Consider the following 71417-nt stretch of genomic DNA (forward strand, 5'->3'; position numbering starts at 1 on the left):
GACATTCTCCCAATCCTCTGCTGTATCATCCATGTGCTCTCTGGCAAACTTCAGACGGGCCTGGACATGCACTGGCTTCAGCAGCGGAACACGTCTGGCACTGCGGGATTTGATTCCCTGCCGTTGTAGTGTGTTACTGATGGTGACCTTTGTTACTTTGGTCCCAGCTCTCTGCAGGTCATTCACCAGGTCCCCCCGTGTGGTTCTGGGATCTTTGCTCACCGTTCTCATGATCATTTTGACCCCACGGGATGAGATCTTGTGTGGAGCCCCAGATCGAGGGAGATTATCAGTGGTCTTGTATGTCTTCCATTTTCTGATGATTGCTCCCACAGTTGATTTTTTCACACCAAGCTGCTTGCCTATTGTAGATTCACTCTTCCCAGTCTGGTGCAGGTCTACAATACTTTTCCTGGTGTCCTTCGAAAGCTCTTTGGTCTTGGCCATGGCGGAGTTTGGAGTCTGACTGTTTGAGGCTGTGGACAGGTGTCTTTTATACAGATGATGAGTTCAAACAGGTGCCATTCATACAGGTAACGAGTGGGGGACAGAAAAGCTTCTTACAGAAGACGTTACAGGTCTGTGAGAGCCAGAGATTTTCCTTGTTTGAGGTGACCAAATACTTATTTTCCACCCTGATTTACGAATAAATTCTTTACAAATCCTACCATGTGGATTCATGGATTTTTTTTCACATTCTGTCTCTCACAGTTGAAGTGTACCTCTGGTGCAAATTACTGACCTCTGTCATCATTTTAAGTGGGGGAACTTGCACAATCGGTGGCTGACTAAATACTTTTTTGCCCCACTGTAACTAAGGAAGGATTCAGATTCACCTGATTCAGCCCCAACTATGTGCTTTTTTTAAAAAGGAAAGTTTTAAGCTTAATTTTAAAAGTGGAGAGGGCTCCAAAACTGAGCTGGTTTCACAGAAAAGAAGCCTGAACCCTATGAAACAGGATATTGAAAGAAAGCTGTCCTATATATTTGTTTAATGTGCACATTTAAGGATCTATCCTAGTCAAAAATGACTTACAGATTCCTCACAGTGTTACTGGAAGACAAGGTAATGCCACCCAGAGTAAGCATACGTGTATAATGTAAACAGAAGTGGTTCTAGCATGGAACCATGTGGAACTCCATAATTAACCTTAGTGTGAGAAGAAGACTCCACTTACATGACCAAATGGGAGCATATTAGACAGATGATTCAAACCACCGCAGTATAGTACCTTTAATATCTACATCATGCACTAAATGTTGTAATAAAAAATAAAATATATTATGGTCAACAGTATTAAACGATCCACTGAGGTCTTGCAGGACAAGCAGAAATCATTTAATATGTAACAGGAGACTTTAGCTGTCATCTTTACTGTACAGCAAGTAATTATCAAAAAAAAGCCAGACTTACCAAACAGTCAGTTATTAAAAATAGTAAAATGCGTTATAAGATTGGAGTTATGCCCAGTAATACATTTATTGCACTGTTTTACCTGTACAAGCTAAAAACCTTGAACGTGTGAGTATAAATATTATGACTCGAGTCAGGCATTCAGCAGTCACCCTTGGTTTTTGTAACTGGGATGTGATAAGCACGAGGTGGATGTGACTGAGAACCTGAAGGAACTCGTGCATTTTCTCAGAGTGGGCAGAACCAGATTTCTTGGAACCAGTGGAAAAGGCTCCTGCTAACAATTTAAGAAGAGCATCTTTAAGGCACTTTCATGGCTTGGCTTCATTTTGAAAACTTATAACATCATATACAGTCTATAGCAAGGTGCAGATATGCTAAATGTCAATAATAGTTAAACCTTGTGTGGACTCCAGTCAAAACTATAGATAAACAAAGTAAATTAAGAGAGAGTCATCCTTTGGAAATGGCTTAGACATCTTAGTGGCTTTCTTGACCTTTTCCTGCCTGCTTGAGGAGACCTTTGAATCTTTTTTTTTTCTTTTTGTACAGGATTGTGAGTCAGTCTTCAACTTTTTTTTGCTTTATGCAATTAATATTATATTAGGACCAATTAGATGGACCTGTAGGGTCCACAGCTCATTTACTGGTCTGAGCCCCTAGAGCCCTATATAGTGTACAGAGGTTGAAGAAGCTTCTGACCATATCACACCTCATTCCTGTAAAAAAAAAATACATTTCTTCCATCTTAATTACTTGTGACATAGTTACTTATATATACACACAGTAAACATAATGACTTGTGTTTTACTTGTAGAGTTTACTGTAAATGCACCTCTCGGATACCAAAATCAACCAAAAAGCTGTCACAATGTGGAAACTTATACATGCACATTTAGTGCAGAAAATTATTTATATTTAATCATAAAGACTGAAAATGTACAAAGACCTGGAAACAATTTTGAATATATACAAATCAGTTCATTGTTACAAAATAACCCTTAAAAACACACTATCATTCAAAGAGCTAAAAGATTAAAAACGTATCACTTTCTGTTGATTTAGCAATCTGATAATCTTCGCCCTCCTCCATCAAGCCTAAAGACAGAACAATCAAGGTGAACAGAGAAGCTCTGAAGACACAGGCTGCATTTTCAGGGCTATGAACTTAACAATCAGCTTTATAACAGCATCTCCACTGTATCCCTGTGTGAAAGATAAGCTGAGAGGAATAGAGGGAGACATATAGGTGCTTCTAACCAACCTGGAAGTATTATTATTAACACACAGGCAGTCAAAAAAAAATGTCAACCAAAAACACCAGAGAGAACCCAAGGAGCAGCAGGACAAAGAATTAAGGAAAGATAGCCCTGAAGATAAACACCACTTTGGAAAGTAGAAAATAGAAATTAAGGCCTCAAGAGAAAAAGCATTAACCTTGCATATAACCATTATCTCCCCATTTTAACAGTACAACAGCCCATCTGCTGTTCTATCTCTATGCAGTCACTCTGGCAGAGAAATGTGCATGCATGCGCACATGCACGCACGCTCTCTCTCACACACACACACACACACACACACACACACACACACACGTGTGCGCACAAACGTACACACGCTCTCACACAGCCCCTGAGAGAGGTTAGTGTCATCCTGCTGCTGAACTGCTCTGCTAACTCGAGAACAGCATATTGCTGCTTTCACATTACGTTTGAAAGCGCAGACTCCTAAACTGAGAATTTCAGCTCGACACCTGACTTTAGAAAAAACTTGGGACAATGCTAAGTAACTTTCATTGGATGTAGTATGGGGAGGCCTGGATGTGAATGTAGCAACATGCTGTCCTACAGTCAATATCATACAAATGATTTAACACCTAGAGCATTCAGTGCTGTATAGCGTACACTCCATCAATTTACACATTGCCTTTCTCTTGATAGTTGAGAAAAAAAATCCACCCATAGAAAATGACATCACAACCCAGACTGGACTGTTCTTGCCAGTATTCACCAGAAAGTCCACATCAAACTTAGCACTGCTAAAGGGTTGCAAGTATCCTGAGGAAGGAGATGAGGAGAACACAAAACGACTGCCCGACACCAAACACCAGCGCCTCCAAAGATATCATCGTCTTCCCTGCTGCCTTGTACACACCTGCTATGGCTGCACCTAAAAAAAGAAAAGAAAGAAAGAAAATTATTAAGCGTGTGTGTTTTCCAATTTGGCTTCTGACTTACTGATAAGCAGAGCTCTGCCGACAAACCACCTTTTGGCCTGCTGACCTCCTGATATAAGCAACAATTAATCAGAACCTCACACTTGGGGTCTGAATGTAAGGCTTGACTACTGCAAAAATCATAATAACCATTAGTTTGGTCAATGTATTCACTACATATCATTATTATTCATTATCTAAAATTTCAAGAAGTTATTGTACTTACAATCATGTTTTCTTTTGGGGTTTTCTGAGCTTTAAATAGAAAGAGTTGTGGGTTGTTGGGTATTCAGGGTTGCCTGGTACAGCTCATGCCCTAATTAGGGGATGTTTGTAACCATAAACATTGTCCCGTAAGGGCAGCCTGTGTGTGTCTCAGTGTAAGATTCTTGGATGTCATAAAATAGTCCTAGTTTCTTCCATTTCTGCTGTCAGGTGAGCAGACCAGAGAGGGGAAGGTACGGACGACAACACGTTATGTTACTGTCAGATGTGAGAGAAAGTGGGGCATGGATGATTTAGCCTACCATCATCAGGGGAAACAGGTGGATTAATATCAAATTTGCAACTGAATGTAGACTGTGTCACTTCTTAAAGAAAATCTAATTAGATTTTTACTGAATTAATAATAATAATAATAAAAAGAATATCCCTAGTTCTCTTAATCTTTTCACTGTAATAATAATAATAATGCACTTTTTTTAAGAATATGCATTTACTTTGTTTAAATTTGTTATCACGACTTGTCCAATCAGGATTTTGTGCGTTTGCTTATTGAGACTCGTGAATCACCTGCCTTCAAAATTAAATGAATAAACATTGCAGTAATATCCATTTTGAACTTCAGAATAACATATGGCTATCAGACACCTCCGAAGTCATTAAAATAAGACACTACAAGTAGCACTGAAAATATTGAAGACTTAACAACTAAACATGAACAAAAACTACAGTGAAACAAGCAAATGCACTCTGGAAACTAACTCAAGCTTAAGTGACTGACTTGGGAAACATTAAATAAAAGTTCAGGAGAAAATACAGAACTTATCATCTATTATGAATCTTAAAAACTGCAAAATTTCCTGATGCTTTGATCCATCTTAAGATTCAGTATTTCATTAAGAACCATTGTGGTGTGCTCACAACCCAATTCAGCTACAGCGATACTAATTTACACATTGAGTCCTATTTGTAAACACTTGAGATTGAGACTAGTAGACCCACACACTGTGGAAGCTTAAATGAACTGGCTGCATACTGAACAGGTTTCCAGCAGCACTGCTCAGTGATGGTCCAATTCATTCGGTTCTTTTACATTGGGGAAAACACAAAGGCATCTGCCTAGCATGCAATACATCCCTCGTATGAGATCAGGCTCAGACGGACACAAGTTCATGTCCTCCTGTGTGGACTAATCTGCTGTGGTGATACTTAGGAAACAAGGAAGCATCTGAAAATACCTTCTATTTTATAATATGCGGGTATACAAATCTTTTTAATAAATGCTGAAATAAATGTAATCACAAATAGTTATATCATTCATTTTAAAAAATTCAAAAATACATACATTAAAACAACAACAGCACATGCAGGTAAAAGGCTTACTAGTTAGGACTCCCCCAAACACTGGTCCCACAATGCCCATGAGGAGGATCGCAATGGGCATGAACCGGGCAAATTTGTGCTGGCGCAGTGAGGCTAGGGACAGTAAAGCTGCAGGCAGGTGGAACACAAGAGAGGAGACCGCTGCCCACAGAAACACGCCATACCACATCTCTGGGAAAACACAATTATACAGTTATGCATCTCTTCATGCCAATCAGTGAACATACTACATAACCACGAATGTATTTATTTGATTTATTTCCATAGGGGTGACAGTGGTTCACTGAAAAAACATGACAATGATGTTGAATCCTTAATGAGGACCAGTTTGTGACTTGACTAAACATTGAGGAGAACTCTAGATCTTCATTGTTTAACAACTAGTAACACACCAACGCAAAATGATTGCTGTGTTCAGTGTCACAGAAAAATAACTCTGGCAGAACACCAGCGCACATTTCATTTGTCAAATCTACATAGAGACTGAAGACACTACTCAATGGTCATACCCTAAGAGCCATGACCAGTGGAATTTAACAGTATCATTTACACAGGTCTTCAACACTAGAGACTCTCAAATTACAAAACAATATGCAGACTTCTGACTACCCAACAATCGCTTAGACAAAGTAGAAGTTAGCTAGCTTCACCAACTACTCCAACAACATTGCGTATAAACTAGCCTCTAGCTAATGACCCATAGTGACAGGTTCTGTTCGCAGTACATTTTAAATGGCTTCTTTTTCAGTCAAATACTTTAGCATAGGTAGACAGCAAAGACATAAAGACTAGCTGAAAAGCTACCAAACATTAGCCCACCTGAGAAGTCGCTGAGAGATGTGTCATTGCCTCGGTTTGTACTATTTTTTCTCGGCACCAAATTCAAACCGAGTATTTGCTGGACAAAGCCTATTTCGTTGTACCTATCCTGCATGTCTCATAACAAAATAGACACTGCATACAGCAAAGATGGCCTACAGACGCGAAAAACCATTAAAGTTGGTTGGTGAACCTGACGCACCACTAACTAGCGTCAGGTTAGCTAGCAAGAGCTAACCAAGCTGCTGTTTTGACGTAGATGGGAGGATTTTACCCAGAGTGCAGTCTGTCAGGCAACGCACTCCTACCAGTGCAAAGATCGAGCTATTATACAACTAACAATTAAACTAATAATAACCATTTAATGTTCAATCGATATTCGTCTTTATTGATTGGGGGGGTGTCGTTATAGCAGCTTTTATTCGGACATAGATTCTGTGATGATAGGAAGGCACATTAAGACCACAATTTTTTATATTCTTTGGCAGCATAGTACATTTTTGAGTAGTTTGTAATAGATGACTTGTAAATCTTATGCTATTTCAATGTTAACATTTCATCTGTTGATTATAAGTTCTTGTGTGTAAGCAGGTTTAGTGTGGTTTCTTCCACGTGTATGTCGCTTGGGGGCAGTGTTCAAATAATGCAGCAGAGAAACAACCATGGAGGCTCCTCTCATCCTCATCGTTTGTGTATATTACGCACACACCACAACTTCCGGAGCGAAATAACCGTTAGGAGGATGGTTTGAAGCCGCGTAGGAAAACTCAAGTTTTCGGTTTTAAAACCGGCACAATGACAAAGGCGTGTTTATCATTTACACTGGAAGCACAAGTGTGTCATGTGGTCTGACATGAGCAATTAAACACTGCAACCCCTGATGCGCCAACTCCAAAAATTCTAATGGAGAAACATCTTAAAACCTCTGTTAACTTTAAACACAATGATTTCTCACATTTACCGTAACGCTGCTAATTAGGTCTCGGTGATACTAGAGGTTTTGTGCAAAATGTGGTGCTGGTCTTCAAAGCAAAGCCCAAGAGGACAGGAAAATGGGTGCGATTACCACCATTTAATATACATCAGTATATTAAACCGACTCGAGTTTCCACTGACAGCTTTAATCTAACAGAAAATGGGTTGTGCCTTTGACAGTCTAGAAATATGCACAACTGAACAGAGCAGTGAATGTGAACCATTACCTGTAAACCTCTCATTTCATCTCCAATCCTGGTACAGAAAACCAAGTCACAAAACCATTTTCCTTAGGAACCACGTTTCAACTAATTTGGTGAGAGCAAAGTAAGGGGTTAAAGCAAAGAAGAGAAGGCAAGTTGAAGTCTGTTTTTTTACCATCATATTATCTGCAGCTTCTTATTCTAAGTCAGGTGGTTACACAGCAGTTTAGGTTGTCCAGGTGTCCAAGAGAAAGAACAGAGCTGGAAACTAGCATGGCAAGTCCACTTTAAAATCCTACAAGTATTGGTGATTGGTGCATTTAGTGCTCAATACAAGAGTCAAACCTGTGTGGACACATTCTGCAGTAATAGTGCCAATCAAGATAAGCCAGTGTTTGGTTTTGCCCAGGGCACCAACGGTTGGTCAAATTAAAAAAAAAACAAAAACCAAACCAAAAAAAAAGAAAGTTAGACACTTATAATGTTAAGAACCCCCCAAACACAACATACACCTCAGGATCCAGCTGCCACCTCTAAAACTGGAGACCAAAATAAATCAAACCATTTTCCAAATAATGCTTTATGAATGTGGTTTTAAAGTGAAGAACGATTCCCAACAAAACATTGATGAACAAGAATGAAGTCAATGAAAATAGAAATAAAACTGTTTCAAACTTGGGTGCTTTACTCAAGCTGGACCTCCTGCTCTGCAGGAATAACTTACACATGAACACATACCAGACGCTAAAACACTACAGAGCGTCTGATGTGATAACTGTAAAAGTAATCCTTATCATTTTATCTTAAAAACTTGCAGGTAAAAAGTAAAATGTCACCATTCATATTACAAAGTAATCTAGCAGGAATGTTTGCTTTCATTGATTAGACTGGCTGACAGAGTACATCATTTGAAGTCACCATTAAACTTTTTTGCCCAAACTTTCTACAGCAGTACCTCCACCTCACCCACTGTACGGTCTAAACAGTGTCACCTGCTGGCACACAGTCATTGGCTGAAACAATTTCACCTGATTGTCACATGTAAGCCCATGAGGGTGGACACAAGGCAATCTTGCAAAAGGTAACGCAGAAAACACACAGCTTCCACATGATGTATGAGGCATGAAAAGTGCTGTCCCTAGCACACATTAGAAATTATGTATTGCATTCAATGGGAAATCACAAACTCAAACCTTTTTATAGAGTATGTGCGCTTGAGCTGAACAGTACAGATATTGACTTAAAAAAAAAAAAAATCATATTTTGAAAACCAACACTTTCTTACCTATAGAGGAAACCTCCAGAGCCAAGCCTTGCCAGTCAATATCTTTCTAATGCCGAGATGGTGGGACTACACACAGTAGCTCCATCTGCTCGCCCTCCACAGCTGACAGAGTTACAGACTGTAGATTGTGTAGCTGTTTGGGCCTACCCCATGTGGCAGCTGTGTGTTTTGGCAAAATGTATTTATTTATTATTAAATAAATTTATCCTCTACTTCTGTGTATAGTTTGGCAATTAAATGCCTTTCAATTTTACTATAGTAGCAGGCTGAATTGACAGTTCTGCACATTGGAGATGAATATTCAACTTGGAACGACATTTTTAAAAAATATAATGCAATCTAAAGGGAGACCCAGCAAACTGAAAACCAGTTATCTGAAGAGCACTTGCGATAAAAACAAAAAACGAACATATTCTTAATGCATTTATAGCTCCTAGTTTAGGTTGTGGTGACAAACATCTCCTCTTTAGCCTTCCAGCTGCGAGGTAAGAACCTAGTTAGCATGAAAGCAGCCAGTAAGAAAGAGACAGTGTTGGTATATCTCTATGGTCATTTTTTTCCCCTTTTTGTTACTACAATCTCAACTCCATAATAAATTAGAAAGAAACATACCAAAACAGCTCAAATGTTATTCAATGCAGAAGATCACAAGAGAAAAATCATTTGCAATTAGCTGCAACAAAAATAAAACTGTTTCAATTGGTCAGAGCAGCTCTGCTCAGAGACAGATCAACGGTGGGGGAGAAATTTTAAATATAGCTCTAACTTGAAGTGTCAGCCTGTTATGCAGCCAATAACAACAACATGGTGATTGGTTGATCATGAATCAGCTATTCCTCTCTGTGGTAATTCAACTTATGCTTCTGTATACATTTTCCTTTTATAAAATATTTTATTCATACAATCATTTCCTTAACCATCGCAACATTACTATTTAATTTTGGGAGTCAGGATATCAGTCACACATCACCTCCTAAGTACAATAGTATATAAACAAATGCAGAAAAAAAATTATTCCGTATCCATTTGAGTGTCTCTCATTTTACTTCTTAGTCCATCTTGTGTCTGTACACCTGTCTGCCCATTTGTCTTTCAGTGATGAGACGATGGGAGTATTGCTGGTCCTGATGGGGCATGTGGTTGGAACAGCTGTGAGCAGCAGCCTCTGCTGGCTGACCAGGAGAAAGGCCCTGCATGGCAGAACAGGCTGGCCATTGGCAGGCATTAAGTGACTCTCATGCTGGCCCGTTTACAGCTGGCTCAGAGGACACAGAACTTCTGCCGAGCCTAGAAAAGAGGAATGAGATATAGATACGGAACCTTTTGAAGACAGAAGGAAATATCACTCCATAAATGAAGACTATGAAGAGACTGATTATATTCTAATGAAATTCAAACTTGAATCACAAAGGCAGTCAGACTTACTTGGCCTCCTCTGTGGGGGACATTTCTTCCAGAGGACCATTGGGTAGCTCCACAATGGGCCGACATTTCTCACTACTTGCCAGGACACGAATAAGGAGAGAAACACAATATATTCAGTTTACAATACCAGAACATGTGAAACTGTTTAGAAAAGGCTGTAATGGAAATCAGCTCAAGATAATTTGTATCTTGCAGCAAAACAGTTTTGTCTTGTCATTTATCAATTCCTACACCTATAATTTCTTAAAAATAAATAAATTCCAGTCAATAGAGCAACTGACCAAGCTCTGATTGGCCAGGAGTTATACTGAACTTATTTTCTGGGTGCGATGCTCAACTCGACTTAAGAGGTTTAGTTACACGAGGAGATCACTCAGTCAGGATTTCTCCCCCAAACCCCAACTATCTCTAACTGTTGGCATAGAGCCCAAAGGAGCTGTCTGCCATGCAGTTTTAATACCTCATTCACTGAGCTGATGTAAAGCAGACTTTGAAGGTAATCTGGAACTATTCATAGACTTTAAATGACCTGCTTTCTGGAAAAGGTCTAATCCAATTGAAAAGGGAAGGAAAGAAGTTGTTTACTTTGTTGTTAGGCTAACTATTTTTTAATCAAAAGCAATTTACTACTTTTTAAATCACATCTTTTATTTTCCAGGCTCATATTTAACCAAAATGGAAAGGCCTGCAATTATTCACAGCTCAGAGAAACGTGGGGCACTGACATAGCTGCTAGATGCATCTGGATGGCGATATAACAGAAATGATGAATGTGATGATTCATTACTATTAATGCACTTGAAGTTATGAAGAAACATAATCTGACTATCAGATTCTGCAAGCACATCTGATAGTAGCAATGAATACTGCAAAGTCCTGCACATTTCAGGGACAAATGTGTAACGGACGACCGCTGAACACTGCAGAGCACGTGCCGACTCTGGCTTTTTATAAGACAAAAACAAACTTAAGTAGTGACTGTGAGACTGTGTGTGCTATATCTGACCCAGTTTTAGGACAGCAGGCTGTGGCTGAGCTGTTGATGCCTGCTCTCTCTGACTCCACATACTCCACTACTGAGTACTTCTCTGAAGAAGCAATCTTCTCTTCCTCACTGGAACACACAAGTACACAGCATATGCATTAATACATTGGTATGAATCCCTTCTAATTAGTCACTTTTTCCACAGAACCACACCAACCATTACAACAGTGAGATGTCAACAGTGAAGCATGCTGAACTGACTGACAGAAAGAACAGTAAAACAAAGGATGGTCATGTCGAAATGGAACACCTCTGATGTCTATGTAGGAAAAGCATCAAAATGTACAGCAAATGGAGAAAGTCAACAGATTGGATTGTTTAGCTATGATAGTCTTTACTTTGTTGCTAGCAAGCAAACAGTAAACAGGCCTAGAGACTGATTAGACCAAAATTGTTTGTACCAGCCGTCAGTCTTGCTTTGTCTCAGAGAACCACCAATCATCTTGATGAGGCCTCAATCAAACTAAAAACACTCACAAACATCCAAATCTATTCAAACATTTAAAAAGGTGCTATATAACGGGTACCCAGAATGTGTAAAATTAGAAAACAAATGTTTATGGTCTCCTGTTAAAAATCTGCAGTCAGTTACATGTTTTAAAAACAGAATTTTACAATTTCACAAAAACATTCAAACTCATATAGTCATGCTTGTGTAAATGTAATTTTAGTCAAGTACCAAAAAAGAGAAAACGTTACTTTCTGGAATTTATAGTACAGAAAAACAAATACATGTTGTTTTGAAATCTGATTCAATTAGCAACACATTAAAGCACAAATCTTTCTATTTGAATCTACCTCAGTTATTGTTATATTTAGAATGGTTGTATTTAGGGCTGTGCAATATGACCAAAATCTCATATACCAATATAATACATTTATCGTCCTGACAATGGTATAAATCACAAAAATGTAACATTTTATGTAAATTCTGGAATCTCGAGCAACTCAACTTGCGTGAAGTGTTTCCAGCTGGGCGTCCTTTACCTGGAGTCCAGTGTTTTAACCGATGCATGAAACTATACATTTTTAGACATAAGTTGTAACGGCCATCGTTTTCTTTCAAAGTTTGAGTCGAAGGTTTATTTTTTAGCACCTGACGGCTCTTTTTTGCTTCTCATCCGTAAACTTTCTGCATACCCTTTCACGTGATTCAGTTTATTTTGAAAAGTCTCAACAGGATCAAACAAGTGGACAGCGGAGCCACTCGATGGTTTTACCGTCGTTGTTGTTGCTAACAACAACAACAACAACAACAACAACAACAACAACAACACATAAAGACAGGCGCTTGTCCGTCTGTAGTGTGGTTATATTAAATATAAGAGAAAGAGAGAACTTTAAGAAATTAAGATAGCCACTACAGTGATCATCAAAATGATGAAAAAATATTGCTGTAAACAGTTTATTTTACGACACCACGAAACAAACGATAGCGTAAAATGAAACGATAGACGTTTTTATATTGTCATCCGATATACATCGTTATATCGAACAGCCCTAGTTGTATTACAGCCAATATCAAATTTTGTTTTATTATGTGAAGAGTGAGCTGTGACGTGTACATGTTTTTATTCTGTATTAAAGTAGTTTTTCAGTCAGAATACAATCACCACATTTTGCTTTTGTATTTTGCAAAAGTAGTATTGTTTTTCTCTCTAATAAGTCACAATCGCAGGATGGACACACTGTCTATTTGCTAAAGCCAAAAAAATAAGGCAGCTATGGGAAAAGCACACCAATGAAACAAGCATATGGAGAAATATATTTAGAAAGCTGTATGTAACCAATAAAAATCCAACTGAGGCCACTTCAGAGAACTGGTTTCTACTTTGGGCCAATTTCATCTGGAACATTTCAGCCAAGAATGAGATTGTGTTGCAGTGTTAGAATAAAAGTAATCTGAATAAGATCAAGGCAAAATTAAAAAGGAAAAAAAAAAAAACTGCACTAAAAAAAAAAAAAAAGAAAAGAAAGAAAAGAAGAAAAACACACCTTTGATAAAAACACATGCAGAATGGAGATAATGAAATAAACAAACAAGGAGTTGAAACCAAAGAAGATCAAAATTCCGAAAGAAAAGTTGGTGGTTGACGTGACAACAAGACTACATCACGGCTGCAGGCTGATCTCTGATTGGCTGTACATACCGATAAGATTTCAACACTCTGAAGAAGACCACACCCACAACGCACAGCAAGAGAGAGAGGGGAAGCTCAGATTGTAAGTGTCGCTCAGTTCATTACACTGCTGTTATCAACTCAGGCAGACAGACAATATGATGCAGCATCAACAAAGGGACGGAAGGACAGAGGACAACCAACTTTAAAACCTGACTGTTCAGGAAACAAGGATTTCACCATGAAAGGGACTTTTTATGAGGCACTTTTTAAGCTTGTAGGACAGAAAAGTGGCATTCAAAACTTGGTATCCCCAGTTTGTGTAAGGCAAGACCTCAGTTACTTTGGATTTTTGAACATCAAATGGCTATCAAGGAGTAAAACAAACAAACTAGTGTTCAAATATCAACCCCAATCCCCCCAAAATCCTATTTTCTGCTGTCCACATTATCATGTCACATTACACTAACCCATGACAGGGCACACAAATTAAATGTCACAGGATCTATAGTGGTTGTATCTAAAGTCTCAAAACACCAATAGTGTAAAGAACTTATGTTAGCTACAGTCACTACAGTCTAGACAGCGGAAGAAAGAATAGTCAGTGTTAAAAACTGAATCAGTTTATAGGCCCCTTTCTTTATGGCAGTGCAATGGACCAGGTCAAGTAGGAATCATTTATCAGATCAGCCTCTAATCCTCATTGAGGCACAGATAACTAAACTGGGATTGTATTCATAAATAAGTAAATTCTTAAAGTGATAACAATTTTTAAGAATTTACACTGACTACAGCCTAGTTAAGATGAGTTATTCACAAAGTAGGACTACCTCAGTAGCTTAAGAGTTTTTCTTCTGGCATGAAGCTACAATGAGCCAGCCCCGCATCCCATAAGACACACCAGTTAAAACCAGCCAACCCATGCCTATAATCACAGAATTCCAACTGGCACTGGCACCACTCTCATCACCATAAGTCTGAAGCGTAATTCTTTTGTGTGCAAGTGATTCTCGAACCTCTTGAAAACGGCGGTCTCAGTCTTGGCATCAACAGTGAGACTGACTGTTTCTTTCATGGAGCCATTGATGACCGTTTCTGTGATGCTGCGGTGCTCAGAGCTAGATGCTTCCTCCTCTGCCTTAGAGCTCCCACAATCACTAGGTGCAGAGGCAGCTGGAGAAGCCACACTCGTGCCCAACCAGCCATCACAGTCTGAGGGATGTTAAGAAATGTGACATTAGGTGTCAGGTCTAATCAATCAATCAACGTCAATTAGACTGATTTAGCATCAACAGCTACCTCAACATGGGTTACATTCACCCCTAATATAAGAAAGAGATAAGAAATATAAGAAACATCATCAAGTTCAGGAAATTCTGGATACTTCCCTTGTCAGATGACAAGAATACTCAAGGACATGCATTTGTGCATATCTCACCTTCAGACTGCATGGGTGCGTTAACCCCTAAAGGGTCAATTGTTTCTATACTGGTTTCCATAGCAACAGGAGAGTTGCATCTCAGGGGGTCTTTGGGGCTGAAAAATAAATATAAATTTATAAAGCACTTTCAAGTTTCACGGCTATCTTAAACACAAATTATTTATTCCAGAAACTGCAACACTGCAGACAGAAAAACAGACCCACGGTAAGTCAGGACATCTTACCTGACAGGAGTGAAGTTGGAGAAATCAGCCCAGCCAGTTTCTGAGTTTGAGTTAGCTGCAGGAGAGGAGCTCCATGCTGTATCAGGGGAGGTGGAGGGAGAGGATGGAGCTGGGTTGCTGGGGTTGGAGTTTGAAGCTGTGGATGTACCCGTGTCCATAGGGATATCATCAAAATTTGCCGTCCACACTGGGCCTAAACAAACAAACAAAAACAACAAAAACAACCCCAAATATATACGTTTTAATTCACGCATAAACTGAAAATAACTCCAATTAATTACCATGATTAATTATTCGTGATTACACAATGCAATGCCTACATAGTGAGGGGTTTTAAAAAATAAAATTAAAAAAAAGTAAAATACTGCCATTTTTTTTTTTTACTGGCTCAGTGTTTGTTTGTTTTTTTTAAATAAATAAAAAAAAACAACATAATTTATTGCTTATTGCGCAATTTATTGTTGATATTATTTAAATATGCTTTAGTATGTGAAAAAATACATACTAAAAACATGCCAGTTGGAAGCGGCCATTGTGGAGAAAATGAAAGCAACTGTTACTGATTCTTCAGGGTTGATCTAAAGGAGTTGATTTGATTATTCAGTCGAACTGGGAGGGGTTAAAACTCAGCTGACAGCAATCTACTGACCAGCAGTGAGATTTTACACTCTATAACTTTAAATTAATCTTAGTTTAATCTTGATCCTAAAATCAAGTTGAGGCAAAACATAAAATAAATAAAAACGCTTGTGACAATTTGTCATTAGGCTACCACTGTGTACTTGAGTCTTACATGTGGTTGTCTCAAAACCACTAACCTGTGTCAACTTCCATTCTGTCATCGTTGCTGGGGTTGGAAGCTTCAAACTGATCCCTCTTCACGTCCTCCTCCTCCGAGTCTGTGCTCTCCTCGCTGTCTGTGCTGCCTGAACTCCTGTGATGGACAGATCAAGTATTAGAATAAAGATCTGAGCTGTCCTCTTTATACTGTGAGTGAGATTAAAAATAAATAGATAAATAACTAAATAAATAACAGAATATACAATTCAGCAGGAATTGATATCAGGATTTTATTGATACAGCTTAAATAAACAGGCTGCTCTGGTGGCGTTTTGTAAAACAATTTATCTGTATATATGCTCCTATATGGAACTTACAGTTCACATAAACACATTTTTTTGTATTTTTGCATAATAAGTATGTAATGCTGGCCTTGTTGACCACTAAAATATGTATTCAGAGCCATACGACCTTCACCTTTCTCATTTCCCTCATCTTTCCATTGTGAATGAATTTGTGTGTGATTTACAACAAACACTGACAAACCTAGAGATGTTTCTTATCCAAGTACTGATGACATTATTCATATTATGTTGATTTTAAATATTATAACGATTATTATTACCATTGTATTAAAAATACTGAAGTAACAAGCTGATAATACAAAGGTTTTTTGATGACTACAGCAATGGTGATACAACTACCACTTTTCTAAAGCAATCACACAAAAAGCAAAAAACTCTAAACACAACAAATTATCCTTAAACAAGACTAAAAAGTTTTACAAATAGCTTCTGACGTTGATGTTAATAAAAATGAATCACTATAAGATCAAATACAGTGTCCATATGAATTCATGAGAAAACCTGCTATATCATTCCTACCACTTGAATGTTTTAGTTGTTCAAAATCTGGTGGCACATGGTTCACATCCGTACCAGCTTGCTCTCACAGCACTACAACTATGCCCATGTTTGACTTGATAGTCCTGTTTAATGCTATCAAATGAAGGCAACCCCGCCCCCTTAATGAAAACATTAAGTAACAAATAATTTAAAAACAAGTGGAAAGATAGTATAATGAGGCCATTAAGGTTAATTCAGTAACTCAATTCAGTGAAGTTGCAAAAAAAAAAAAAAAAAAAAAAGTTCAGTTTCTTGGTGCATGTGTGTCTGACTCACCTGGGGCGTCTCTGTGCCTCTGGTGCAAAGGTGACATCTTTTTCATCCCAGATATCGTCTTCATCTGAACCAGCATCTTCAAACTGCTGGATTTTCTCCTTACAGCGTGCCTCAAACAAAGCGATATTTGCCTGGAGAAAATTTACACACATGTCAAAATTAGAGTGTCATCGGTTGTGCTTAAAGCACATGCACATACAAAGTAAAGTCTTACAGAACAAAACCCTAGGCTGTGAAGCATTCACTTAGAAAGCAGGCCTCAGGCATCTTTCACAGCATTATGCTGTCATTTCTTTTCCTGAAGAATACCTAGAGGCTTGTTTGAAGTACAAAAAAAAATTACTTCAAGGTTTGTATTCTACAGCAGTTTTATTTTCTCACTTTCTTGTCATCTGCTTCCAAATTAATATCAACATCAGGATATGCACATCATGCCTTTAAAAATATTTTAACTAATTCCAGAAGAGTTTTACTCTCAACATTATGAATTTTAGATTAATAATCAAAGTACTTACACTTTCATTTGTATTCAGTGAAAAATTGATGTCTGATATTCTATCAAAGGGAATACTGCAAGGTTAAAGAGAGAGAGTTTTATTGAGTTAGATTTGTTAGGCATCCACATACAGACAAGCAACAAATTAAAGGAAAAACCCCAGATTCCCTCCTACAATGGGGGAATCTTTTGGCCATTGCTGTGGGAGACATTTTAGTTGTAGAGTGATCTTTTTTTTAAACCAGTGATGAAGCACTCCCAATGATGCAAGTTGTTGCCGAGATGTTAATGCTCCCATCCATAGGGAAAGAATGGCTTTAATAAGTATGACTGATGTGACTCAAACACCATGACCTTTAGTTGCCAGATTCAAAAGCCAGCTGAACTTTTGGCGTCATCAAAACGAGGGAATATCATTTGTGCTGCTTAACCACTGTGTAGAATTTCATAGACTTGGACAAACAATGCCAAGTCACACTGCTGGCACAACACCTTATCAAGACACTTGTTTTTCCTTTAACTCGTCTCCAAATGACCCCACACAGACAAATTCTAGGACACAGCAAAAGTTTGTTTAATATTTCAAGCAGCCAGTACAAAATAAACAACTTTTAATCACCACCTGATTCTTTATGTCCCCGTTCCATGTTTTAAACTGACCAAGCTAAGAAAAGCTACATTTCCAGGTAGAGGAAACAATGCAGACAAGGAACCCAACATTGTTAGTCTCTACTTTGATATTCTGATGTAGTCACATAAGATTTTGCTGAAAATTTACCATCCACTAAGCAATCACTTTTTGCCCAAGCATGTTTTTTTTTTTGTTGTTTTTTTTATTGTTAGCCTAGTTCTAACAAAGATGAAAATACAATAAATATAAAACTCATCATGCATATTGCAGTTGGATATACACTATTGAAACAACTAATAATGAAGGAATTATCTATGTTTTTCACCTGTGTGACCACTTATAATAACTTGCCAACATCTGCCCTGTATACAATGCACTGTTCTTTTACAGCAAAGAAGCAGAGGTTTTATGCTGTGTACATCTCTACAGGAAAGTCAAGTCCTCTCTTTTTTTAGGCTACATCAGATATGTTCCAGGCATCATGATGGCACAGGAGGCACACCACTTTAGACACTTTAGATTAGCTAGAGCAGAAGCATTATCAGGTACATCAGTTAAAGACCTCAGTGAATAACAGCTTTATTTTCTAAAAGAGATCGCCAAATTTTCATTACACTAACATTAAATAATATTATGCTTAACAGAATTTGTAGAGGTCATGTCTGTGGTCAATGTGCATTTTCAGCCTTTCTGGGAAACATTCAATCACTGAGGTAGGTTGGTCAATGCTATGGGTCCATTGTATTTATGCATCCCCCATGTATGAGTCTTATGTTTCTAACAAGCATGCTTTTCGACAGGTGTTCATATAGCTACCTACTCAGAGCAGATCTTTTCTTCCTAAGCGCTTTACTGATGCCATTTTTTTTTTAAAATTAAAGCGGAAGAAAAGAAAGTAAAAAGAAAAGTTATTCTTGTACCTAAAAGTTACAAGAATAACTTAAGGTCACCAGAAGCCTAAGATTATGTAAGAAAGCTGTACTTCACTGATCCACTCCCAGGCATTTTGAAAAACAAGTGACATAAAAGGCAAAACCACAAGCATGCCCATTCCAGCTCACCCTAAGAAAGACAGAAAAGAGGCGGCCCACGACAGCAGAAAAAGGTGGATATGATTTCTTCTTTGAGCCAATTTTTGCCTTTGACGTGATCATTGTACCAGGCTAATGATAAAGCATAAAATGGTGTCGCTGGTGATGACATTTCTTTCTATATAAAAATGAAAATCTAAATTACTCAGAAAAAAAAGCTTTATGCTTTTTAAATTGAGTTTAGGGCTAGAATGGAAATCCTTCACAAGCCAATGAATGACTCAAAATTAAGAAATTAAATTGAAGACCTTTATTTTAAAAGTCATATGCAAATATTCTATAACTGAATGAATTAACAGTGAAAAAAATGACCCACCAGCTTGTAGTGTAGTGTGCTGTACCTTTTGTGTTACATGGTAATACTTAAATAGCAAATGTAGGAAAAGTACTCACTCCACAACATCGTCCTGATCAGCAAACTCTTCGTCATTGAAGCCAAACTGCTCAATAAAATTGGACGTCATTTGTTGCATCTGATAATCAGAAAAGGCCTGGCAAAACCCAGGACCAACGATAATGATATACTCTTGGCTCTACACCAAAAATGTCATTACTTGCAGTACAAAGAACATGTATACACATACTATATTCACACACACATAACATACATTAGGATAGATGTTTAAAGTACATTCATTTTTGAATTTTCTACTGCTACACTGATGACAGAGTTATTGTGCAGGACCCATGGACACAGAGTACCCACTGAAATCAACAGCTGGCCAAGTCAAGGGGGAAGAAGAAAAAAAACCCCAAAACAAACAAAGTAACCTGATGCACTTTGGAGGACTTCAATTTCTCTTGTGAAGCATGAAGTGGACAAAATTTAAAAAGAAGTTGACATGTATGTACTGCACATTTAAATTTCCTAGGGTCCCCCCCCAATCATCGAAAACACTTTTGACAATAACTTTTAATATATAGAAGGTTTTGATTTGGCCCCCTAGGCAGAAAGGCTACCTCTACATGAGCTGGGTTTATGTGCCCATGGGTCTGCTTTGTGTGCCTTCATCCATTTGCATCTGTGTTTAAATCTTACTTGTTGAAGAGACGAGTCTTGGTGAAAACCACTCTCTTTAAAGTCCACCTCATCATCACTGGAAGAATGGATGTGGTGTGTATTTACCTGAGAAAACATGACATTTAATACAAAATGATCTCCTGCTTATGGAGTGCAAAGAGTGCCAAAATTAAATAACATAATCATTAAACTATAATTTCTGCTTACATTAAAATTAGAAGTACACTTTTATTAAAAATATAATTATTTCACCATTTTATCATCTCATGGTTCCTGTGCTACAGTGCGTCATGAAATACTGAAACTGTCACAGCAGGTTGTCAACAGACCCCAACATCTGACCTCACCTTTGACTGGAGGATAAACATTGGATAGAATTTACTTAAGTGCTATATACAGGTGATGCTTAGTTCATGCTTTGTTCCCAGGGAAATCAGTCTGGCTGACATTAAAGTTCAACTTCATAATAACTTACTGACTCTCAATGTCTTGCTGGACAGTATATTTTAAACTGAATCATTGGGTCATCTTTTCCTCGTTTGTCCTAGCAGTTTATTTTCAATTAAAATTTACATTAAAAACATTTTAATGCTATGCCAAAACACTTTAGCTGTTAAATGGTTCAGCATGAAAACAAACCTGAAAGCTTTACTATTTTTCATGTTCGTGTTGTTACTCACCAAGTCAACAGTGTTTCTTTTGTTTGTGTCAGCCAGCTGTCCAGAAATAAAAGATTCCCATTTTTCTCGATCCTCTGCAGGGAGCTCTGTCACAGACATGAAATTTATATAGACACAGACACACACACACTACATCAACATAAAGAGCACAGCTATCAAAACTACTGGCAGAAGACAGTGCTACCCCCTGAGCCCCTTTACAACAAAGTAGAATAACAATGTTATTCTCAAATTATGGGTAAGCACATCTCTCACTTTATTTTCAGTTATGATTTTAGTGTCCAATAATTATAAAACCCAGATAATAAACAAAACATTCATGCTCCAAATTCTATTCCACAGTTTCTTGTGTTTTAAAGCCAGCTCTTCTCTTTCCCCTCACATGGAAGTGCTTTTTGTCCTTCCTAAAATACGAGTGTAACGAAGGGGAATATGAGCTAGGGTTTAGAAACGTTAGTGTGCTGATGATGATGTGTTCCTGGTCAGTATGAGACCTATCGATGATAAACCTACACTTTACAGGACAGTAACAACACATGATGGTGCTAGATGAGCACTCAAAGAAATGTAATTCCTCACCAGAGATGAGCTGTTGTATTTGCGGCCCATTAGGGCCTTTGTCGCAGTTATGAACTATAGAGTTGGCTATTCTGGTCAGGTGACCCATGTAGCCTCGTCGCCGCCCACCTTCTGCCCTAAAACAAGGTTCAATAGTAGTATTAGCATATTTAATAGGGTGCTAGCGCCATGACCAATAAAACACAAGTATTATGCTTTTAGTGCAAACAAGAATACTTACTGTTCTTTCTCATTGGAGCTCCAGGCATCAATGATTCTCTGTATAAATTGGCACTTTTGAAACAGCTGGTGGAGAAAAACACAAGATACTAAATACACCAAAGAAATATCTGACAGACAGCTCACGTGACGTATAGTTAACTTCCAAGTCTGTTGCTCGTATAGGCCTGTATAAACAGGTTATGGACACATATACATATGTGTATTTATACACACACACACTAAAAAGTGTGGTTTTCCCCTTCTAGTATTTCAATCTTACATGTTTGATGAGGATGCTTTCCTTCACGTGTTCTGCCTCTGTGTCTGGTTGGATGTCTATGGGGGCAGGAGGCATAGCCAGTATCATGGCTGTACAGATTTCCACCTGAATGTGGAGGAAGTTGTTCCAGATGTATTTGAAATACATATCCTGTTGAGTAAAACAAAAACAAGTACAAAAGGAGACGCATTAATAATGGATTGGATTTATATAGCGCTTTTCAAGGCACCCCAAGTGCTTTACAATGCCACTATTCATTCACTCTCGCATTCACACACACTGGTGGAGGCAAGCTACGGTTGTAGCTACAGCTGCAGACTGGGGCAGACTGACAGCAGCGAGGCTGCCATATCGCGCCATTGGCCCCTCTGACCAACACCAGTAGGCAGTAGGGTAAAGTGTCCTGCCCAGGGACACAATGACCAGGACAGAGAGCCCGGGGATCGAACCGGCGACCTTCCGGTTACAGATGCGCTTCCCAACCCCCTGAGCCACGGGTCGCATTAGTAAACCGACGGACAGAATAAAACTAGGGGGAACCACAACCAAAGGTTTTTCAGGTTTTTTTTGCCGACATAGCTGACACAAACTATGAAGGAAAAAATCTGTCATGTCTCCTCACAGGCTGAGATCTTATATCCGGATCATGGTGGACATGTAGGCTCCCTGTGCATTGCCACTATACATGACAAGTGATAACTGGATGGCCAGATTTAAGCTAAGTATTTTTTTTTTATTAAAAAAAAAAAACAAAAAAAACCCACGAAATACTGAAAAGCGATGTGTTGTGTGTCGTGCATTATGAATGATGCAGGCCGTTTGAAAATTCAGGCCAGCCACATTGCTAAAAAATAAAATCCAAAACAACAAAAAGTTAAATCATCCATTTTCTTCTGCTTATCTGGGGTTGGGCAGCGGGGAAGTCCAGACCACTCTCTTATCAGCCACCTCTTCCAGTTCTTCCAGTTTCCCAACAATGCTCCATCTGGTGGCAGATGGCTGCATAACATCGGGATGCAACAATTTACTGGGATTGGACATTGACTTGAATGGTGTGGAAGTTTGAAGTGTAGGGATAAAACTTTCTGTTAATTGTGCAAGTTAGGATTTTCAGATTTAGACCAAAAACTCTGAACTGGACTTCTGTGGAAAATTTATGCCCCAAAAAATTTTCAGAAAACTTTTGAACTTGTCTAAGATCGAAATTCATTGCATTGATTGTAGTCTCCGCCCCCACACCACACACCCTAAAAAGAAGATAGTACTTACTAGTATAACTCCAAGTGTGTTGAGGTTAATTAGTTCTGTATTGATGCTGTGTGTGTTGCTCTGCAACAGACTGGCGACCAGTCTGACCACATTGAGCCTGGTGTTGCCCACTGGAGGGTCCAGAACCCCCCATGTTGTCTTCATCATATTCTTCTGATGGTGGAAAGCAAAGTGTTTATCTTAACTACAAATGTCATTTTCCTTGGGATAAATAAAGTATTATCAATCAATCAATATTTGCAGACTTGGCCTGAAAAATATAACATAGTCCACCTATCTTCAACCTACAATCTGCAAATCTGCAAACAGAGCAATAGTCACAGCTGTAAATAGTCCTTACCTTTGGAGGTTCGAGTAGCAGCTGGTGAAAATCTTTGAGTCTGGGTCTCACAGCCTCGAGGATGCTGTGGTTCACTGAGAATGATGGATGAGACATCCCTGGGGGGCACTCCATATGACCCTCAAACCTACAACACATGTCCAGTCACATGAACTAGTGCAAAAAAGAAAACAAAACAATGTTGCCTTGCCAGTACAGTTTGGACCATGATTCAGACTGGGACTATATGATTTAAGGATCCAAATAGGAGAAGTAAACTTTGTATACTGCAATAAAGACAGAAAGAATGTTTGCGGTATTTAGCTCCCCATTTCAAGCGGTATTGTGTTGCTTAAAAATTGTTTAAAAATTGATTTATTTTAAAATCTCCACCCATGTCAAATCAAAAATATCAACTGGCAGATGAAAGGACAAGACATACGCTGGTCTCCTCGTCTCAAACAATGTGAGCAGGATCTGGATAACGCTGACAATTGCAGACTCGTTCTTTTCCTTGTCGAAGATATTAGAGAGCAGCTGCTCTACTGTCTCCTGCCTGAAGAGGAAGATAACAGACACTTAAATGAGGGAAAGCAGGTTTTTTTGCATGGCAGAAAATGACAATGAAATCGAACAAAAACAAAGATAGACACAAGAGAATGATTTAAAGTTTGATCTGGTTGATCGTTATCAAAATTCACACCAATTATCTTATATCTGAGTTCAAAGGTTACGTCACAGTAAAACAAGAGCACTCAGAGCGTAACTCCCCAAAAGGACAAGGGCTATACTAAATGACACTTTTATTACAATACATTCCCTCTTATTGGGTCAAACAAACAAACTGAACCAACGACGTACTCATAGATAGTTTTATTCTGTACAATACTGACAAGTTCTCGTAAAGAAGCAAATACATACTTTTCAAGTGTGGACAGAAGTGGATCAGGTTCTGAAGAGCCCTGCACCTGGAACATCTGGTCTCTGCTCAGTCTAATGATCTCACAGAGTGACTGTGATGCATTGGAGTGTCTCTGTTTTCAAGAAGAAAAAAAAAAAAATAAAACACTGCTAACCAGCTTAAAAAAAAAAAAAAAAAAAAAAAAAAGCCCTCCAGTCTTGTATTTCCCTCCTGCTAGCTGACCAGGAGGCTATTTGTTGCAGCCCTCGATCAGTGAGCCAACTCTCCAATGAGGCTCTCATCCCACAGTCAAATAGAATGACTGAAAGTGCAGGGAAGAAAATCCCATCGGGAGAAACCCCCACCCGAACACCGCCTCTCACCGAGGGCACATAGGTACAGAGCCCAGCACCCCTCCAGGTGACTTTCTGCACTTTATATAGTATTGTTTAATACTGGTAAATATTACATCTGAATGTCTTCAATGATTAAATAAGTACCAGTATACTTCCTGACGAATACCCTGGTGAATACCGGAAGTACAGGGCAAAATATGTAAGAAACTCACATCTTCATCTTGAGAAGGTTGTATCATCTCCACCAGTCTCTGAATCACTTTCTCCTCATTCAGCCACTAATAGAAACAAAGAACTTTGTCAGGAAATCATAAAATTTCATTATTAAATAAAAAGGCTTCACAACGTTTCACCCTTTGCTGTCCACTTCATTCCTTAACATCAACTGAGAACGGTTAATAAACTATACCAGATGGCAATATAATTTAATGTGGACTGTAATATTCTAGTGTAAACTGCCTGAGAGGATATCATTTTTAGCAAAGGAGGGAACCATTTTGTTGTTACCCACATTGAGAACATCTTGTCGTAGCTGCTGTGGTTCGATGCAGGTGAGCATCCTGAGCAGCAAGTCCATGATCGCAGAGGTCCCGATGTGTTTTATCATCAAGTCTACAAAGTCTTCCTGCTTCCTCAAAAAATCAACTATCTTTAAATAAAAACAAGACAAGGTTTTGTCATACCGATTTAAACAGACTTTGTTACACCTATAAGTAGCAAAGCATTTTATCCTCTCAGTATTTTTACATGTTGGCATCATTGGTGAAAAGAAATAAATTAATAAATAAAAATCCTACCTGTTCAGGCTTGCGTCCTATAAGAATAGAAAGAACTTTGGAGAAGAAGCTGGCCAGGAGGGGGTTGAGGGGTGGCTCATTTTGGAGGAAACTGTACAATTTCATCAGCAGTTTTTCATCTTCTCCTAGTCTGTCATTGATCTGGCTCACATCTGATGTAAGCAGCTCACATGATATGTTGGGATACCTGAGGGGTTTTAAAAAAAAAAAAAAAAAAAAAAAAAAAAAAAAAGGCCCTTTTAGAGTTTTTCCAATAGTTACAGCACTGCTCATTACAAAGCAGATAAATATTTAAATGCAGGAAATTCTAGAGGTATGAGTTCTTCTCAAAGTTATATCCAACCAGAGATCAAGAGTTTAAGTTTAGTTGCTTCATTTCACCAGTTTATTTTGAGAAAACACTAAATTACAGCAGCACTGCCACCATCGGTTCTGTAAGTAGTGTAACAGGAATTTTTTACAAACCTCAGTTATACACCAGACAGAATCAAACTTTTTTTCTTTTTTCTTCAGATTTCCATATTTCAAAAAACAATTTGAACAACAGATCAAAACAAGTGTAGATAATTCTCCTGTGAATTCATATAGCTCAAGTGGGAGCCATATGTCCAAGTAATACCATAGTATTTAAAGCAATGAGTGATTTTAAAGCAGACTACTGGATGTGAAGCTTTCCCAACTGGATTTTCCCACATAATCAGAAGTTTGGGGAAAAGCTCCCAAATCTCAGTTTGACCAATTTCTTCCGGCCTTGTGAACAAACTTGCTAACATTTCAACTTTTGTGGACATGTCAGCAGTTTGCTAGACACTGGAGTTACGCAACTTTGATTTAGCACCACAGATAAGTTTACAGAAAAACTACATCCTGTAGGTTAAATGTTCCTGATGTCAACATACATCTTCGTCAAACTGTGAAATTAATAACCATTTCCTTACTTGTATTTAACCTTTTCCTCAACATCAGTACTGGGTTCCTGTGTGATAAAGGTAACCAGGTCCTCCATACACTGTGGTCTCAGCAGGAAGTCCACAAGTTTGTGATTCTGGGCCTTGCACTCCTGCAGGACATCATCCTCATCCATTACCTCTGTAAGCGTCACATCCTCCTTCTCCAGCAGTGTGTCAATGTGGGATGTGGTGTGGAGGTCAAATTTCCAAAACATGTTGGTTCTTTAATACATACATACATACATATATATGAAAAAAGGACACAAATATGTTAAAACAGATTGTGGGCAAAAGTGAGTCATTAAAATGAGCACAAAAATGAAACATTATCAATCGAGATTCATCTAAGGGGCAATGATTTACTAAGGGATCACTCAATAATCGAGTAACAGTTCTTATTTCAGCTCACCTGTGAGTATGTTGGAGTCCTCACAGCAAAGCTCAGGTTAAAAAGAGGTTTGTTCTAGTCTTTGGGAGTTGTGGCCCATTCCAGGCTGACCAGACGGATGGGCAAGCAGGCAGATAGTGGTAATGGACACACTCACAAAAAGCGCACATACAGCAGTTCAACACGAACACACCTGTGGGAGAAAGACAAAAGCAGATGGGCATATATTAGGGCTGTGCGATATGACCAAAGTTTCATATCCCGATATAAGACACTTATCGTCCCGACACAGATATATATCACAAAAATTTTACATTTTCTGTAAATTCTGTGAATCTCGGGCAACTCGACTTGAGTGAAGTGTTTTCAGCTGGCGTCGTGTACCTGGAGTCCAGTGTTACATAAGTTGAAACAGCCACAGTTTTCTTTGTGAGTATTTATTACATGGCGTGCTGCGGGGAAAAGCCATCAAATCCGACTTTTTTTGACCCCATGCGACGCATATCCGATCATGGTATAACAGTTTGAACAGCACAAATCCAATATTTTCAAATCCGACCTGGGTCACGTCGTATTTAGGGCTGCCACAAACGATTATTCTGATAGTCGACTAGTCACCAATTAATTTTGCGATTAGTCGACTAATCAGATCATCATCCATTGGAGGTAAAACGTACAGCTTATTGCACCAGCAGCATCTGCTCTTATATAACTATCATTTGCTTACAGCTTTAAGTGTGTAAGGTCTGTGCTAACTAACAATAAAGACAAGATGATAGTTTATTAAATTTGCAGATTGTTTCGGTGAAGTTTAATAAACTCCTTGCTATCTAAAATATAACAGGACACCGGAGTATATTCTCGAGCATCTCACACTTCTGATAATCAGCTGTCTGCTTGACGTTTATTCAGCTGTGTAAAAACTTTAATCTCAGCCAAACCGATTTACTCAGGAACAAATAAAACACTGAAAGAAAGCCAAACAATAACATTTTTAAGTTATCTAAGTGACTTATATATCATGTTTAACCTGAGTAGCGAAAGACGGCGGTGGGTTTGAAAACGATTTGCCGGGAGTCCGGTGTTCTCACGGCTCTAGTTAGCCTTGCCCCCGGCTAGCTATAGAGCTAGTGGGTAACAGACGTCTCCGAAAACGTCGGAGCGCTTTTGAAAATATTTGGTGTCTTGATAAACTGAGCAGATATTTGAGGTTTACACAGCTACATTCTCGCCTGAAAATATGTTAAACGTTTATTTTGTGACCCAGAAAGAATAATAAGAGTAATATTAAAACTAACTAGCTGCCGCCATTGTTGGAAACTGAGCTGGGCCGCGCTATGAATTCTGGGACACAGCTTCTTCTTCTTCGGGGTTTAACGGCAGCTGGCATCCTTGTACATGCAGTGCTGCCATCTTCTGTTTCAGTCCGTTATTACACTCTTAAATCCTACTACTCATTCCTGCGTCTTTTGGGATCTTACAAAGCTTCAAACGACGCGTCGACTATTAAACCAGTCGACGACGATTTTGATAGTCGATGTAATCGTGACTAGTCGACTAATCGTGGCAGCCCTAGTCGCATTAAATCAGTCTTTTACGTCACTGACACAAGACAGACGCCAATTATCAGCGCCGGAGAAGACAATCAAAAAGACATTGTGAACGCTTCCTGGCCATCCAGTGAACAACCGGACCAAAAAAAAAAAAAAAAATCAGAATTGAGCATTAAGAGCTCCAGTGTGAACTTAGCCTTATAGTCAGCAGCATTTAGAAGTGCTTACATAACTTAAAGGCTTTAAGAATGCCCCCACCCAACATTTGGATCAGATATCCATCTCATCCTGACTTAAAAACCTGGACTGGATAGTGGTGACAACCTCCTGATCCATTTTACATTGTTCTGTGTTTACTACACAATGGTTGCTACAGAGAGCTATCATAACGTGGAGAATGCCAACAGGAAAGAACCAGCATTTTGGAGACATTTTACTGCTGCTACACAGATTTTCTTTACATGTTTGGAATAGGTTTTTTTTTTTTTTTTTTTTTTAATTAAACAGTGGTCAAGTGAGTCAAAGAGACAATGTCAATGATGTATCAGTAGCCCACCTAAGGCCCAAGATGACTACCAGCTGAGGCTAACCAGCTGGCATTAAACACCAATAATAAGAAATCTACAATAACTTACATGCATTTAGAAATCTCACACATACAAAGAGCGACCTTTCTCTAGTTAAAGAACAAAAAGGCACAAATTCTCAATTATTACTATTTTAACCGTTCATCTTATATAAAAATAAATAAACTCCCCAGTCTCTTTCTCATCACCAACTGGGTATGAAGACTTGCATCTAGGCTAACATGATTCTACTACTTCATCTGTGCCTCATAATTAGAACTAGGCAATAAAACCAATTAATTATCGTGCAAAAAACTTTTTAATAGCAATATAAAACATGGTCATTATTAGGGCTGGGCCATATTATACCGTTCACGGTAATACTGGTATAATGTTAGGCAACGATAGGAAAATGAAATACCGCGATAGAATATGAGTAAAACGTGCATGTGCAGAGCCTTTGTTTTCATACGCACATGGCCGATTGTTGAGTGAAACAGATGAACCAGAATTGGTTTGTAAAAATGGTGCAACTTCAGTGATGTGGAACTGGTTTGGTGTTTGTCCGTCAGATGCAGAAGATGCAAGCGGCCGTCGTTATTGTCGTATTTGTCGGACTAAGATGCTCTTAAATCTGGGAGTAATCTGGGTCCTAAACTCCGTATCGTTCAGGTCAAACGAACACTGCAGCATCACTGAGAGTTAAAAACTGTCTAAATTCTTTCATCTTTAATAAAACGATCAGCATTGCTGCTTTACCAGGTGTAACTATGAAGTTTAACTTCCAGGCATCCATGAAAACAAAATTTATTACATTTAACAGAGTTAGAAGTTAGCAGGAAGCTAGCGGAAGTTAGCTCGCTAGTTACCTAAGCATGATATAGCATGTTCTGACTGAGAGATTTCTGAAAAAATTCAAACGTACAGCTCTGCTATCACTTCCAACATAAATGAAGAGAGGAAAATAAACAGCAGTGACATTTGTAGGGTTACTGAAGTTGGGCTAGCTGGTATATAATGATGTGCTACGTGATCGCTAGCAACACAGCTATGTTAGCATAACATAAACAGTGAAGCTGGAGGACGAACACTAACACTTTTACACTTATAAAAGTTAACGTGAAGGTTCCTCATGGTTAGAGACAAATGCAATCGCATGGCAGGATGCTGTAAACGGACCAAACTTCAGTCAGGAGAACAACTGAGATAATCCATCCACAATACGAGGTTAGTCATTAATATACTGCAACAACATGGGAATAGAGCAGCTGCCAGAGAATTCAACATTAATGAATCAATGGTACAGAAGTGGAGGAAGCAAGAAGAATGAGTTTAATAAAGTTTGATTTATCTGACTGCTTTGTTTCGCTTAATTTGCCTTATAATCCCGTGCACCTTATGGTCCGAAAAATACGTACTGCACACTGCAGTTTAATGTTGCAAAGCACCTCTTTTTAACTTCAGTGGATATTATACATGGTTATGCTCAGGATATGTCAGCCCATTTCTACTGGAAATGCCTTTTGGTTAAACTTTCAGCAAGGAATTTGCATTTGCACTGTTACATTTTTATAAAGCTTTAATGTACATAAAAACCAGCTTCTTGTTTAAGTGAAAATAAATGGAAGGTTGTCTTTTTGCGCTAGTAATGTTGTGGAGTTGTATTTTGACTCGCATCAATTATATCGTCAGTTATATCGTTATCGCAAATTTTCAAATATATATCGTGATAAATATTTTTGGCCATATCGCCCTGCTCTAGTCATTATAAAAGTGACAGCTCATTCAATCCATGTTTTGACAGACAATATGAAAAGCCAATGACAATGCCTGAAGTGCTGCTATTGGCTGGAATTAAACTAAGCTGCAATGTCCTGGTTTTTCCCATGTTAAGAATGTGTATAATACGAATACTCTGAAGGAAATGCTCTTATTTGTATACGTTTTTCAGTTTTTGTTGTCAAACAACTTCATGAACATGCAATAAAGATATGAAAAAGTGACAAACAATACCCATCAAGACCAATGTAAATACCCTCTATTTTCAAGCCATCTTTCAGTCCACTTTTCTTCAATGCTAGAGCCCTGACTTAATGATATGATTATGATGTCTGATTAAATCCCTGTGAAAATTTGTCAAAATCTTAGCTTTTCTCTGATTTCATCTATATTCACGTAAGTTTGAAGTTACATTAAACTAAAGCTTCTTGTTAGCAACTATTCTGAAAATTTGTTGTTGACACTCTTGAGATGTGTGCCAGTTCGGTACATTACTGTAGAGAGGTATTAATCCATTCCCATTTCTTTTTATTTTGCTTTCAAGGAGGTAAACCTTCTTTTAATTTTTAAACTAACTTTGAGCAGTACTTCTCCAGATAAATCGCTTAGCAAAGACCTAATTTAAATTGTATGCATCTTTAAACACTTTGTGACTAGCAGTCTCTCATCATTTGACCTATTCATTGATTCCCCACCTAAAAGGTCTTCTAATTACCCGTTCTGTACCACAGACAACCTATAATCACAAGCTCACCCACTGTACAAAGCACCTTCCTACTTATATTCAGAACAGTGACTTGTTACCAAGAGACTGTAGCAACTGCGTGTAATAAACATAGAGGATACCGGCTGCTGTGACTCCCCAAACTACTTTGACAAATCAAGTGCGGCTAGACATCTGGATGCCGATTATATTTCTGCTATTATGAATTTTGTGTTAACTCAGCAATGCAACTGACACAAAAACTGCACTACACTCACACTATAAAACGCCTATATTTTGATAAAAACTATCACTCCCCAAAACAGCTGAACATACGCCATAGAGCGAAAATAATAAAAATACCGTAGGCACATAAACATTACGAGCCCGTAATAAAATCAATCTAAATATCCACTCTACCTACATTTCAGGCCTATGTAGTACAACTATACACATGCAATAAGATATCACATTTTAGCTGGGTGGCAATACTTAGTATTCACCCAGAATCACCTGGTTCATCTGGGCTTGACTATCTGTTCCGAACCAACAGACTGAGCAGTTTAAAAAAAATAATAAGAATTTCCTTATGTGTAAAGGCAGTCATTTAACGCAATCGTTATTGGCTGTATTTAATTTCAGCTAACCAACCTTCGAAGGCAAAGTTAACGGTTAGCTTTAATTTCGGCTAAACACGAATCAAAACAGCAGCCTTTTTAATTCACGTCATTACCAGTTCGTTTACATCCTAAGGCCCAAACCTATCTACCACTAACGGTGCAGGCGTTAAAGACAACACACCGGTACAAGGAACGTCACTAGCTATTGTTAGCTAACCCCGTGCTATCGAACTCAACCAGTTACCCTAATATATGTCACATATGAGGGTAATATTAACTGGCTGACAGGTTTGACAATAAAATCAAAATATGATCCCGAGGTACCTTAAAACACTAATGTGTCATGTTAACGTTAGCCTCCTCTTAGCTTAAAAAAACCACAGCCTGACAGCGCAGTGATAAGATGGCCAAGTATGCTCTTTGCTAGCCAGCTAACGTTAGCCGGCTATCTAAAGACTGCTGGCTAATCGTCTCTTCAGCACCAAGTGTATGAGCTTGCAGTTGTACCTACCAATAGACAAGGGTAAACACCGACTCTCCAGCATGTAGCTTATCTTAACATTAGCCTCGGACCTTAGCGATACTAAGACAGAGCTAAGATGAAATTTTGGCAAGGAAAATAAAGCGTTTAAAACTGTTTCTAACAGGCGCGAAAATGTAGACCTTCGGAGAGCACTTTTCAAGATGGCGGTTCCGTCAACTTCATCGACCCCTTCCCCCACTCCAGCTGCAATGTTTGTCAATCAAACGATTTCCGCAAAACTATTGGTTGCGAATCCTGTCGCTCAAACAAGGTCGTGAGCTTTTATTGGACAAGGTGCGTGCCTCGTCAAGACGTCATTTACACAGAGTATATGTATACTGTGCCGGAAGAACGGGGTTTATACCGTTTATCAAATTTTAAGCAAAACAGTTAGACTCATGTGGTAACACAACAAATTGAAGGTTTAATGTAGTGTAATTCATCTACTTGATAACTGTATTTTGGTTAACTACGGGTAACATAAAACCTTCACCCCGCACGCGCGTTTGCTTTGAATTTTAAATCGAGCACACTAAGTAGCGTACACGCACGCCCACGTCTCGTTCGAGAAACGCCCAGTTGATGGCGGTAGTGTAAAGAGCGCAGACCCTCGTTACCTAAAGCGAACGTGTTTATCTTTTAGGTATGTGTTAGTGTAATTTTATTTACATGGCGACAGTTAACAACAACAGTAACCTCAAAACGCTTTATGATGTCAGTTTAAATAGTATATCAGAGAATGGCATATGAGCAGCACTTGATAATGTGCTATTACTGTGTATTATTAAATTGAATTATCAGTAAAAAGAAGATTCTGCTCAACTTTCAATTCACTGGACTGGCTACTGCCACATTAGTGAGGACTGTGGAACAGCTCAGAGTCGGTTTGATATGAATTTTTTTTTCTCACATGTTTGCACTGACTTGCTCACTATCGCTCAGGTTACCGATTGGAAAATCTTGCACACAAAGGCCGTTTGTCTTTTTAAAGGATAATCGAAACTTTTGGGCTTTCTAAAATGGCATCAGTGATACATCAATTCAAAATACAATGTATGTGGAATTCATTCTCAGTTGTTTTGTGGCTTCAAAAAGGTCTACATTATTAAAGCACTGCAAATTCTTCAATTTCACTGCTCATGTATAGAATAATAATAAATATCACTATTTTATTTTCACTTCTTTCTTTCTATTCTTTTTATTGAAACGCCACTATGGGGACACCCAACAGTGTCATTGATGGCTTACTTTATGTTGCAATTAATTGCAACAATTTTGAGCCAGCACATTGAGCTTCGATATGATGAAAGGATAGTTACTGAACGATGTTTCAGTCTCACCGACCCGCATTTGTCTAACGTGTGCCGCACTTCACAGTTTCACTTCAAGCTGAATTCTCTGCCTCCAATACTGCTTTTAGAAACTCTGATGAACACCACAAGCAGCCCGCAGTCTGAGAGAGGAGCGTTCTTTTACAGTCGTTAGACTTTGCATATATAGTGATGTCTAATGTTGCTCGTTTCTTGTGGTCCACATCCTCACTTGTCTTTTCCATTTACAAAAAAATAATCACAAATTTTATTTCTCCCGTCTTTTCTTGGGACTCTAAACGCAGCACTTGGCTGGCACAAATCCCCGTTCGCTAATCGCTTCTCATCAGATCGTCGGGATTCAGACGTCATGCTTTCATCCGTCAGAGGTAACGGAGCATAACGTGAATCCGCAGTCCGGGGAACAAACATACAGACATCCTCATCATCCTCATCATCATCAGCAGCAGCAGCAGCTAGCTCAGTGATGATGAACATGGATTTAAGTGCCGTTATAGAGGAGATGGAGACGGGCGACCAAGACTCGGCTCTGACGGCTTTACAGAGCTACAACAAGCAGGTAAACACCAGCCCTCCAACATCGGGAGGAATCAGTGCGTTGTAGAACAGCTGTTTGAGTTTATGAAACGCTTTCCATTCAGAAGATGATCCTGAAATAATTGCCAAATCAGAACTGCCTTCAAAAGTAGAACCTTTACTATATTAAATGGGGTTTAAAGCTGCATTGTACACCTTAATAGCCTATACGATATTGTGTATTGAGCCACCCCTTCTTCTTCTTCATGTTTTGCTTTCACGGAGCCAGATTTCCTCGTAATTTTAAAGGGATATTAAGCAACAGTTCTCAAGGCTTTCTCTGGGTCTTTCAAAGTTCTTCTTTGGAATTCGCTGCTTTTCACTCATTTTCAGCCCAGTCCTTGTACCTGACAGATTTTTGACATGACAGCAATGTGTTTTTGACGGTTAAGCAACTGAGCACTGACCCATGAGTCATTCAAGCTTAAAAAAACATCTAACTTACGGGATGAACCAGTACTGTGTCTGGAATAAACGAGAACTTAAAGATCCAAATATAAATTGTATCACTGGGAACTTTGTTACAAATAGCCTGTTGTAAAAACACATTCCCGTTTCTTTAGCTGATTCTATAAACATGACACATACCTGAGAGATGCATCTGACCCTTGATCCATCTACTGTTTACCAAAGAAATGGTCTCAGTGGAAGGGTGGCTGTCAACAACGCATTCTTACACCAAACTACACAAAAACTGGACTGAAAATAAGTAGCAACAGGTCTTATTGAGTGATGAATCCAAAGTAGATATCTTTGGTTTAAAACATTGCCAGTGTGTATAGAGGATGTCAGGAGAGAGCTGCAACAAAGGTACAGTGAGTGTCTATGGTAAAATATGGAGGAGGCATGTTATGGTTTCGGGCTGATTTTAGCCAGTGGTGCTGGGGATCTTGTCAAAATTCATTTATGAATTCATTTATGAATGCAATAAAATGAGTGCCATCAGATTTGGATCCACAGTGCAACAGCATCTGGAAAGTGTGTGATAGTGGCTTAATTTTTCACTTTTTTAATGATAAAGTGAATATGCTGACAATGCAGTAAAGGCATACCTGGATATAAGACACACTGAAATGCCGTCACAAATTCCACTGGATGTGAATTGGCCTCCCCAGAGCCTGGACCTCAACATTATCCAAGTATTGTGGGATCTGCTGTTGGTGCTGGGAAATTGGTAGAACCACCCATATCATAAATCACCTAAATTACTTAATAAATAATAAATGAATATTAGATAGGATAAAACATGGTTTATTTATCCCAAAGTTGAGACATTCATTGCACCAAAATAATAATTTCAATAATAATAATGATGTGGCATAAGTTGACAGTAAGTGTAATCTATTTAGCTGCCTATTAATTCCCTCTTAACCCTTTGAACTTCTGTGGTAGTTTAGTCCCAAGTTTTATTATGTGATCACCAACATACAAAGAGTTGAGCCTGACACAGTTTGAATTGCAGGCAAGTCAGTTTCATAATGTGGTAGAAAATCAGAAAGAAATGTAAAAAGAAAAGAGAGAAATATTTGTTGAAAATAATTATTTTTAATTCATGTGAGCCACTGATCGTAAAAATAGAAATGGGAAATGCAAGTTAGTTTTGTCACAAATATCTACATCCATTGCATCCATTTTCTGCCACTAATCCAGGTTTGTGTCACTAGGCCAGCAGTCTAAGAAAAAAAGCCCAGACGTCCCTCTCCTCAGCCAGCCACAGTTTTCCAGGGGGACACCAAAGCCTTCCTTAGCCAGTCAAGGCATATAATCTCTCCAGAATTTCCAGGGTGTTTGTTCTGAGATTAAATCCTAATTTCTTGCAGAATCTGACATGTACGTATGTCGTAACTCAAGCCATCTAGAGAGGTTTCTCTGTGCTCTTTCAGTTTTTCTAACATGTGTGATTTCCTTGTAACTCTGATACACCTTGGAAAGGAGTCAGTGTCAGGACACTGAAGAGTAATGGGAAAGAGCACTGTGGGAGTTTTGAAATTAATGTAATTAATGGATTCATCGCTTAGATACAGAGAAAAAAAGAGGACAGAGAAGCAGAAGCAGTTACTCGAAGATAATGAGATCATGTTTAAGATCAGTGCTGAGGTACATCCAGTAAAATGTCAAAGATTTCAGCTGCAATGTTTAGTGATATTACAGATATTTTATTTCCATTTTAAATTCAAGCTTATCATAACACATTATACTACTTCCCTTAAACCATAAGCTTACTCTAAGACTGATGATATTAATTCATATTTTATCTATAACTCTCAGGATTATCATTACTTTTTAGATTAGTTATTTTAGGTAACTACTTTGTACTCTACGTACATTATTAAGTTAGAGCTCTGGTGTTGGACCAAGGACACTTGGACTCTGGCTCTTGAGGCCTGGAGTTCCCTACCACTGTTCTAAGATATAGTGTTTTGTTAGCCTCTAATTGTATGGAAGCACAAAAAGAGTACAAGCTAAAGGACCTAAAGTACATACAGTCATAGCTCAGTGTGTACTGTTCAGTGTAATTAATTTATAACATAGCTTTTCCAAACATCCTAGTTTTTATTTGACATGCTTACATTATTTTACTTTGCACACTGATCAATCCCAGCCCATTCTTCTTTGGCAAATCTGTCAGGCTCTCCAGATTTGTTTGTTGGCATGGTCTTTGGTCTTCAGGTCACCCCACTGATTTTTCAATGGGATTGGACTGAACAGGTGGACTGATTCATGTGCTTTTCTATTCTCCCAGAGCACTCAATGCTTTACACAACATGCCTTATTCACCCATTCACACCTATCAGTAGATGACCCACTCTACCTCCTGAGCTACAGCCACTCTGATTTACCACTGAGGGCTTGAATTCCTGAGTCAATGTTCACTTTGGTCTTCTGGAGATTGTTCTTCACCAAGAGTGATGCATGTTTGGGGTTGTTGTCATGCTGGAAGATAAAACAATGACCCAGAACCAATTTTGCTGCTGAATACTTCTTTCAAAATCTTCAAATATCCTTCTTTCTTCATGATTCCTCCTGCCTTCGTAACATTCCTAGGTCCAGACGAACTGATGCATCCCCAAAGAATGATACTTCCACCACTGCGTGTTCTTTGGGTTCTGAATTGTGTACAACCTCACCCTTATTTCTCCAAACATAAGCAGCATCTTTATGGCAAAGAGCTCTACTTTAGTCTCATCTGACCAAAAGGCACACCTTCAGATGCATAATCTTTCTCCAGGTTGTCCTTAGCATACATCAGTCTGGCTTGAAGTTGACACTTCTGCAGAAGTGGAGTTTTTCTTAGTTTGCAGTCTCACAGTCCGTGAGATGGTCTCCTTTGATACTACAATTCATGATTTTGGTCAATCACTCACCAGTGCTTTGAAAGTTGTTCTGTGGTGTTTAAAAAACATTTCTCACTAGCTTTGTTTCCAGAGTCTTTGAAATCTTTTGCTTCCTACCTCTGCAAAACTTGCTCTGTACTGTGCAGCTCTCTTTAAATTCCTTTATGATACTTGTCAGTCCAGTTCTTTATCCTTGGAAATACTGTAATAACTTTGTATAACTATCTCCTGCTGTTTCAGTGTCAACAAGTATACACTAATTTCTTTTGTTTTTGGCACAATGGTTGTGAACGTTCAAACCCTAGCTGAAGTTTTTAGATAACCCTCAGTTTTAACTTGATTCTATTAATTTTGAGCATTACAGAGTCAAAGCACATCATGTATATGTTCGTGTGTGTGTGTGTGTGTGTGTATATATATATGTATATATATATATATGTATATATATATATACATATATATATATATATACATATATATATGCAGACTACAGTGGCTTCCAGCTTGATGTCAGCTCTCCTGAGCCAGCTGAAGCTAACCACACTGTCACAAACACAAGAGTATCAGTGTTACCATGTAACTGAGCTTGGTGTCTATCCAGGTCAGTTAATGTTAGAAATGATAGTTGGAACTACATGTTATATGTATATGAAGTCACATGAGTTTTGTTACATTCTGCAAACCCCAGGTGCACCATGCTTCATGGCTTCCTCAGCACGGAGACTGTGTAGGAGTTAATCTCAAAGGCAATAGGATTAGATTTTCTTATACACAAATAGATTTAGCTACAGGCCAGTTAAATCCTACTTCACCAAAGAGCTCGTACAGATCAGAAGCTTAGTGGTTGTTACAGGACACTGCCATATTTTGAGTTGTAGACTGGAGTTAGTCTGCTCTAGTTTTCCAGCCTTCTGGGAGTTGTGGGAATTTGCATTAACATAAATATTAGTAGGGGCACATTAATGAAATAATGGGTATAACTTATGTTTATTTTCCTTAATTCAGAACTCGGTATTTGAATTAAGTGAATGATGTGGATTAATTTTTAGTAAATGGTCAGACTACTTCAGCATGTGTGATGGACATGTTTCTTTTGATGTCAGCATCAAAAGACAGCTACAGTGAGGCTCAGCTTATCTGGTACTGAGGCTATTTGTATATAAACGAACAACATCTGAAAGGAAGTTGCTCACGTTCTCATTTGTAATCTGTGATAATTGTGTAAATCCAGACAACAAGTCAATAGAAAGGACCTTTGTAACTTTGTAACTGAAGATGCTTCTTTGATGAGAGGTGTCTTTACCAACTGAAGTCGATCTGCCTATTTTTTTCAAGCATTTAAGACTACCATGACCTGAATGACTGAGGAGCTACACAGAGATATGACACACTGGAGAGATGTCTTTTGGAAGGCTTACGCATGCATTAATGTTCTGCATGCATTGATGGATGGATGATTGCATGCTCTTTTTGTAATTTGAAGCCTATCTTCAATTAAAATATCTAAGAAAAAATATGATTACTAACATTAGAAAACTCTCATACAGAAAACGGTGTTCATTAAGATTCAGATAATGAAACGACCCAGAGGTTCAGTCAGAGTTCCTTTATAATACACCGGGGACTGGCTTTCTCAGGTGTGCTGAAATTGGGTCAGCTCCACCTACTAGATACCTGAAAGCAACAAGAAAACAAGGCCAGCACACTGGCTGTCACATATTTCAAATGATGTGATGTGGATCATTTTTACATTTTTGCTTCTTTATTTTTTCTCTCTACTTTGTATTATGATTATTCGGTTCAATTCTGTTGATATATTGCCAGTTCAAAACAAAAGTTAACTCAAGTCACTTTACATTGCAAGATCAAGATTAAACAATATTAGAAGACCCTAAGACATATCTTCTTAGTTGTAGCTGAGCGATGTACATAGGAGAATGGATGGCTCGATTACTGCAAACACAACGACTTATTGGTACAAATAACATAACACAAACTTGTCTGCTTCTTCTATCCACTGACTCCCTTTTTTGTGCTTTGTACTTCTCTTTTCTTCAGATGAACCAGTGCTTTACATTCAACAGGGATGAGCAGAAGGACAGAGAGGTATTTATAACATTTCCTATTTATACACATAGGGCAAATAATTAATTGATCCCCTGCTGAACTGATAAGTTCAGCAGGGGATCATCTGGATCGAAATACTTCAGCTTGTCCTTTCCAGTCTGTTTACATTTTTTTTAATGTTCTGTGTAATTCAGTTTCATCTGAAAAAAAAATTGGCTAAGGATTAATCATTTCTTTGGATGTACCAACATGCTTTATGCTTTCCTTTGTATACTCGCCTGTTTTAGGAAGGAAAGTTACAAAAGGTATGAATAACCAATGAACACCATGTTGTGCTCTTCCATTAGAAACCTAGAACCCACAATTTATCTTCAACTTGTGACTCTTTCTGGATGGGGTCCTGTTAAGAATTCATTATAGGATATAAATAATTCATGAGATGAAAATGACAGTAGGAGTGATTTACTTCTCGGGGATTATCAAATGCTTGTAAGGATCTGTGTGTTTAACCAGAGGAAAAGTAATGATCTGCTCTTAAATGGCAGTGATTGGCCAGCTGTGAATAGATTACATCCCATAATTGTGAAGTTGATAGGGTCGCTCTTGTTACGTCAGTTGAAGGTTCATAAACACTGGCCTAACAAAATGCTGTCAGATTTGGACAGTATTCACTGCTCTTTGATTTCTCAAGGTAACTGTGACTGAAGTCATTGTGTTTCATCTATGATCTGTACACACTGTGTGCTGGTGTCGGGGAGGCTGAGGGAGTTGCAGCTTGTTTCAGTGTTCAAAAGACAGGGAGAGCTGGAGATTCAGTCAAAGTGGCTTTATAATGCAAGGGGACTGGCCTTCTCAGGTGTGCTGCATCTATAATTGGGTCAGCTCCACCTACCAGATACCGGAAAGAGACAGGCAACAAGAAACCAAAAAAACAAGGCGAGCTCACTGGCTGTCACAGGTACATTACTGAAGGGGCACACACTTTGTGTCCAAACCAGTATGTACATTGTAATAAATATTTCCAGAATTATTTGCCAGACAAGATAAGCTAAAATGCTAAATGTGATTTTCTATAGATTGTTTGTGCAAAGTTACAAAGAAACATATTCTTGTTTGTTTGCTGCTGTTCACAATCAAAACATTAGTGCTTCCACCATACTGTTTCAGGAGAGCCAGACCTCATAATATGTACATGTATATACACAGGTATATACACAATTTTAATAAAACTTTTAATTTGAAATGTGGTTTAGTTTATTACAAGTTCTTCAGCTGTTCCTCAGCTGGATCCATGATACCATATACCAATATATAAGGTAAGCAACTTGTTGTAAAACACTTAAAAATGAGTAACATGTCAAAGAAAACCCAACAAACCACCCAAACCCTGATGGTATTACTCCATCATTTAAGCCAGTTTACCTTCCTGTCAAATGAGAGCTGCAGACTAGTCACAGACTGTTAGTGTTTTTTTCCATCTCTGACTCGACTACTTAACACAATAACACCTACAGCACATACAGAAATAAATACAAACAGAATCCAAGTGGAAGGCTCACAGTCTGTTATTTTAGCATAGCAGTCATTTTTAATTTAAGGTACAAACATGCCGGATTCATTTTTCAACCCTGAAGGCTGCTGTTTCCTCAGCTCACACACGTCTGGTGAAAATTTGTTGGAAATTTCTTACACGTACTGAACTATTTATAACAGAATTCTTGGGAATGGGGATTTTTATCTGTCTGCCAAATAAATCTGTCTGGCAATTAATATTAAGATTATTGGCACTAGTGCTCGACAGGGGATGAATCACACGGCCTTTTCCCTGCAGTAAGCTCAGGATAAACAGAATAGGAAATGGAAAACCAGCTCTTATAGGTTGATTCTGTTGTAAAATGAATAGTTAAATGTTTACCTGTTCTAACATTTCCTTAGCGTTATATTAGAATACTCGAGTAAGTGATATATTATATAATGTTGGAGTAAATCCAGGATAAATTGTGGGTTTTTGTCAGTAGATGTAAACACACTTAATCAGTTCAAAGGTTTAAAGAAAACTACAAATAGGTGTGAGATCACAATGGCAATAGTTTAATGGAATCCAATGGGAATTATGAAATGAAGACCTTTGATTTATTCATTTGCTTGAACACTAATCATGCTGGCATATTAGTTTTGATTGTAAGAAGATATTCTGATGATACATAACACAAGAACAAAAACTAATGAGAAAGAAGCAGTTCTGAAGATTAGAAAAAAGAAATCTGGTTTATCATTAAGTATATTGCTGCAAATTCATTCATGGCCTAAACCTCATACAGTTTATTCAGTATTGATGAAAGTCAATCTTTGAACTGATTAAGGTGAATAGCTGAGAAGATAGAACATTAGAACATTTATTGATTAGTTTTATTGTGATTTTGTATCTAATACACCTGCAATTCATTCAGAAAGCAGTAAATATCTAAAAATGTACTTAAACAAACCAATATTTCTGCATTTAGCAGCTTTATCCTTTAAAAAAGCATCTGAAAATGTTTTTAAACAGTATGATTTAGATTCTGTTTGAGAAAATGTATCTGGTTTTGGAAACCACACTGTTTTCCAAAGTGTTTTCCTCTCTGATAAATAGAAGAACAGTTTTATTCCTATAAAAGGAAGCATTTCATCCAGTAGGAAACAGACCCAAACAGAAACTGTAGTTGATTGTTAAGGTGGAAAAGAAAGGTGAGTTTGTTCAGTGCTAAAGGTTTAGGTTTATTTAAGGTGAAGCTAAAGTTCTATTGCATGGCTTCTTTATCCAATAATCATGTGCCCACACTAAGCATACACCTACTTGAAGGTCTGCTAAGCTGTCCTGCTTGTAGATGTGCATGACAGCTTAGGAAACTTTTTAGCAACCTTTGTAGCTCCTTGCATTCGGTCACTACAATGTGGGGCTTTTTATCAAGGAAACCCCTTGACATTGGACCGTTATCATTAGCACTACAAATACTTTGTCACTATCGGTAAGACTGCTGTTTAGTATGTAGTGTTTTTCATGTTTCAGTTTTCAATGTACAGTTTCATCTGTTGTGTTACCCATCCTCAGTAAGAAACAGCAATCATTTGTTCACCACTGGCTGTAGGTCGAACTCACTGATCTGTTATTTTCTGTAACACATTTCACTTTGTTGGCAGTCTTAAGACGGTCATGATTTCATTACAATTAGTCAGAAAATGATCTTAAAAACAGAAGCGTTATACTGCAAATGGATCAAAAATCAGTTCTAACATTGCCTGACTTAAAATGTGTGATGGACATTCATTCAGACTGAGGTCAGAAGCTGCAGATATAGCTGTCAGATTTGGTGTTTCATTTTTCAACAGTTTAAAATGTAAATCTGCCTATTTAAATAAATGTATGTGTCTATTTGCACAAAAAAGGAAGGTGTACTCTGTTGATGAACATCAATAGCCTACAGTCTAACACAATTTCTGTTCTGTTTCTACTGTTCCTCCATGAATACACACACACACACACACACACACACACACACACACACACACACACACACACACACACACACACACACACACACACACACACACACACATATATATATATATACATATACATACATACATGTATATGTGCAACGCAGCATCTGGGGGAGTTAGTGCTCGGTTTCCTGGACCGGGAGTTGCAGCCTTCCTGTCTGCTGGCCTGTCTGGAAACGGTTCGAATCCTGTCCAGAGATAAAAATTGCCTGGACCCATTCACCAACCAATTCGCCATGTCCACTCTTGCCCGCTATGCTAGCATTGCTGTGGACAGTGCTACCACACCTGCCCACAGCCAGTCAGTGGATGGCCAAGGTAATTAATATTGCTAGGTATCAATCCTTTTTTTTTTTTGCATCATCTTTCCAGAGCAAGAAAGGATTGTATTTTAGGTTTTGAGAATTCAAAGATGTAATTCCAAATATATTGTTATGAAGACTTGTTTTGATTTTGAAGATCTAACAGTTAAATTCCATTTTCACTCTCAGTTTCATCAGTTCAGAAACATAGACTTTACTTAGGAAACCTACGTAGGTATAACAAATACTGTTCCTGAATTAGCTTTTTGTGACAGTTCTGTCAAGGCTCTCATCCTTGTTGCTTGCATATTCTACCACCTTTTTTGCCATCAACTTTCCATGAATATGCTTCAATACAGACAGTATATGAACAGACAGACCCTCTGTAGCTTAGGGGCCTCAGTCACACAAGAGGACAAATAGATTGGCACCTCTGTGCAACCACAAAAAACTGATGGTTAGTGAGTGAATTTTTTTGCGATTGCACAGGTTACCTGGTGGGAGGCAATGTGTCTCAGTTTGACTCAGACTGACTGCAGTCATTCTCAGACAGATTGGTCCATCATTATTTTCTCCAAGTGAGGAGACAATGTAGAAGCCCCACATTGAGCAGAGCAGGTTCAGCTCTCAGGCACTCACAATCAAATGCAACAGTACAGTTTAACATGGCAGAATTAGATCCCCCAGCCATGTAGCCTTATTTGGTGAGCTGTACCACTTCCAGATTGTGATGTGAAAGAATCTAAAAACTCAGGAGGGTTAAAGACAGAAATAATAGTTAATTAATAGTTAGTTAACTAGTTGTTTAGTACATTCGTAAGAAAACGACATGCAGGATGTGCAGAGTGTTGATGAGGAGACACTAAAATGCAGATACTAAGAGGCAGGATAACAAAAGGTTAGGTGTTTATTAGGCCAGTTATACTGTTTAACTAGTAATTTACTCAACTATTATTCTAAACTGAATGTTTCATGAGCTATCCCAGCTCATGAAAATCAGAGGTCATGGGACCCATCCCAGCTGGCACAGTGCGAGCTTTTTGAATTAAATAATAAAAAAACTTTTTTGAGATGTATTTTATTGAGATGTATTATGCACAAAAGAAATCCAGTTCTTTGTCCCCTAAACGTTGTATACTGTCACGGTTAGCAGGGCAAACCGTGTGGAATTATTAAAGGACCCAAGATGCAGGCATTACTGAAGTGAGGGAGCTTTATTAATGGAGAGTGAACATACAAAAAGGCGAGGGGGCTGAAAACAGAACTGAGAAAACATAAACTCGGAAAACTAAGCAAAAACAAACCTTGAAACAGAGATGCAGGAAGACACAGAAAATGATGCAGGATGATGCAGGGAAAGAACACAGAATGACGGATGGAAATAATGCAGATGAACCAGCAATGCACACGAGAAACAGGAGGGAGACACGGCTGGGAGTAATTGGACATAACGAGACAAGAGGAAGTGAAACTAGAAACACTGACGAGAGACACAGACCTACAAAATAAAAAAAGAACTCACACATGCAAAGACACAGACTAAGAAACACGGACTTGACACAGGGGCATACACAGGCAGAAATGACTAGACATTAACTGAGGAAGAACAGAACCAAAAACCAAAGAGCTAGAAAACCAGAACCAAAATACATCACAATAATAGAAAACACAAAACGCTGGGTCAAAAGACCCAGGATCATGACATATACTTTATAATCTTTCTCCTCCATCAATAAACATCATGGATTAGCTGAAGGGAGTTCATGTTGTTGGCAGACCAAGCTAAACAAAATTGCAAATCTTTCTTTTCTTAGAAGAGGATGCGGGAGGAGACGAGGAAGAGACGGGACTATGTAGTAAAGTGCTGAAAGAATCTTCCCCTCCTTCAGAAAATCCTGACCAGGAAATGATTGTTGAGGCACTCAAGTCCATCTGCAACATCCTGCTGCACAATGAGACAGGACAGGTCAGTCTGCTGTGCCTTGCATTCCTCAGATTAACACATTTTAATTGGTTGGTGATAATCTATAAAATCTGACTGGATTTCTGTCACTGGGTTGATGTCAGATGGTAGCAGCAGATCTGCAGCTAATTAAAGGTGTGGCAGAGAGATTGAAACAGTGTCATGATCCTACTTGGAACTATGAGGTATGACCATTACTCAGACAGATAGCTCTTTAATGTGAGATTTTCCAAATGTAGAATTATTTGTTGTGTTCACTGTAGAGTCAAACAAAAATGGCAGCACTGGGAATCAAAGAAAAAACACAGCACCATGAAGACACTATCAGAATAAACAGGAAGTAGCTGACAAGGGCCATGTTACACCAACACAGACTTAATGGGAAATACAGGGAAAGCACAAAAGCACAATAAGTAAAATGAAGCTTGAAGGCAAACTGAGGAAAGACACAGAGAAGCTCTAAAGCAGAGACTTAAAACATCAAGACCAAACCAGAGTAATCATGATGAGTCAAAATTTAGTCTCCAAACACAATCTCTGGGTCAGAGACCAAGCACTATGACAACTGTAATGAAAATGTTTCTTTAATGCATTTTTAAAGGAGTACTATAGCTGGCAGATGTAGTTTTTGAAGCGTATTTGTTACTGAATATTTGCTAGAATGCAACATATGCATTCAAAATAAGGTTTCTCTTCACAGGTACGTTTCTTTGACTTGCGCCTAACCTTCCTGCTGACTGCCCTAAGAGTGGATGTCAGGGCACAGCTGGCTCAGGAGCTTCATGGTGTCAGCCTTCTAGGTGATTTGTTACCTTTTCCAAGGATGTTGTGTGATTGGTTTAGCTTTCTTTGTTTCTTTGTTGGATGAATATGGAAAAACAAATATGAGAGGTGGACCTTAGCCCAAAAGATGGAGTCAGATCTGAAGCTGACTAAAGTTCAAAAACCCATTCATTTTATTTTCATTTCATTAAAAAAAAAAAAGGTTAAAAAACCCCCAAAACAAACAAACATTATCAGGAAAGCATCCAGATGAAGTAAATTTGGTAAAGACATGGTACAATTAAGCAAACCTAAAGAACCTGTTGATAACTTGTGTCTTGTCTGTAATTCAAGGAAACCACTTGGAAGCCACACTGGGTCTATGCTGCTCAGGGACCCTGGAGACAGCAAGAGCAGGTTTTGAAGGCATCCCGACCGAAGAGCTGCCCCCACTGAGCCGGCAGCAGACAGAACTAGCTATGGAGATACTGAAAATACTATTCAACATCACGTTTGACATAAACAGACGCAAAGTTGATGAGGTAACGAAGCAAATTAGATTAATTAGGAGAGAGTCACAAGATTTAAACATTTTGTTGTAAATTCAAAGAAAGATGAGAGTTCTCTTCATGACTGGTGAACAACTTGTGTCTGATGTATATGTGAAGGAAGAGGCAGCTGTGTACAGACATTTGGGAGCCATACTGAGGCACTGTCTAATGAGCCACGCTGATGGAGAGGAGCGGACTGAAGAGTTTCACAGGTGATTCTCTGTTCTCTGGTTACTTGATTTATATAGTCATTGCTCCCCTGTGACGCCACGCCCTTCATTCCTTTGTCCTTTCTTTTTTCAGCCATACTGTGAATTTACTAGGTAACCTCCCTCTGCCTTGTTTGGATGTATTATTGATGCCCAAGGTGCAGCAAGGTTCCATTGAATATATGGGTGTCAACATGGATGCTGTGAACACGCTGCTAAAATTCATGGAGAAAAGACTTGACCGGGTAAGACGAGCCACAAGTGCATGCTGTTGGTGGTTCATTACCTCTACAGTTAATATGAAATAAAAGCTGAGGTGCACTAAAGTATATCTAACATAAATTCATAACAAATTGCTATGTTGTTGACAAAGGCATGTTTACTACAAACCAGGCTGAGCGTGTCTCATTTGCTGCCCTCAGATCCACATTGTAGATCATTACATTTGAAAAGTCTTAAACCGGTTGTTTAAAATGTGCTCTAATAATCCACATTTTAGCTGCTTTCCTACAACTGACAAGTTTGCATGTCTGTCTGTCTCAAAGGGTCATAAGCTGAAGGAGACCCTTCTTCCATCACTGAACTTGTTGACCGAGAGTGCCCGTATCCACAGAGAGACCAGGAAGTTCCTCAGGTCAAAAGTCAGTTATTCATCTTACAGAGATTATCTCTGAACATTTTAGCTATTTTGATTGTTCTTGTATGTTTATATGTTTATGTGTGGGTTGTGTTTTAGGTGCTGCCACCACTACGTGATGTGAAAAACAGGCCAGAGGTGGGCAACACGCTGAGGAATAAAATAGTCCGCCTTATGACCCTCATTGACACTGACGTCAAGGACTGTGCGGCTGAATTCCTCTTTGTTCTCTGCAAAGAAAGTGGTGAGAGAGAGTGATGCAAAATCACTTTTTTGATGAGAGAGAAGCAATCACTAAGGTACAAAGGTGATGTTAAAGTCACTCCACCTTCTCTCCAGAAAAAAATAAGTTCACACTGAACCTTTAAAACCACAAATTCCTGAGTAGCTCCTCCTGAATACTGGAGTGAGTGTACTGGGTCATTTCATCTAAAATTAGTCAAATATGAGAAAAAAATTCAGTTAACTTTTTGTTGTGCACTAACTTTAGCAAATCTTTGATGATCAACATGTTCTGTCATGATAACCAAGAATGCATCAAAGCAAGTTTTCCCGTGAGCATGTTAAGCTTGTATATTTAATATAAATTAAGATAATTGGAAGAGTCATAGCCCGTCTGTGAGGATATGTGCAACAAGACAACTTTCTGCAGAGATCTGCCATGGCAAAGTATATACATGTAACTGTAATGATTAAACACCTTGGAGCAAGAACTAGCTTGCAACAAACATAATGTGATCACATCCTGACTACACAGAAACTCTTTGAAAGGTCCAGCTGAGCCGGCAACATTACTGACAACAGAGAAGGTTTATGGAACTTTTTAAACTAGCAAGACCGTCCCTGGAAACAGCTGTTTCAGTTCATCAAATCAAGCTGAAACCCACCAGGTTGTCTGCAAAGAAAATAAAACTACCTTTAAGATCGTGAATACGTTAAGAACTACGAGTTAATGCTAGTCAGTACCCAACACTGTTGGCATCTTATAATATTTCTAGATGTTAAGAACAAAGTCTTTGTTAAACAGTATTTTTTTGCTACATTTTCAACAATAGAAGGGACAGTTGCATGCCATCTGATGGAAACAGTGGAAACAGACAGAACGAGTACCCGACACTAACTAAATTTAAAAGATTCTCAAACAAAGGACTGAAGGCTCCAAATAGCTGTACATAAAAATGTTATATTGGAAGATTCTTTTAATACAGAGTAATCACAATTCAAGGATTCAAGAAGCTTTATTGTCATTCGCATCACATGTTTACATGAGGTGGAACGACATGATGTACACACGGTCCCAGAGCGAATAGAAACAGAATAACGAAGAAACTGAATTTTAAAAAAAGTAATAAATAAATAGTTGTTGTTTTTTAAACAAAACAGAATAACAAGTAATAGAATAACACGATAAATAATATGATAAATAGAGTGCAACAACCTGACTACCAGTATGGAGTATGGATATAGAATGTAGGTATAAATACTTTAGCAGCAAAAGGGCATGATGACCCGCATTGATAAAATGACAGTGTCAGTAAGTGTCAGTAGTGATTAAGGTGCTACAATATCAGTTCTTGTCCATTTATGCACTGAGAAGTCTCACAGCATCTGGAATGAAGCTGTTTCTCAGTCTGGTGGTTTTGCATTTAATGCTCCTCAGCCTCCTGCCTGAGGGGAGCTTGACGAAGAGTGTGTGTGCTGGGTGAGTGGGGTCCTTCATGATACAGGTGGCCCTCTTCCTGCATCTGGAGGTGTATACGTCTGTGATGGTTGGGAGGCTGCCTCCGACAACTCTCTGTGCAGCCTTCACCACCCTCTGTAGCACCCTACGTTTCTCAAGTAAAAGAAATGTAGGTAAAGGAAGACCTTCCATATTGCATAGTGTGTTTCACCCAATAAGATTATAAATCGTCTGAGGTATGAGACTGAGGCAGAACCCAAGTGCACTTCAGCTTGAGGTGGTGAACAGCTAGCCAGACATCCTCTTTCAGGATTCACTTTTTCACTCAGGGCCAAGTGGGTCTGGATTTTTTTTCACCCTTAATTATGAACACCTTCATTTAGAAACTGCATTTTGTGTTTCCTTGTCTTGTCTTTGTCTGCTATTTAAATTTGTTTGCTGATCTGAAACATTTAAATGTAACAAACATACGGGAAAACAGGAAGGGGGCGAACATTTTTCGCACTGTTGTAAATATATAAAAAGTTTTGTTTCTAAAGACATTTTTAGGTGTAAAATTGATTTGGTTGCGTTTTTTAGTAGAAACTAAAGTTCATCCATAAAAATGTCACGTAGCTATTTCCTGTACTTATGAAGTTACGAGAATTCATAAATGCTGGAAAAATTAAGGTGACTTAAAAAGAGCCAACTTTGAACCTGCTCTGATAGACTTTGAAGGCCAGTTTTTATAGTATGAAGCATCTCTTCACTGGACATGCTTAGACAAAAAAATATCAGCTTATTTTGAGGTCGTCAGGTGCATAAATGATCCTAATTTCATTGCTCTTTTTATTGTGCTAGAATGCTGCCATTTTAACAGTAATATGCTCTCTTTCAAGTTTCAAGGTTCATTAAGTATACTGGATATGGCAATGCTGCAGGCCTGCTGGCTGCCAGAGGACTGCTTAGAGGAGGTAAAGACCCTGGAATCTACTCCGAGGATGAGGACTCTGAGACAGAAGAGTACAGAGAGGCCAAAGCCCAGTCAGTACCAACAGAACACTATGTCAGCTCCTTATCAAAATTTCTACTTTGCATTTTTAACAACTTAAGGAGGATCATAAGTTGTAGCTGGAAATCGAAGGGGTGGGGGGGTGTATTGAATGTTGTCAGTGTGTGTGCATCACGGGGTGTATGCACACAGGGAATTCTGGAGGAAGTTGGATGAAGTGGTAGAGAGTGTCCCACGGGAGGGAGAGAACGGTGATTAGAGCAGAATTCATTAGACATGCAGGTGAAGGGAACAGAATGTAGCTAGGCAACACCAGATTGTGGTCTGTAGTCTGTAGGATGACTATGAAATCAAGAAGAGGAAGTATGTGAAGAGAGAGGCGAGGATTAAATGATGGAAGCTGAATAAGGAAGAATATTACATAGAGTTCAGTGAAGAGTTGAAGCAGGCTCTGGGTGGTAGGGAAGAGTTATCAAATGACTGGGAAAGGACTGCTGAAGTGATGAGAGAAAGTGCCAACGATGTATTTGGTGTATCCTATGGACACAGAAAAGAGGACAATGAGACTTTGTGTTGTAATGAGGAAGTACAGGAAAGTATTCAAAGGAAGAGGTTGGCAAAGAAAATGCAGGATAGTCAGGGAAGTGAAGAAAGTAAATAGGACATAAGATGAAATATATTTACAACTAAGTGATGACTATGAGTGGTGACTAGTGTTTGATGTGGCTGAGGATGTATAGGGATGTATGTATGTATCATTTATAATATGTTATAATATGGTGTTTGGTAAAGGTATAATACAAAACAAATGAAGAATAGAATAGGACAGAATAGCTTTTTAGTGATATTGTACATCCATCCATCCATCTATCTTCTTCCGCTTTATCCGGGGCTGGGTCGCGGGGGCAGCAGCCTAAGCAGAGAAGCCCAGACCTCCCTCTCCCCAGCCACCTCCTCTATCTTGTCCGGGGGAGCACCAAGGCTGGATCGTCTTTGGCTGCTGGTTAAGTCAATATTGTTTGGAGAGATATAAAACCTGCAGCTTCAGAATCGAGCGCAAAAAGGACGTAAACACAAAGCGCCCACCGACGCTTCAAAATCAGTGAGCTGTCGGCTTTCAGCCCCGACGGCGTGTCCGTGTCCGCGTACGTGCCGTCGTGTGAGAAAGGCGACATCTCACTGATTCGGATGCGTTGTGTCCGCGTTTTTGTGTTTACGTCTTTGTGCAGAATCCGTGTACCTGCTCTGGTTGTAGAAATCTTGTGAGGTTTAACCTGAGATTCTGGCGTTCTGGGCAAAATAAATTTATGTTTTAATGAATCGATATCATGTTATCCAAGCCAAAATCGATTTTAATCGATAAATCAATAATCAAAACCCACCCCTACCTCAGCTGAATTCTTTTTACATCTTTGTTTGTTTGTTATGCACATTTAGCTTTTTTAAAGAAAATATATTTCTGTTTCCCTGCAGAATCAACCCAATAACAGGAGTTGTAGAAGAGGAGCAGCCCAATCCCATGGAAGGAATGACAGAAGAGCAAAAGGAATATGAAGCCATGAAATTGGTCCACATGTTTGACAAACTGTCAAGGTCACTAAAAGCACACACAGTCACACAAGTAACCTGCACTGGTCAAGTTGTTGTCTTCAACAGAAGCCTTTAATGCTATGGTGTAATATGTAAAAGTTCAGCCCTGAAATGCCTAAAAAGTACCAGGTTAATGTAATATATTTGGTTGAGATGAACACTTATATCTAAAATATGATTGTTGAGAATATTTTGCAGTAATCATTAATACCATCACAGTGAAATAAGTGTGAACATGTCACCGATTTTCTAAGTAAATATTTTACTAAAGGTGCTATTGACGTGAAATTTGCACCAGATGTTGGTAAAAACTCATCCAGTTCACACATGCAGAGAAACCAAACCATAGATGTCCATCAATTAAATTATGTGTGATAATGAGAAATGACACACGGAAAAAGTATTAAACACGTGAAGAAAAGGACGTGCAAAAAGGCATAGGAAGTCATGACACCAGCTGAAATTATCAGTAACTTGAAAGCAGTCCTGCCACTTAGTTCAAATTAGTCTCAACTGATGACTTATAAAAATGCCTCACTGGTTTATCATGATGGATAAACCAGTGAGCTCTCTCAAGACCTTTGCAACCTTATTGTTGTGAAACATACTGATGTCACTGGATACAGAAGAATTTTGAAACTACTGAAGGTTCCAGTGAGCGCTGCTGGTGCCAACATCGGGAAGTGGAAAGAACATAATTTTACCATAATCAGCCAGGTGTTCCCCACAGGATTTCAGACAGAGGCATGAAAACAATTATCAGAAGAGTTGTTCAAGAGCCATGGAGCATTTGTGGAGAGCTACAGAAAGACTTGGAATCAGCAGGTACAATTGTTTCAGAGAAAACAATCAGTAATGCACTCAACTGCCATGGCCTGTATGCATGCTCACCATGTAAGACTCCGCAGCTGAAGAGAAAGCATGTTGAAGTGCAGAAGAACATTTAGACAAGGCTGTTTAATACTGGGAGAAATTTGAGCTCTTTGGATGCCATAATACACACCATATCTGGAGGGCATAAAGCACTGCAGATATACTAACAGTGAAGTTTGAAGGTGGGAACAACATTGTGTAGCACTGGCACGCTTCACATAATTGAATCAAGGATAAATGGGAAAATGTACCAAGACATTCTTGATTTAAAAAAAACATCTTCCAGGATGATGAAGATGATGAAGGGCAGATGTTTCAGCAAGACAAAGATCCCAAACACTCAGCCAAGGAAACTTTCAATTTGCTTCAGAGAAAGGGAGAAAAAAGCTGCTAGAAATGCCCGAATCCAATTGAAGATCTATGGAAAGAACTAAGGCTCAGAGTTTATAGAAGGGGCCCACAGACTGTTTGTGTGGAAGAATGGGCCAAAATCACACCTGAGCAATACAGATGACTAGTTGCTCCACACTTGAAGATGTTATCATCATCAAAGGCTTTTGAACAGATTAAATAAATGTTAGGAAACGCGTTGAATACTTTTTCCATGTCCATAGCACCTTTAGAAATATATTTACTTAGAAAATAGAAATTTTTTTTTTTAGTGCTTAGTTTACCCACTGTATATATTTATTTCTGTTGTAATACTTATCCTGCAGAAACCATTTAATACAGCCCATGCAGCTCGGTATGGATGGGACAATGACAGAGATGACTACAGAGGATCTCCATAAACTGACCAACAAGCCATTGCTCCAGTCAGAAGACCCTCCTAATTTAGACAGTGAGGATGAAAACTGAAGAAGGAAACGAATTCCATCCATGACAATCCTAAAAAAATCTGTGTCACTATTTAAGCGATTCATATATCATAAGTATAATTTTGTCGCATTTTGCCCAATTTAATTGGCGAGGAAAGAAAATGTTAATTTGTTTAGTAAATATCAGAAACCGGTACACAAGAAGCCACTTAAATGATCATAAACTCGAATACAGAATTCAGGTAATTTTACAAGGATGATTATTTTAATAGGAATAGTTTTTTCATCCAAGATATTTATGTTCAATAAAATATAAAAATGTAATTACTAGGTTGTGTTATGAAGCACTTAACTGACAACAAGTGGAAGAGAAAATTCCTTAAACACTTTATATAAGGGAAAGATGTCAGGGGACAATGTAGCTAGCAAGCATCAGATGGTCGTTTGTATGGCTGTGGGCATGATCAAGAGGAAGTGAGTGAAGTCAGGGGAGAGGTTTAGGTGGTGGAAGCTGAAGAAGGAAGAATGATGTGCAGTGTTCAAGGCTGAGTTGATACAGGTGGTAGGAAGTGTTGCTACTTGACTGAGAAAGCACAGCTGTAGTGGTGAGGGAAACTGGCAGAAGGGTATTTGGAGAGATTGAGTTAGAAAAGATATGAAGCAGGTTTGGGTGAGTAAAGATAGTGATGGAAATGTAATGAAGAGAATGTGTTCAGGAAGGAGAAGCTCATCAATGAAGAAAACGAGAAAGGACAGAAGTCAGTTGGTGAATCAGGAAGTGTAAAGGATTAGAAAGGAGGAAGGAAAGGGCAGCTATGAAGAGGATGAAGCAACGTGCCTGTGGAGGTTTGGAGATGTCAGGGAGAGAGGGCAGTAGACTGTTTAACACGATCCTGGATAGTGGTAGGATGCCTGAGGGATGGACAAGTAGCATACAAGTCCTGATTTCAATAACAAGAGTAATGTGCAGAGCTGTCCTAAGTACAGATTGGTAAAGTTGATGCCACCATACCATGAAAATATGGAAAAGAGTTGTTGAAGCTAGGCTGAGAGGAGATGTGGCAGCAAGGACCAGTACAGCTTCATACAGAGAGCACTACAGATGCAATATTTTTTTCTTTAGAGTTTTGATGGAGAAGTATGGAGCAGGTAAGATGGAGCTGCACTGTGTGTTTGTGGCTCTGAAGAAAGCATAAGACGCAGTGTGAAGAGGCACACAGGAGTGGTAGGGAAGGTGTGCAGTATTAGTGTTAGATGGGTTCAAGGTGGGGATTGCATTAGGGATCTACAGTCCACAGAGGCCAGGCAGCAGTCTCTGTGGACTATGACATTATGAGAGAACGGAGAGCAGATGGAAGGTAACCTGAGATGTGGAGGTATGCTCTGGAGAGAGAGAGAGAGAGAGATTGCGAGGGAGACAAGTGATCCTGCAAGGAGCAGAGGTACTGTAGGTAAATGAGTTTAAATAATTGGGATAAACACCCCACAGTGTATGAGAGGTGAAGAAGAGAGTCAAGGCAGGGTGGAGTGAGTGGAAATGAGTGTCAGGGGTGATTTGTGAGAGACACATGGCAGCAAGAGAGCAAGGTTTAGATGGTAAGGAGACCTCTTATGATATATGACTTGTAGAGGGTGGCACCTACTAAAAAAAGCAGGAGGTGCAGCTGTTTTCATTATCAGTGACCAGAACGGACAAGGTCAGAAAAGAATACATCAGAGGGACAGCTTAGGTTGAGCTTTTGGAAACAAAGTAGGCTGAGATGGTGTGAGAGATGTTAAGGAGGAGAGTAGATATATTGGACAAAGGATGTATAATATGCTGCTGCCAGGCAGGAGGAAAAGACAGAGAGGAGAATCATGGATGTAGTGAAGGAGGACATGCAGAGGGTTGGTGTGCCAGAGGAGGATACTAAGTGAGAAGGAGGCAGATGGCGACTGTGATGATGTCAAAGTAGAGGAGCAGAGAAAAAGAAGGAATATGTGGGAAGCATATGAAATGAGGAATGATTGGATTCAAGTTATATGTAGGTTTTGCTGTTTTTTTAGGGATCAATTTTTTTAGGATACTGTATTTATCTTAGTCGGCTCCTAAATATCAAAGAATTATCTTCCTTCCTCTCAGAGATCTTCCTTCTTATTTGCACCAGGACCCATCTGAACCCATCACAATCAGTGATGAAAAAAATGTTCAAATTATAAGTCTTCAAAATACATATAGATGGTTGGATGTTTTACTTCATTATTTTCCAGCTTTTTTGAGCCCTCATAAATACAAGATGCAGCCATAAATATATTTCTGAACGCTCATAAGTACAATAACTAGCCACATGAAACCTTCAGGGTTGAAAAACACAGATATCAGCTATACAGTCATTACAAGTTTGTTTCAACCAAACTGAAAACCTGCAGATTTCAGGCAAAGAAAATGTAACCATTGTCCAAATCAGAAATATTACTGTCATGACAACGCATGGTTCCCTGTAATAGTTCTGAATGTTTAGAATGAAGATGTCTATTTAGATTTCATAAAGCTGAAATTGTTTTGTTTTTTTCCTGACAAATACTGGGTTCCACATTGTGACTGTTGTTTACAGGGCACAGGGTAATTTTTTTCGAGTAGAGACATACTATCTGCAGTCTCGTCAAAGGCGCTTGCATGCGAATTCGCATGATAAGGTGGGGCCTGGTTTCACAATGAACACACCCGAAACTCTGGCTGATTGAGACCCACGCCCAGTTTCCCACCTTGGCTCAGGCGACTAGAGGATCATCAGGGGGCCCTTTTGTCCCTCTGTGGGGGGATACTCCCACTAGGTTTATATCTGGGACTCTCCACCATTTGACCTTAGAACTGAAGAAGCTTCTCGGATGAGAGGTGAAACGTCTTCAAGCAACTTAAAGAAGTCCAGACGCTTTTCTTTGCAAGCTCCTTTGACTACGATGACCTGGATGACTGAGAACCTTCACAGACATATCTGCAGTCTCATTCCCATCCACTGCTGACTTTCCCTGAGCCTGGCTCTGCTAGAACCTCTACATGTACAAAGGGTCCGTGATTTGTTGTAATTGATTTGTTGACGTTGTGAGGTCTCTTACAAGTGCAAAGAATTTGATATAAACTCAAAAGTATCACATATTTTCCAGAACCTCCATCCCAGTTAGTGCTACTCATGACAATCAAGAGACCTGTTGCAGAAAAACTGTCTTCATAATTAAAACTAGTCTCTCTTATTTGAAGTTGAACATTGTAGGAGATTTTTACAGAACGCTCTTGCTCTTTGTGAGGACACGATGTATCGTTTTTTTCTTTAGAGCAGTAGAATAGCAAAGTATGAAAGTAAAAGAGCAGCTGTTCAATTTTTGATGGTGGACTCAGCTATATTTTTGAAAAAATCTGAATGACTTTTAGATGCCCATTCTTTTTAATAATGTCCTCCAGATATTTTATTTTTAGACTTGAAATGAACTGCAGACATCATCCTATCAATTAAAGGTGAAATATTCTAATGCAGAGTGTAGTCTGAAACACTATATGTGTACTCCTTTCTATTGTTCTTGTATAGCTGATAATTTTATCGTGGACTGCAAACTACATTAAATGTGTTTAAATGCCCAAAAGTTCTCACATCTTCATTCTCTTGTGGTTATTGTAATAATTTCAAGTAAAAAGAGAGAGGAGATAATTGAATTGACCGCTCAAGAAGATGGTGGAAGGGCTGCAAAGAGAGGGTGCAGATGATGCTGGGTGCCAACCTGGATGCATGTCTTCATGTGTCAGGCTCAAGCAGGGAGAGGCTCTGTGTGCTATACACAGTATAAAACTATGATTTCATCCAGGGTTCATCGTAACAAACAACACAACCAGTCTTTGTTCACTGTCAAGCAAACACTGATGTGCTGCTGATGTTTTTCTTTTATTTCTTCAGATGTTTTTGTTTCCTCGTTTGTCTTCTGCTTTTGTTCCAACAACTACAGATGAGGACAAAATTATTAGTTGCACTATGAAAATTTCAAAAGTATTTCCCAAGAGCTGTTAAACAGAGCATGGTATTTGTAACACAGCTTTTTCAAAAGTCTTATTATGGATGCTTACATTAGTCTAGAAACAAAACTGCCAGGGTCAAAATTATTAGCCCTCCTGATGCTAATAGTCAGTTTTGTATTGTTTTTGCTGGATAACAGTCTGCAGTCATTTGTTGTAGTTCTCAGCAAGTCTCACATGTCACCTGATCATTCTTCTTTGACAAATCGCCTCCAGGTTTGATGGTCTCCTGGCATGAACCTTGGTCTTCACTTCCCCTGACAGATTTTTCAATAGGGTTCAAATCAGGGCTTTGAGCAAGCCAGTCAATAATTCCCTTTGGTCTTCTGGAGATCGTTCTTCATCAGGAGGGATGCATGTTTTCATCATGCTGGCCAGAACCAGTTTTGTTGCTGACTGCTTGAGGTGTTTTTTCAAATCTTCACATATCCTTCTTTCTTCATTAGCCCTTCTGCCTTCATAAGATTCCCAGTTCCAGATGAACTGATGCAGCCAAACGAATAATACCTCCACCACTGTGCTTCGCTGTGGGGACAATGTTCTTTGGGTTGTACCCCTCACCCTTCTTTCTCTGAACATAAGCAGCATCTTTATGGCCAATGAACTCTAGTTTAATCTCAAAAGAAAAAGAAACGCCTCCAGTCTGCATAATCTTTCTCCAGGTTGTCCTTAGCTTATCATCTTCTTTGAGACTACAATCAATCACCAGCTAAGTCATTCACTAGCATTACTGCATTTATTCTGTGGTCTTTAGACACATCTCTCTTTGAATCTTGGTACTGCTTTCTCAATTGAGAACTGAAACCTTTGGTGAAGTTTTTATACGATGCATAAATTAGAAGATAGCCCTCAGTTTTAAGTTAAAACTGATAACTTGATGTTACAAGTTTTGTTATGGTTGATGGGCAGTGGACACAGTGTTAAGAATTTTGTAGGTTCATGATTTATTTTTAGGTTTTGGATGTGATTTGTAGGTTCTAGTTCTCTGTTATTTATGTGTCTGGTTATTAGTTCCTTGGTTTGATGCTGTTAGTTCCCTTTCGTGTCCAGTCAGTCTTAGGCTTGTCTCTGTGTTTTGTCCCTAGCTTCCCTTGTATTGTCAAGACAGCAGATAATCAGATCCATGGGTGTTAGAATATAATTTGACGAGTTTATTATCCAAAGAAAACATAGGAAAACTTGGAACAATGAGCATGGGGAAACAGGCAGGCTGGCAACTGAGCAAAAGACACAAGATTAAATTAGAAGGTGGTGCAATGGGGTCCAGTGACCAGGCAGGCAGATCAGAGAAGATGGAGAGTTTAATTCATGGAGTGAGACAATCTTTACGAGGAACAACAGAAGATTTAGTCGCAGGAATATTCACCATGGCCGAATAGTGGCCTGACAATACCTTAGTAGCTAACCTCTTGTGTTATTATCTAAACAGTTAACAGTCATCTTGTGCAGCTCTGAGCAGCTTCTGTACTCCTGCTATTTTTCTTTTGCTCAGTTGCTCTTTGTTCTAGATCTCTACTTATCTTTCATCTAAAAGTAAGATAATATCCATATATCTGGCAAATTATTTTATTCAAGCAGCTGAAATTTAATAAAAGTAACTAACTGTAAAGATTGACCCGACACACTGGTATGTTGTTCACGTTTGAGAGTGTTAATTGCAATATCACACGTGTGACGTCTTTATGGTTCGGCATCCGGTCCGCCAACTTTCGATATAAGAGAAGAACAATGCTCCTGAACTGCCTTTAGGTTTGGACATGAGACTCACTGATGTTGGCTGGTCTGCTCTGGTCTGCACTGAACAAGTGCAAGTGTTTAGAACACAAGAAGACTACACTGAAGGGAGATTGTCCAGTTTTAAATCAGGTAAGATTATTGCTGGTGAGATAACAATTACTGTAAACTGTGAACCATGCAAACCTTCTCTAGCAGAATCCAAGAAAGAAAGTCGGGGAGATGAATATGAACACATTTGGCATCTTTTTAAATTATTATTTAACAATTCTTGCAGGAGTGTGATTGCTCCTTTATTTCAAGACATTTTTCTCCCATGGGAAACCTTAACTTTTATTCTATAGTGTAGTTGAATCTTTAAAGACATTGGGACACCATTAAATGTCCCAAAACTTTACTTCCTGAGATTGTGATGCAGTTTTTTGTTCTCTTTGCCTGTTAAACCTTTTAATGGGCAACTCAGCCTTTTCTAAGCTTTTTCCTAATTCACTGTTAATCAGTTTTTTTTATATAGTGCCAGTTTGCTTCAACAGCTGTTTTAAGGCATTTTATATTGTAAGGCAAAGACCTTAGAATATTAAGAGGGAGAACCTCAACAATCCGATGAGGCTGTATGAGCAACAGTGTAGAGGAAAAACTCCCTTTTAACAGGAAGAGAAAGGTTTGAAAGAGAAAAGACAAAAAATGAGCACAAAGTCTTCACAGGGACCGATGACAACAAACAACTGAGTCAAAGTTTTACAAAGTACAAAATTATCACACAACTCAGTTAACTTTTTAATAATCTTAACAAGTATAGGTTCACACTCTGTTTATAACTTTGTGTTATGTAGTTTTGTACATATTCTGTGCGTGCAAGGCAAAAATAACAATGAAGGTAGAAAATAAACTCTCCTCCAGGATAAGAGGAAGGCTCGGGTCAGACATCACAGGGAGGTGAACTGAGGTCTGCTCTTATAAAACACACACACCATTCACAACAACCACCCTGAGAGAAACACAACATTTTCCTCTGATTATATAGTTTTGTTTTTAATCTAGTGACTCTGGAGAAAATTATTTAGCTGACTAAAGGAGTGATTGGATGGATATACGAATATAATATATTCATGTGATCCCACAAAAATGAGTGAGCGGAGCTTTAGTGTCCCATGTATTCAGCTGGAGATTATAAAAAGGCTTAATGTGAAAACAAGGCAAAAAGAAAAATTTAAAATACGAGACTAAAATAAATACTTGTAATAATTTTCAGTGCATATAAATGTGAATGCTTTTTTCCACCTGTTTGGAGATACTTGTACAACCAAAATTTCTTTTAAAAAAATCAATGCAATTCAACGTATGATGCCAAACTCTGAACAGCTCAGGTCAGCTCACCAGTAAACCTCATAGGGTCAGCGTTAGGTGGTATTTTAGCCAAATGCAACACAAACATAGTTTCAGAAACGAGAAGATACTAACTTTCAAATCTTTTGCAAACGTATAAACTTACTGTTGTTCTATTCCATTTGGGTACAAACAGTGAACTTAATCCTAAGTTCTAAATATAGTAGCACCAACCACCTGATGGATCTCAAGAGGTTAATTTTTAATTTTACTTGTACTTGACTAAAAGGTCTTGTGCTGTACTCCTGATTGAATGTTGTTAAAGAAGAATTTCAGCTATCCTTACGTGTCCAAACTAAAGATAAGGCTGAACCGACATATGACAAATGAAAAGAAACTGGGCATGACAGTTGTATGTGAACACTGCAAAAGTAAAGTATTTCTGTTTTATGCATTTGATTTTGAACAACCCTGAACACTTTTAGTTTATGAGGAAATCCAACTCGTATCGTTCTTGACTTTTGGAGGACGAAATCAAAGAATTAAAGTTTGGAGTTCATAGCAACATTGCACAATGCCAAGCAGTTTTCACTGGGCACTACTGTGGTCCTGCAGAGATGTTACATGCTGTGTTGTGCACTGCATGGAAAGGGGAAAAGCAATAGGAATAGACGAGGCCATTTTCACCTCCAGACCATCTATTTCAGTAGTAAAGGATTCACTTCTTGTGCTTACTTAGAAATTAAATCTAATAAAATACACAAACATACAAAACAATTTAGACATACCCAAAGTACCTTTTCCTTGTAGTTGGTCTTAAGCCTGAGTCAGACTAGAATAAAAACAGGATGGCCTATTTGCGAGCAGAAAAACACAGTTGCTGAGAGACAGCACTGTTTTTTGTTTTTGCTGTCAGCAACCATGTGAAAGTAGTTGCTGTGAAGTTGAACATACAGCACCCTTCTCTTAGTCACAAGGCACAGGTCGCCTGTTGGGAGTCAACCTGTCTCCAGACTTGCAATGACTGCCGTCACACTCAAATAGGAAAAAGGTTTCCAAATAACCCTGATCTAGTTTCTAAATACAGACAAACTGACTACAGGTTACAGTCAGTCGGATGATGATGAACACAACTTATCTGCTTCACCAAGTGGAAATATAATCCAACGAATCACACAAACCTGATTTAGTCAGGTTCATGGCTCGCATTTTACTGCAACTTGTGTTGAATTTAATGCCAGATCAACATGCCTGATTTTTGTGTGATAGCTGCTGCTATGAGTGCTCATTTGTTTGGGGAGATGTTAGCAGAACAAGTACACAATCAGCACAGGACCAGCTTAAAGCTGCGAGCCAAGAGCCAGAACGTTGGCTCTGTCCTGTAGATCCTTACTGAGTTGTCATTCTGAGCGTCGAGAGCCAAGCCCCACATGTTCCTGCATTCCAGTGCTTTAGTCACATTTTTACACAGAGACCAGTATACAATGAAAACATTTTGTTTCTCTGCAGCGTGCACACTTTGCTTGACAGGTGCTATTACATAGATTCATGTTTAAATGTTACAATACATAATACTGACTTTAATAAGAACCTAGAATTTAACAGAGTCTGCAGAAAAACCCAGAGAGTGACACAGAAACAGTATCTTCATTAACACAGATGGATCGGGATCTGACAGTAAAATATGTCTTGTGCTCTTTACATCACACATTTGCGCTGCTATGCATAGATTTCAGGTTTAAATAGTTTGTAATAAACCAGCTTTTCTAGCTAAACCCTGCACGCCCCTGAGTGTTGGTCCTCAGGGCCCACACACACAGTTGTATCAGAAGAGCTCACTTTTAAAACAATCCTATTGGTTCTTCTATAGTCCCCCTTTATTTCTGTTTCTTTCTCTGTTTTCAGAGAGAAACACAAGAGCCAAACCTGCTTTTACACTGTGTTATATTTGTTAATACATTACTTGCTGCCTCACTTTTGAGCAGCAAATTTGCACCGCTCTTACTAAAATTCTGATCATTGCTGAAATGAAATAGCTGCATCTTTGTTTGTTCCTAAATGTATAAATTGTAAATTTGCCACATTTATTTACTCTGATTGAGTCAGACCTGCTGTGTAGGGATTCTGCACAATCCATGAACTGCTTATCAAGCTGACTGTTTAAGGTGGGCCGCACCTCACGTCATCATGTATTATGCCTGTGCTGCAAGTGGCTAGTCCATCCTTGCATTTGGTATTCCACTGCTTCACTGAAATTTGCAACACTTAGCAAACAGATTTGCAATTTTTCCCAGTTTATAACAGGTAATTGACATATTATTACAAACGAACTGCATGTAAATGCTAACTTGACCCCAGCTGATTATAGTCTGACTTTTATCTTATTGCCCTTTTATCACTGTCTTAATGGACCAAAGCCACTTTGAAGATGTAACTCACTACACGTGGTTACAGGCCTGGTGCCCATCTTCAAAGACACCATTTGAAAGGCTTGACCACAAGCTGATTGCACACAGATCCAATCACTTTGGTGGCTCCGAGGCCTCCAACCCTAGCGTGACTGTAACTGAAACTAAGCTTAACAATAATGATCACATTAAGTATTGTCATATAGATCAACTCAGCAAATGAACCCTATTCACGTGTTTATAGCAAAAGTGGTGTTTGCACTGATGACCAAAAATCAACAACCGTATATAGAGTTGCATACATATGTCAAGCAAACTACAACCAGAAAAAAAAAAGAGGATTTTGAAAATATAATGCAAACTAAAAAACTGCTTCTGAAGGGAAACTGACTTAATATGCTGCCTTCGTCATGAGTATCACTGCCTCTTCATTAAGGCACGTGTAGATCTGCCTATACAATTGCTTTTTATGTAAACATGCTGCTAAAATTTATTCTTATGCTGCATGAGACAGTTGTAGCCTTACTCTTTCTGTGGTCGTCAGGAAAATAAGCAAAGAACAAATATGAAAACAATGTTTTATAGTCTTGATATCTTTTCTTGAACATAATGAACTCAGAGCATGTTAGGCTTGCAGAAGTTAACATGCTGATGTACCCCAGTGAGGAAGGGACCACTATGGCACAATGCAAACCCACAGATTAAACCTACCTCACTAACCCCAAATCCTGCTTCATGGTGGAGGCCTCTAATGAGGCATCTCCCTCAACTTCCAAAAAAAGGATATGCAATATGAGATCTTAATCAGCAGGAGTTCAGTGGTATTAGTGACTAATTACTTATCCCCTTGGCATAATCCAAAAGAGGTTGCCTGGACTCAGAATTCACAGTGTGACCAAGTAATATGATGTAAATAATGTCTCTAAATAACCTTAGTCACAATTAGATTTGAAGTACAAATGTAGTTTCCAGAAACCGAGTCATTTTGTAGAAGGTGACAAAAAGGCAAAGTAAAAAGACATCTGCTATCAGCATGGAGTTTGTAATTCACTTTGAAATCATAACAATTTTAAGTAGTTGTTATTAATGTGCCTGACATGGTGTAATCAAACCAAGTGTGATGTTGTGGTACGCTCAGAAATGTCTTGTTAACAAATTGAATGTTTTTGTGGAAAGTGCATGAAAAAGATTTCAGTCCCGTAGCTGATGAAGCTCATTTCAGACTCTTAACGATGTGTGCAGGTTGATGGAAATGAATTTTATAGGTGACACATATTGTTCAATGCAAAGATGGATGTGATTCAAAAATAATGAGTCTGCAGCAAAATAACAGGATGAAATGCATGATCATTTCTGACATCAGATGAGAGGATGAGCTGTCAACACACTGATACACTCAGCAGACACATGGTTGGTGAACATGTGCCCAGCTAGCTACAGCTAACGATCAGTACATTTAATCTTTGGGGTAAATTTGCACAGACTGCAATAACAAGCCAGCAATGTAATTCATGTGCTTCCACTGTATATATAACTAATATAAATCAAAAATTCACCCCACAGAATAAATGCACCAACTATACAGAAGCTAGCACGCAGGAAGTCGGTACCATCTGGGTGTATCATACCTGTGGTTCTCACACGTTTAACGAGAACACTCCGGACATGAGAGCGATTCTACAGGAGAGTACAATAGTGCAAGTAAAATCATTCATAATTGGATACAAATACCAAAATGTGCAGATATACTCATTTATGATTACTCTTGAGGAATCCCATTAGCCATTTGAAATGTCAAAATGCTGACTCTGGTGGGAAACGTAACATTTAGAGACGAGGACAACTCATTATCAAACCACGCATGTTTGACCATGTAAAAGTTCATCTTTGAAGTTTGAAGTCGTTCTCTTTGTAACTTATGTAAAGATACTTTTAGCTGTTTCCTTTTTTTGAGCTGCTTTATTAAGTGGTTGGCACAACAGATGGATTCATATGTTTGATATGGCACCAGGTTCATGCCAGATGCCCCTGCTGATGCAACCAGCACTGGGAGTACTCCCAGAAGCTGGGTTTGGGGATCTTTCACGTGTAAACCACTTGCTGGCTTATAGTGACTTTTACAGAAAGGCAAGCGAACTGTAGCCCTACCACCCCTCCAAAAAAAAATCAAAATGAAAAAGTAATAATAAATAAATAAATAAATAAAGCCTACTTTTAAGAAAACAAACAGAATTAGATTAAAACAGCTTCTTGCTGTTGCTTGACTTCTTCACCTCTGCTCTCCTTCCTGGCAGTAAATTTGTAGCATTTTTTTTATCTAATGATTTTTCAGAAAAATGTTCCCCATCAGTGTGACATGGAGCAGTATTACCGCCGCACATGTTTAGGGTTGAGCAGGTTTTTTTTAAAGACTATATTGCTTAATCTACAGTGATGCATCATATTCTACAAAATCACAGGTTTACAGTCTGGCCTGTGAGGTCCACATAAGCTTTTAGTTCATTCAGAGATACAGGCTGACATCTTGATTTATTTACAAAAAATACTTTATTTATAAAAACAATTAGAGCTGGATTAAAAGGCCTGATCGCTGTGTGACATGGTTAACTGCCAATATCTAGAGCAAGATTATATATTATTCTAAGAAGAAAGTGCTGCATTAACAAAACGGCTGGTTATACTTGATCTGATATGATAAAAGATGGCAGGTTATTGCCAATAAACAAGCTTAAACAGCTTATGTTAATGTGTCCGCCGGCCGGGGTGACATTTATTATCAATATTATCTGTTTAATACTTCGATTGTGTAGAAATTGCAGCTTTACTGCCCTCTTGAAATTTCCCACAAAGTGCTGTTCAGTGTTTTAAATGTCAAAATAAAAATTCTGAAATTTACCAGTGGGCAGCCACGTTGGGACCAATTTTAAAATTCAAGTGGTTAATGGGATTTTTCAAATCAATGGCTCCACAAGAACAAACAAACAAAGGTCTAGTGACTGTGATTTTCTACTTATCTGCTGCACTAAAACACTCACACTACTCTCAGATACGCCCTCAGTTCCAGATCGCAGTGATGTCTCAGACCTCTCCCTCCTAAATGTGTTTTCTGCTTAGGTAAGTCAGTCTGTGGATGCTATTCAGACAGAGGGGGCTCAGTTCTTTGGTCTGCTGCCTCTGCCTTCACTGTGTGATGTTTAGAGATGGTCTCTTTCTCTGGTGTGCTGTTTCTCAGATCCACCGGGCTGGGGACCTTCTTCTTGTGGGATGTAGGACTTACTTGGGGGACGTCTGAATATCCAGACGTGACTGGGATTGTGCTGAGGGTCTTTCCTCGAGGTGCTGGGGAGACTAGTAATTTATCTAGAGTTTGGGGCAATGCTGGGGCTGTGCTAGTGGTATTTTTGGGTGGGGGCATCACTGGAGACTTTTCCAGTGTTCGGGTTTGTGGTGGAAGCCTCTCTTGGGTGGGTAAAGCTTTGTCAAATGCATGGCTGGAAAACTGGGTTGCATCTGCTTCATGTAGAGCTTGAGCTGTAAAGGAGGGACACCCTGAGCCTGGGCTTTCACCCTTTCCTTGATGGGGGTGCTTGGTTTCGGCTGCTGTGCTTCCACATCCCATTCTTCCTCGTCTTTCCTGCAGCTCGTCCTTCTGGGGAATGCCCTTCTTATCTTTATCAGTCTCCCTTCCCATGTCACTGGCTGTGAAGATGAATGATATAGATTAATAAGTAATAATAATAAATAATAAAACAAAGAAGGAAAAGGATCGACCAAAAAGGCTAAATTATGAGCATGACTTATGAAGACCTCTCTGTCCTTCTCCACTGGATGGATCTTCAGTGCAGGATGGCAGATCACTTCTGTTGCCTCGGAAACGGATGGGTGACCTCTGTAACACTGCCTTCAGCTCTGAAAAAGAAGGGTATGAGGTTTAATAAAGAGTCAATCATCAATTATCCCTTTCTGGGAGAATACCACACTTAACCTCACGGTGACGAATGGATGAAACATTTTACTCAAAGCCTCACGCAAACCATCACACATTGATACACGGACTCTTTTCTAAGCCTGTCTGACACACACTCTGGATACATCGGGGCAACTCACGGTTCAGTATCTCTGACATGCGGACTGGAGGAGCCGGACACTGAAACTCTAAATGTCAGGCCCACATCAAACAAGACGCACAAAGTAACATCAGCCTGAGAGGTTACGATGAATTGTGTCTCTGGCCATGAACACTCACTGGGGGTGATAAACTGAAAGTTGTTGACTTTCTCTAATAATCTTTATTTTAATCACACTTTTCTGAATATTTTTCATTTAACCAGTTGTGGGATTTGCTGTTGCTAGCATTATTTTTCACAGTTTCATCAAACACTGGTGCAAAGCCTCACCTTGTGTCATGGCAAAGGCATCCTCATGGACAGACACAGCTCTACGCTGCGGAGGAGGCTTCATGTGTTGACGTGGCTTAGGAAGACTCTCTGAAAATACACACAATCATTTATTTACACTGACTTGGATTCCAGAGCTGATTTCTCTTTAAAACGCATTGAAAGTTGTAGCAGAACCACCACAATTTTGGTTAAATTTCTTTTAATAAGACAGGTAAGACAAACCCTCTGTCACTGATTGTGCTTTTTCAGCGCGATCCTGTGTACCGGGACTTCTCCAGAGAGGTGGGACTGAAGGAAGCTCCTTTCTAGACGACACGTTCGATGTTCCACCCTGGAAACCGTCCTCGCTTCCATTCTAGGAACGTAATCACCAGATGTTCATTGACACAATTTTGTCTCTGTACGCCACCATTGATTTGAAATCAGCGAATCAGTCAAGAAGGTTTAATTCAAGGGTTTAACAAAAGCACTGCATCAACAGCTATTTTTAAATGCAGTCCTTCATTTTCAGAATGTCAAATATGATCAGACAAAAAGGTGTTTTTCCTCTTAACAGAACAACATGAATGTGAATCATCACCTAGACGCGGCTATCAAAGTGAAAACTCCTGTACTGGTTCTAAACGGGCTAGTTCCTTACAAAATGAAAGAAAGCATAGTTCAGTTAGTTCTGAAAGCACAAAATATTGTTTAAACGTTCTTTTTCAAATTTCAGTTTTCCTTTCTTTTTCTATTGACTAAAGTGTTTTTAGTTATAGGGGTGAGCGATATTTTGAATATACTCGATGTATTGTGAGTTTTCCACACACTATGATTAAAATGGCTACCAGAAAATATGGCAACTGTGGGAGTTTCAGATAAGTGAGAGAATGACACTTGCTGTAGTTTGGATTTCACAAGGAGGATGTCGAACAAAACGCAGTAATTTGCAAAACCTGCCATAAAACTTTGGTAAAAGCAGTACCACGACTTTATTTCACCAGCTGAAAAGTCACCCACTGCATAAAGAAGAGTGTTTTAAACTCTGCATGTCAGCCTCTCCCCACACACCAAAGAAAACCTTAAATGAACCAGCTGTGACACCTGCGACTGTTCTTGGTCACTCGTTTTTAGAGTCACTGTCTAGGCTTATGTTTCTGTAATTTGAGGTCATCACATTAATGACCCCCTGACTGAATTGTCAGTTTGAATGAGTATACCAGTTCAACCATATACCACTATATGGTTGACAATAACATTTGTTTTGGGGGGTTATTTAAACATCGTGATGTCTATAGTGATATTTTCTCATATCGCCCAGCCCTACTTAGTTACCTAATATATAATCAAACAATAATAGCTTTGTGTACAGTCTCACCTTCTGAATGATCTTATTGCCAACAATAAAATGAAATATACTACCTGTCTTGTAGTCTCCTCTGGCCTGCCATCATGTTTTCCTCCTTCCAGCCGCTCCACTGGGCTGCTGGAAGGAGGAGCAGAAGAGGGACGAGCTCCTCCTGCAGCAGCCAGGGTGGAGAGAGGAGGTCTGGCTGAGATGGCAGGTTTGGGTGGCAGGGGGCCAATAGGACGCTCTGGGAGGGCGGGCTTTGGAGGAAGGAGAGGATCTGGTTGAACGGGGTGCAGAGATCTGATCGGATGCCTGGGATCAGCTGGGAAGCAGGGTGAAAGGGACATTGCAAGTGTTCCCAGTTAGTGCCCATAGTTTGGACAGATGTTTAAAAGGATGTAGATTATACACAGAAAGCATGGCATACTAGTACAGAACTTCCTGTGTTCTCATATCACAGGCCTAGATACATCAGACTGGTTACACTACAGAAACAAGTTTATGATGTCACTCACTGTCCAGTGTCCCATGTCCACCAAAACTAAAACCTCCAAAGACTAAACTTTGCTGTTTACATATAGTACATTACAACGTGATATCCAGACTATGTTCAACTTTATTATAAAGCATTATAAAGTTGTTCTTTTAATACATATGATGCTGAGGCTGGGTGTGGTCTGTGGCTCCGCAGACAGAGCTGACAATGATTGTTTAATCCTGCCTCTATTATTTCAGTAGCACGCCGGCACCTTGGAGGGGAGGTACGAGCTGACGCTGGGATGGGTAGCGGGACAGCTGGAACCACATGACAGTCTGAAAAAACAAACTGTGTAAACAAGTTCACTCTGTAAATAAGGACACTTGAGCCACATCGTTTGTGCACATCCCTAACCCTAACCCTAGCACGTGCTGGGTCCCTGTAACAGCTGAAGAGTGTTACAGTGGCACCCAACATCCCAACACATGATGTTAGACCCATAGCCCGTGCAGCAGATGCACGTCCTGGCTCAAATGCACCAGGAGCAGGCAGCCGCACAGCGTGAGCAGCTGACTCATGTACAGAGTTCTGGTAAGATGCCAAGGGGGTACACGGCAGGCTATGGTGGACTCGGGCTACACGCAGACCTCAGTCCACCAAAACCTGGCTCGGCCGGGAGTGTTGTTGGAGGCAATATTCATAGAGGTCAGATGTGTGCATGGGGACATAGACCGCTAGAAATGAGAAACAGTGGCAAATGCATAAAGTTACGGCTGCAGTTATCTTCCACCCAACACATCCCTTAATTCTGGGACAGAATTCCCTGTGCAAGCGGATATTGCTTCCAGTGGATTATGCAGCTCAACATCCTGAAGCAGTGCTGCTGCACACCTTTTCTGCAAAGGGTGTGGCACAGGCACAAATTCACCTCATTGGTTGTGCATGTCTGACTGTGCTGGGGTCCTGTAACAGCTGACAAGTGTTACAGATCCATATTTCAATTTTTTACAAAATACGTGAAAACTGGTCGATCATCACTGACTTCTTCATGCTGGTGCATTGTCCCACACAGCAATACCGTGGGTTTTTGTTTTTTTTTGCTGAACTGGCTCTTCCAAGCTATAGATTGAGATTATAATTTATATGTAGACATGAGCAAGGAAATATTGATACCTGATGAAGTGGACATAGTCCTGGGCTTCATGTATGTGGGAGGTGGTTCAGGTTTGTCAAGAATAGCACCTGAGGGACAGTGACAGGACAGTAGAAGACAGTGAATATTACGAATAATATGTGAATCCTACAGCTTATCACACAGCTCTAGATGACAGATCTTAAAACAAGGATTAGTAGTGATGACTCAAACAAAATAAGAAGAGTGATGGAAAAAAAACAATATTTATAAAACTATATGAAACACATAGACTCAAATGTTCTGTTAAAGAATTAAACTAAATTTGATTTATAACCATGTACACTAAAAAGGTTGGAAGACAGTGTGTTACTTAATCAGAATAGTTCAATTTGAGTTCAATTCAATTTTATTTATATAGCGCCAAATCACACCAACAGTTGTTTCAAGGCGCTTTGTATTGTAAGGTAGACCTTACAATAATACATACAGAGAAAAACCCAACAATTATATGACCCCCTGTGAGCAAGCACTTTGGCGACAGTGGGAGGGAAAGTGGATGGTAAGTTATAAATGACAAATGGATTGGCCTTTACGTAGTGAACTTAAAGGGCATTACACTGCACACAACACTGAGTTGCACACTGACAACCACACACACAAACACACTTATACACAACATATATTTTTTATGATAGAGATATTTATGCAAAAACACTTACCATCAGAGTTGGCCTTTCTCAGCTCTTCATCTTTATTCTGTAAAAGAGGAATTAGTCTTATTTTTGTCTTATGTATTTTCGTGTAGCCAGATCTTGCTTGAAAAGGAGATTTGAATTTCAAGGCCCTCCTGGTTAAATGAAGGTTAAATAAATAAATAAAAAAGATAAATATGAGGTAGTT

General features: G+C 39.0%; 4 protein-coding genes across 12 annotated transcripts in view; 1 reads left to right on the forward strand and 3 right to left on the reverse strand.

Annotated features, from left to right (window-relative positions):
• Nucleotides 1-2214: 2214 nt before the first annotated feature.
• On the reverse strand, nt 2215-6375 carry tmem170a (transmembrane protein 170A). The gene is made up of 3 exons (XM_026174836.2): nt 6057-6375; nt 5238-5408; nt 2215-3586 (listed from the first exon to the last, which is right to left on the reverse strand). The coding sequence occupies exons 1-3, from the start codon at nt 6169-6171 to the stop codon at nt 3456-3458; spliced, it is 417 nt and encodes a 138-aa protein (XP_026030621.1). The 5' UTR covers nt 6172-6375; the 3' UTR covers nt 2215-3455.
• Nucleotides 6376-7798: 1423 nt separating this feature from the next.
• ppp6r3 (protein phosphatase 6, regulatory subunit 3) lies at nt 7799-32636 on the reverse strand. 8 transcript variants are annotated; one of them, XM_026174829.2, is made up of 26 exons: nt 32427-32636; nt 26716-26887; nt 26295-26528; nt 25357-25543; nt 25071-25208; nt 24772-24837; nt 24224-24336; nt 23745-23858; nt 23324-23450; nt 22984-23136; nt 21715-21864; nt 21454-21518; nt 21234-21349; nt 20655-20740; nt 19993-20079; nt 19347-19393; nt 17251-17305; nt 16736-16866; nt 15593-15708; nt 14775-14967; nt 14548-14645; nt 14126-14321; nt 13140-13157; nt 10951-11058; nt 9945-10019; nt 7799-9806 (listed from the first exon to the last, which is right to left on the reverse strand). In XM_026174829.2, the coding sequence occupies exons 3-26, from the start codon at nt 26519-26521 to the stop codon at nt 9755-9757; spliced, it is 2718 nt and encodes a 905-aa protein (XP_026030614.2). In that variant the 5' UTR covers nt 26522-26528; nt 26716-26887; nt 32427-32636; the 3' UTR covers nt 7799-9754. The 8 variants fall into 8 exon arrangements, with proteins under 8 accessions (XP_026030614.2, XP_026030613.2, XP_026030611.2 ...); XM_026174828.2 differs by having other exon boundaries at nt 19347-19426; XM_026174826.2 differs by having other exon boundaries at nt 9945-10016; nt 19347-19444; nt 32427-32635.
• Nucleotides 32637-32958: 322 nt separating this feature from the next.
• Nucleotides 32959-57282, forward strand: ric8a (RIC8 guanine nucleotide exchange factor A). 2 transcript variants are annotated; one of them, XM_026174833.2, is made up of 16 exons: nt 32959-33081; nt 34054-34328; nt 39739-39786; nt 40035-40052; nt 43392-43605; nt 45404-45555; nt 45657-45737; nt 46253-46352; nt 46669-46856; nt 46983-47077; nt 47169-47319; nt 47620-47715; nt 47811-47955; nt 50271-50415; nt 51857-51976; nt 53563-57282. In XM_026174833.2, exons 2-16 carry the CDS (start codon nt 34236-34238, stop codon nt 53702-53704), a joined length of 1788 nt encoding a protein of 595 aa, XP_026030618.1. In that variant the 5' UTR covers nt 32959-33081; nt 34054-34235; the 3' UTR covers nt 53705-57282. The 2 variants fall into 2 exon arrangements, with proteins under 2 accessions (XP_026030618.1, XP_026030620.1); XM_026174835.2 differs by lacking the exon at nt 40035-40052 and having other exon boundaries at nt 32960-33081.
• Nucleotides 57283-60204: 2922 nt separating this feature from the next.
• carmil2 (capping protein regulator and myosin 1 linker 2) overlaps nt 60205-71417 on the reverse strand; it is a 61608-nt gene continuing 50395 nt past the window's right edge. The window contains exons 35-41 of the mRNA XM_026174824.2: nt 71237-71273; nt 70556-70624; nt 68976-69226; nt 67797-67929; nt 67572-67661; nt 66982-67083; nt 60205-66873 (exon numbers count right to left, since the gene is read on the reverse strand). Coding sequence (XP_026030609.2) covers nt 66308-66873; nt 66982-67083; nt 67572-67661; nt 67797-67929; nt 68976-69226; nt 70556-70624; nt 71237-71273 — 1248 coding nt within the window. The 3' untranslated portion in view covers nt 60205-66307. The remainder of the gene's footprint in view (nt 66874-66981; nt 67084-67571; nt 67662-67796; nt 67930-68975; nt 69227-70555; nt 70625-71236; nt 71274-71417) is intronic.

The sequence above is a fragment of the Astatotilapia calliptera genome, chromosome 7 (genome assembly GCF_964374335.1).
Source record: "Astatotilapia calliptera chromosome 7, fAstCal68.1, whole genome shotgun sequence".
Classification (NCBI taxonomy): domain Eukaryota; kingdom Metazoa; phylum Chordata; class Actinopteri; order Cichliformes; family Cichlidae; genus Astatotilapia; species Astatotilapia calliptera.

What these genes read in the sequence shown, in the direction of transcription:
- ric8a (XM_026174833.2), top strand. Translation starts at nt 34,236, where the DNA reads ATGATGAACATGGATTTAAGTGCCGTTATAGAGGAGATGGAGACGGGC. An exon ending in TACAGAGCTACAACAAGCAG is followed by an intron (nt 34,329 to 39,738) that starts GTAAACACCAGC and finishes TCTTTTCTTCAG; the next exon opens with ATGAACCAGTGCTTTACATT. An exon ending in ATCCTACTTGGAACTATGAG is followed by an intron (nt 45,738 to 46,252) that starts GTATGACCATTA and finishes TTCTCTTCACAG; the next exon opens with GTACGTTTCTTTGACTTGCG.
- tmem170a (XM_026174836.2), bottom strand. Translation starts at nt 6,171, where the DNA reads ATGCAGGATAGGTACAACGAAATAGGCTTTGTCCAGCAAATACTCGGT. An exon ending in ATCTCTCAGCGACTTCTCAG is followed by an intron (nt 5,409 to 6,056) that starts GTGGGCTAATGT and finishes GTGTTTTCCCAG; the next exon opens with AGATGTGGTATGGCGTGTTT. An exon ending in GTTTGGGGGAGTCCTAACTA is followed by an intron (nt 3,587 to 5,237) that starts GTAAGCCTTTTA and finishes TTCTTTTTTTAG; the next exon opens with GTGCAGCCATAGCAGGTGTG.
- ppp6r3 (XM_026174825.2), bottom strand. Translation starts at nt 26,521, where the DNA reads ATGTTTTGGAAATTTGACCTCCACACCACATCCCACATTGACACACTG. An exon ending in AACCTTCTCAAGATGAAGAT is followed by an intron (nt 24,337 to 24,771) that starts GTGAGTTTCTTA and finishes TCTTGAAAACAG; the next exon opens with AGACACTCCAATGCATCACA. An exon ending in ACACACTTGGAGTTATACTA is followed by an intron (nt 21,865 to 22,983) that starts GTAAGTACTATC and finishes TTTACTCAACAG; the next exon opens with GATATGTATTTCAAATACAT.